Source organism: Patiria miniata, unplaced genomic scaffold (genome assembly GCF_015706575.1).
Source record: "Patiria miniata isolate m_02_andy unplaced genomic scaffold, ASM1570657v1 HiC_scaffold_1, whole genome shotgun sequence".
In the NCBI taxonomy this organism is placed as follows: domain Eukaryota; kingdom Metazoa; phylum Echinodermata; class Asteroidea; order Valvatida; family Asterinidae; genus Patiria; species Patiria miniata.
This window is the reverse complement of record NW_024037047.1, coordinates 26444451-26514443: the sequence shown is the minus strand read 5'-3', so window position 1 is coordinate 26514443 and position 69993 is coordinate 26444451. Positions and strand designations below refer to the sequence as shown.

Below are 69993 nucleotides of genomic sequence, written 5' to 3'. Positions count from 1 at the left end.
AGGAAACCACTTCTTTTTAACAAGCTTGTGTCGGTATGCTTTGCCGCCCATCCATCTACCATATACCAGCTGAAAGAACATTTCCAGATCGTTCTAATGATGGTGCAGATAGTGTCACAATTAATTACAGAAATTTGAAAAAAAAACACTGCTTCAGAAGTATCCGTGCACAACTTGTATTTGGCATATTATTTGGTTCTGTGGTATAACGGCTTGCAGTTTGAAAAATAGGACCTGATAAACAAAACCCATGATTTCTTCATTTTTTCACATTTGGCCTTCTTTTTGACGCCACATAAAAAAGTGCAGTTTAAGGAACAACCCGCACAACAGTTTTGATTGTCATTACTCACAGACAGTGAAAATCATGGTTGACTGATTAAAGTTTGGTACTTGGGAGAGCAAAGTCATTAAACAATGAAATAATGAAAAGGTTTCGGTTGCCCAAATCACTCTCAGGATTGCAGTACAGTGTCTGGCAGTGGCGTATCTAGCGGGAAGGGGTGAGGCGAAAGCACAAGCACATCACAGCCGCTACTATAGTAGTAATACTGTCTCCCACGGGCATCGCTCGAATAGCGTCACTTATTGTGCTTTCGTGTCCAAACCATCCGCTTCGAACAGTGCCCTCAGGGTAACGTTCTCTCTCCCATAATGCATTACCATGCTAACTCACACAAAAGAACATGGCAAAACTATAATCGGGATAAAACATTTCTGCAAGTGAAAACTTCACATGGACGTGCCAATGTATGTAGATGTTTACTAGAATATTAAAATAAATTTAAAAAAAAGGAATGAAAAAATTTAAAAAGGAAAAAACTAAATACAAAATGACTGTTTTACCCGAAGATATATTTATTATACATCCTTTGCACCAATAAAAATGACTGACAAATAAGAAATCCATCCAAAACACAGAACGTATCCTTTGCAATTTGAACCAAGACATATAATATACTCTAAAAATCACCATACTACCGTCTAATATTGGTTTTCCCGACTTTTTTAAAACGTTTATCATTCAAATTCACCGTTTGTAATATTCAAATTCGTCCATTACATCGATCAAATGCTCTTCCAATGTTTAATTTCGTCTTTTGTGAGACAATTTAAAATTCAGTTCAAACAAATTCAAACAATGAGCAAACGTTTTCGTCCCTGAGTATTCGATTTCGTCTTGTCTAGCTAGACCTTGTTATTCAGAAATCAAATTCGTCTTATTGATTTAAATAAGACGAATTTGATCTTTATATGCTGCCATTTGGCAAAAGCTTAGACGAATTTGATCTGTACAGACGAATATTCTCGACCCGGTGACTGAAGAGGGTGACCAAACTTTAAAATTGGATGGTAAATGATGAATTGGTTTTGGCAAAAGCGCGTGATTTTTTTTGAGGACGAAATGAAGTGTTAGAGTTGGTGCATTTGAATGAAACATCTTTTAAAATAGTCGGGAAAACCTATACAATTTTTAACACGTAGATACCACATACCAAACTTCAATGGAAAACATAAATGCTCTTCTAGGCTACATGAAAATTTTCTTTACTACGAAAAACGTATAATTTGCAAAATTACAAAGACATGAAATTTAAAGCCAGCCACGTAGGATTGTTTACAATCCCTCCCCCCAAAAAATACCTACCGATTTAATGAAAGAAACCATGCTCAAAGTGAAGATAGGAATTTTATAAAATACCTTGGGAAATTATTGAGCTTGAAATGGTATCGTTTGGAATAACGTAAAAGGTGGTTTCAAAATAGGGTGCCCTATGGGCACACATTGTTACGTGCATTACAATATGTCCCCTAAAAACTGTCCGTCTAACTGTTTTTTTGTGTTAGTTAACTACAAAACCTTGAAGTCCATTTTGAAATTTCTTAATTTTGCAGATACTCCTTATGCTTGGCCTTAACCCTTATGAGTTTCACTGAATTTCCCTCACGTCTCACTGCACAATGGTCAATTGATCACAACAACATTTTTGGACACTGAGACCAAGTTCATACCTTGATCAATTTCAGTGCAGTGTTATGTAAGATGTGTAAAATTCTGCATGAAAAAAAGGGCTGATGTGGTTTGGGATTGGACTCATTTACCCTTGAGCATTAAACTGAGGCTTTGCCATGATGACTGATAGCCAGACAAATGACTCCAATTCCAAACGCAACCCTTTTCACAACTAGAAGGATTTCACACAGCTTATTACACAGCACTGATATTGATTAACGCAAGAAACTTGGTAGTGTCCAATAATAGGTGGTAAGATAATAATAAAAGCAAAACAATGGTAAGCTCTGAGAATGTATTGGCGCCAGTATTGTTCCCGCGCACATTGACCGTAAGCTTGACTAACGATACAGCTACAGGCGACGCCCTACAAAGTTGTAAATTTAAGGGCTTCGCAGGAAAACTCAGTCCACGAAGCTTACTGCACATCACCTACAGAGTGTCACTCAAAGTCCGGATCATTTATGAGTGTCTCAACGATTCGAATGAAAATGAAATTAGAGCTATGAAATGTCCTTCTTGAACTCGGAATCCAGTTAACATCTCGCCAGTGTGGGTAAGTCATCGTTCACTCGTTCACTCATTACAAAGCGATTTTAAAAGCATTAGGGAACGGTGTATATATTACACAATTTGACAAACTGCTATTGCAGTGAAAAGCACCTGATGCCTGTTGTTTTCTTGATGTTAATGCATTGCTGGACGTTCCATTCTGTGTCCCATCGCAAACGTTATTATGTTTTTAAGAGTTTAATTAGCCATATCTAATGATGTTTCAAGGTTTTGGGCGTTGTTTAAACGCTTGTTTCCATAATCCTTAGCGGAAAAAAAATGTAAAGTGTACATTCAGCAGTTTCATGAATTTAGCAAATGATTCAAATTCAAAACGTCCTTTCCACAACATGAAGGATTTCACACAGCTAATATTACACAGCACTGATATTGATTACGGCAAGGAACATGTCCAATAATAGATGGTAAGATAATAATAAAGGCAAGACAATGGTAAACTGTGAGAGTGTATCGGCGCCATTTTTGTTCCCGCGCACAATGACCTTAAACTTGACCAACGATACAGCTACTACAGGCGATGCCTTACAAAATGTGTCGATTGACATTTATGAGTGTCTCAACGATTCGAATGAAAATGAAATTAAAGCTTTGAAATTGCCCCCTTGAACTCGGAATGTTCACATCTCGCTAGTATGGGCAAGTCATCGTTTACTCGATACTGTCACAACATTTGCAATGCTTAACATCATTTGCTTTTAGAGACAAGCAAGTTTCCCTTTAACTACTCCATCGAAGTAATGTAAACAATGTGTTATTGTGTGTGGTCACTTTGTGGTGAATCTGTACGGCATCTCACAGACGAACGAGAATGGTGTGTCGCATTCCTCATCCTTCCACGTATTACTAACTCCCATGAAGACGCAAGGAGTTGGTGGCCCACTGTCACTCGTAGCCCAGTTGACGTAGCTGTCCTGGCTACCATCCAACCATTTTGGAGTGGCGCTTTTGTAGTAGCCGATCCACAGCCTTTTCCGATCAGTAGCCTTGGCGTACGCCTTGAGGAAGGCGTTCTCCTTCTTGCTGTTGATCGACATGAGATGAGCCGGCCTCCCAGGGCGGGACAGGCCCTGGCAGTGCGCCTCAGCATCCTGGAAAGATTTCTCCTCTTTGACGATGAGATGGCAGCGGTTCCCAAACTCTATCCAGCCTGTATTGCATGGAGCGCAGCCCAAGACCATGGGCCCGTGATCCATGGTTCCACTTATTACAAAACAGATAGTGAATAGAACAGAGAATGTTTGAAATGTTGCCATCTGTAATAGCCCGTTGCTAGTTTAGGGGTAAATTCGGATGTTTGAAAAGTTTTGTCAACCATACACAATGTCAGGCAAATACCTGCCACAGATGCTTCCCCAGTCTCTGGTGAGCCAGAACCTTCCCTCGTAGGTTCACACACAATTTTTCGCAGCCAGTTTTGCGAATCCAGACTTGTCGGGCTCTCGCTTTGAAGTCACAACACGCGGGTACATCGCTCTTCTTTTAAATGGTCTCGCTTTCAAGCCAAATGACTTCAAGTAATCAAGTACACATTTGCGATGCCAACCGTCATTACAGGGCGATTTTAAAATGCATTAGGGGACGGTGTATATATTACACAATTTGACAAACTGCTATTTTCTAGATGTTAATGCATTGGACGTTCCATTCTGTGTCCCATCGCAAACGTTATTATGTTTTAAGAGTTTAATTAGCCATATGTAATGATTGGTGCGTTGTTTGAATGCTTATTCTATAACCATTAGCGGAAAAAAAACCGATGTCCTTTATGGCAGAATATTCACTGGTACAACTGCTGAAGAAAACCAAACCCCTTTTGAATTTCATTTATTTTTGGTTGACTTAAGCATTCCAATGTAATAGGTATAGTGTGCAGTCAGCACTTCCACGAATTTAGCCGCTGTGACTCGGCACATCGCAAGAGCGTTTCGAAAGGGCGGCCATTGCAGATACGGAAAAGGCATGGCATTTGTGTTCACACATTGCCTCATGCATTATGTGGGCTTCGTGTAGAAAAACAAATCACAAAGATAACGAAGATTGTCAGTGTCACTTGTTCTTTCTATCCAAAGTTAATCTGTGGTAAATCTGTACAGCATCTCACGGAAGAAAGATGCTTCGTTGTGGCAATAACGATCCGCCCAAATACCCTGTGCATCCGTGGAGTCTATCCTACTGTACGGCTCTGAGGCATGGACCCTAACAACAAGGCAAGAGACTGGACTCGATGGCTCCTATACTCACATGCTGAGGATGGCTCTAGACGTGAGTTGGAGAAACAAAGTCAGGAATGAGGTGCTCTCTGGCAACCTGCCAAGGATCTCAACCACTATCAGAACTAGGCGACTGCGATTGGCTGGTCACTGCGTTCGGCATCCAAGCCAGATAGGTAGATATGGGAGCATTAGAAAGTGAAATCTATCGCTAATCGTGATATTACCTCGTCTCGTGAAACAATCAACGTCCTGTGGCGTTGATGACATGACAGAAGCATCCCTTTCACACTCCCTGGAGCTAACGCCGTAGCTGAAGAATCGACAACGCCTCTCCTTGAGGCATGCAGTCGGCGGCGCACGCACAGCTCGTGCGCAAAGCGGAGGAGATCGGACGGTGCTCAACGTCGCGTCCAGAGCAGATTTCAAAGAGCGCAGCTTGGCGCTCTGTGCTGTTAGACGAGCAAGACCCATCGATATAGAATAAAAAGACTAGATCGGCAGCGCGTCCACACGCGCCCATCCACTGTGCGATGAATCTCCGCCATTTTTGTTGTCTCTCCAGCACCCGATTTCATCAAACTCTTCGTAACTTACGATGCATCGCAGCGATGCGACGCGTCGTATCTCTACGATGCGTCGCAGCTGCGACGCGTCCTGCGATCCATTTCACAAAACACGTCGTAAGTGCAACGCGTCGTAGGTGTATTTATAGCACAACTCGGTGACTGTTTTATGTATTTAGTCAGCGTACAGTAAATAGTCGTCTGATATTCAACAAAGAGTCGTCGGATCTCAGCTCGAAATTTGTTAAAACGTAAAACAAAATGGCGGCCGTGCGATGCAATTTTGAAGGAAAACAAACTCTCATTGGACTGTATAGCTACTTTGAAATTTCAATTCTAATATTCCGGTCTAATTCATAATTATTCAATGAATTTTCTATTTACAACTTTACACACATTGCCTCGGTATTATAATCTCGTTAATGTAATGTTTATGGCATAAAACTGGCTTAGAAATGACTCTTCTTATTTTGCGACGACCACTAGACACGTCTTAACTTGCGACGTGTTTTAAGCCGTTGTCAAGGAACTTACGACGCGTTCAACACATCGCAACTTTCCTGAAATGGAAGATACGACGCGCAATGGAAGATATTTCCTCCAGCACGTGACCTAGCGCAACATGAATTTACGCAATGCGCACACGCGTTAGAAACGCATGGTGCACGTGCGCGTAAACGGCATTGCGTTCGTCACGTTTTCGGGCATTTTTCTTATCTTTCCTTCAGCACGTGAGCCTCCATGCAAGTCCGCGCGTGTGGACGCGCTGCCGATCTAGTCTTTTTATTCTATATCTATCCGCTCCGTTCACAAGTACCCCCTCACCGGGAAAGGAAGTACAGTTGGGGGTGACCGAGCGACGCCATCTTACCTGACTGCAATTCATTTGCTGCAAAGCGCGGCCACTGCGTGTACATAGAACAAATCCCCTGGTGTACGCGCGTCACACACAAGGAACGTTGCGCGTCAACCAGCGAAATGTCCCGCCCATGAGACGTCGTTGCTAGGTAAAAGGGCGCCATCTTGTTAGCGCACGGAGCTCATGGCAAGACCCCAGGGTGACCACGAGAGCCAGGTTGACAACAATCCTGGGTACAAAGTGATACACGTCGAAATTCATGGTGAGACACGCTTTCAACGAATGGTTTGAAAATGGGGAATACAAATCCGGCCACAACGGCAGAAACACATAGGTATGCATTACTTGCTATCTGTAGGCAGGTAATTCGGACGTCCGGTCGATGTTTGTCAGTATATTGTAAGCATAGAGCTATAATAAATTACTAAAGCGCTAACTCGCCATTCTGCGCGCGGAGACACTTTGAAGCCGTCCTGGGCGCAGACATTTTGAATTCATGTGCGTGTGTGTAGAACATAATGAAATTAAATGGATTGAATTTTGAAAGTGTACTCTACACGCGCAAGTAGAACACACGCAAACAACTTCATTGACGCGTCATTGACGAATCAAAAATACGCACACACGTTGCGCTGTTTGCGTAGAGCAAAATGACACACTCATTTGCTGATCGTGCGTTTTGGTTTTGGGCGTATTGGCTTCGATAACGCACCGGTATGGAATACAAAAGCAGGTTTGCAAATAGCCGTACAAAAGCCGTACAAAATTTCTAGGTCTCCATAGGTTTGTGCACAAACATGGATGCGCCCAGCAAGGCCCTATCATTAAGTCCGACGCCTCATAGGTCCGACGCCTCATAAGTCCGAAATTTCGGACTTATGAGGCGTCGGACTTATGAGGCATAACATTTATTTATTCCGCCTCATAGGTCCGACGCCTCATAAGTCCGACGCCTCATAAATCCGACAACAGAAAAATGAGGCGTTTAATTTGTCGGACTTACGAGGCGTCGGAGCTATGAGGCGTCGGAGCTATGAGGCGTCGGACTTATGAGGCGTCGGACCTATGAGGCGTCGGACTTATGGGCCTTTATTTGGTTAGGGGATGCGATTTTGTCGGACTCATGAGGCGTCGGACCTATGAGGCGTCGGACTTATGAGCGGACCCCCGCCCAGCAGGCATTACTTTGTACACGAAGTTAGCGCTCTAGTAATTTAATATAGCTCTATGATTGTAAGTCACTAATTATTCTTTAATATCAAAAGGATCAATAACTTCACATAGCAATACATTTCTGAATGCCGTGGTCCAGTGGTTACGGTTTTTGACTCATGACATGGTGTCTGCGCCCTTCTGCAAGACACTTAACTACAATTGATTCTCCCCACCCAGGAGTATGAATTGAACTTGTGAGGATATAGCACCGAATTTCCGCTGATATCGACTGCCGCGTGGTCTCGTAGCCCGATAAACGGGGGAATAATTCGTCACCGTTTTCACGAAGAGCCACATATGTCAAAAATTATCATTTTTTTCGATTTTGATTTTTTTCAATATTTTGCTTTAAAACAATGTACTTAACCATTTTGACAAGTTTCTGTAAGCAAAACATCATTAATTTCCAAGTTACATTAATGTTGCAAGGGGCCAAAATCTCGATAAATGAATTTTGCGTTTTCAGGAAGAGCCACATACATTTTGGCCCTTTGAACGCGTACAAAACCCATTGCACGGAAATTCGTAAAAGGAGGTCAAGTGAGATTTGCGTTTTCACGAAGAGCCACATATCTTTGTTACATTTTCAGCTGCGCGCGCGTACTAACGCGCGCCTATGGAAATACACATTGAACAGAAAGGGCCAATATGTCGGAAACCTGAATTTGCGTTTTCACGAAGAGCCACATATCTTTACTAATTAATTTTCACTAATTAAGTGCTGAATTAAGTCTTATTACTGGGTTCATGTAAAAATTCAGCTCACACAGAATAGTGTGATGGTTTCCTTGCTTCACAAAGTTGTTGCAAAGTGGTATTTTTTGCAGTTTTAAAATATGAGAAACTTCTTTTGCGATTATCTCGAAAACACTTTTTCTTCAAAATCGACATATGTGGCTCTTTGTGAAAACGGTGACGAATTATTGTCAAGCGCTTTGAAATTGTTGATTCAATGGAAAGCGCTTTTTAAGCATCACAATATTTGTTTTTTACTTCCAGTAGTAATTTGCATGCGCTCAATTATATCAAGCTGCAGTATGAACAATCGCGCCTTGAAAAATCGATGCTGTTTACCCAATATTTTTTTACATAAACCATTCTCAATGGCAAATGACCAGAACAACCTTGTTTATGATTTTCGGCTGACTATGACAGATTTTGTTGTTGTTAAAAACCGAGTTTGACAGAAAATTTGACAAAATGAATTTTTTGGCAGATTTCTGGCGAATTCTGCAAACATGAATATTTGACAGAAAAAAATAGCAAATTTGAAGAAAAATGGTACATTTGTTTATAAAAGCTTTCATCTTTTCAAACAAACCCTTGCATAATGGGACAGGTTGGCTGGTCTGGGTGCTGAGGTTCACTTGGAACCGGACTTTGCCATGACGCAACCGCGTTTTGCCTGAAATTTACGCAATTTCATAACATCTTTATGTTACTACAGATTGTTTATAAAGTAAATTGAACATTAATTAAGGCAATACTACAACATCTACACGTGACTTTAAGTGTTTATAGTGTATTTCGAGTAATTCTGGGGTTTCGGGCAGATTTTAGATGAATCTGACAGATTTCTGAATTACATTTAGCAGAATTTGTCTATAACCTTACGGTCACCCTGGCTGGGGTGCACACGTGTAAGACGCGAGTTGCGGCTGGAACATGCATGCAGTGTGCCATTTGGAAGGTTGACGTGTTTGCTGGGCTGGCCCAATTTACACAGCAACGCTGCCCCACAATAGCCGTTAATAATGAGCTGCAAGCCAGGGCTTTAGTAAGTAATGCCCAGAATGAAGTGAGAAAATCAAAAATCCGGGCGACGCCCATGACTTTGGTGTTAACCCTGGGAGCAGCTTATCAAAAAAATCACACCGTGGAACAACGTGGAGAATTTTATCACCACATGTGTTTATAGGTCAATAACCCTGGCATACCTGTACATGAACAAGATATAGGTCATTCACATGGCCAGGGATTGTTTACAACCTGTCTGGGCTCCTGGCAGCACGAGGGGTTGACACCAAGGGATCGGCGGCACTTATAGGGGTTGGCCACTAAGATCTGCCATTACTGCACAAAAGCATTGGGCGCCATCTTGGCTTCTGTCTTTCAACACTCCTTACTCAGGAGTGGGTAGGGTCCGGCCAATGGGAGTCTACAGGCTTGTGGTGTAAAGTAAGGGGTGAGGATTACATAGAAGCTTGGCCTAATTGGCGCATTGAAAAAAATATGCCCATATTTGGAAAATGTGGAGAATTTTATCAACACTTCGCTGCTCGGCGGGTTAATAAGTATGCACACAAACGTTTCAGGTTTTGTTTCATGACGCCATTGAAACGTTCGACTGGCCCGTTGCAAGACGGTTAATAAGATGTTGTGATAAGTTGGCAAACTAAGAGCAATCGACTTATCTCGCGCATTAAAACTGAAGTGAACTGACAACTGAAGTGAACTGAGAGACCTTGGTCTGTCGAAATCTCACTCGGGATACCTACACGTGTGCACACATTGACCATAGCTTCCGTAACTGTAACTGTTAGTTTGTTACGTAAAGGAATGACCTCAGGGAAAGCGATTTGCGTAATCGACTATCGTTAGTACATATTGATTCCCCCAGTTTCCTGAAATAACGCCATGAAGTATATTTAATCTCGGTATTATTGTTGAGGCCTTCGGTTTTTCTATAGGTGTTGAATTGAACACCCAGGCACCCCTCCCCCTCTTCCATCGAAAAATCGTAGATCTTTTGGGGGAGGGTAGTTATGCCAATTTTCCGACCGAGCAAAACATCAATTCAATTTTTTTTTTTGGACTAGCCTCGCAGTCCGAAGGCTGAAGTATGAGTTGGTAAAAAAAAAACTTTTTCATCTAAATGTATTTTAACGAAACATTTCTTGGATATAATGGATATAACTAAAGAGGCCGACATTCATTGAAATAGAAATAATTGCAGACAAGTTAAATCACATGAAGATAATAATTATCAGGGCTAGCAGACCCATGACACCCTCCTTTCGCCACGCCCCTGACTGAGTGGTGAACGTTTGTAGCGATTAACATTGATAGTGCTGGTAGTGGATTTTAAAAAAAACACCTACATAACTGACACAGGAGAAATACATATGTATAGAAGCTACTTTTAAAGTGATTTGTTTCTTTCAGATTTGTGTATGTGTTTTATTTTGTGTTTGGAGTTTTGTTTCTCAAAAAGGTAGCTATTGACAGTCCCTGGGTCACGTTCGACACTAGTTTGCCAATTTACGTGCACAAGGCATGCCGCTGCGCTGCTATGATTATTACGCAGTTTTGCATATTTCAAGGCAAGAACAATCTAGATTCAGTCACCTCCTTGTAATACCAACATTTCATATCGAGTTTTGTGCTCGGTCCAATAAAATGTATATCGAAAAAAAAAAAAAAAAAAAATAACGCAATGAAGGTATATTTAGTGGCACAGAACTTATTACCAGAAAGTAAAGTGCTTCAAAAGTGACTACGTTTATGTATATTTACATACGAGAAAACACGCGTAGTTTTTAACAACGACCTCAAGGGTCGAGTATTATCCTGGCAACCCTTATAAAAAAAGAGTGCACACGCCCATCTACCTGACGAATTATAAAAGCTTTCATCTTTTCAAACAAACAATAAGGGACTCTCTCATGTGCATGGTATCCAACAAACGAGGGCGCCCTAACTGCCTTTTATTTCATTTTTTATGCAGGGCAGTTGCCATATACCACCCAGTCCGCATGCTTATCCCAGCTTCCAAATCCGATGAATCTCGGGGGATCAGCCTGGGGGCTTGGCTCTGTCCACTCCAAGTAAGCCGCCTGCCGGTGCTTGCCTATGGCGAAGGTGCCGTGGTCGTACCGCAGCCAGAAGCGTCGCATCTCGTGTTCGTTGACCACGCCCACCGTTCTCAAATATTTGAGGATTCCGCATCGCGAGCATCGGCGCAGTACTGTGAGTTTGTTTGAAGATCCACCAATCACTGTCAGAATATAAGAAAAAGGGAAATTTACAACGACGACGACGACAACAACGATGGAAACGACCACTGCAATAACCGCAACACCAACTAGATCTATGATTGGTCGAGGAACAGAACATATGGCTTGTTCACATTTTTTTTTTTATTTGTTGATGGTTTTTATGTTTTGAACATGGTTCCAATACTTACTGGCTGTTTTGGTAGTTCTCCACGAATAGGACTTTAAATATTCACATTTAAGATGACGTATAAGGACTCGTGATGCAGACTTGTATTCGAGTCACCAAACTTCGAGTCCCGAGTCTAGCAGGTCATGTCCGAGTCCGAGCCAAGAGTTACAAAGGTCGAGTCCGAGTCACAAGTCACATTTACTATATATTGAATATAAAACTTTCCATTGTTCTCATCTTTTCTCTAATTTAATGAACTGTAAAGACATGTATTGTTCCTTGTGTCCCTTACCGTGGCGTGGCTCCTAACGTTGTGCACTTAGTTTTTTCGCCTCTTTAGTGCCTTGCTAGAGCACAGACTGTATCGCTTGCTCAGGAGAGGATCGCTTCCAAATAATTTGTAATTAGATTGTTGAAAAACATAGTGATTTGTGGTAATTTTGGTTGAGTTCCGAGTCACGTAGGTTGAGTCCAAAGGACAACAATAGTACCCACCAACGGGTAGCAGCGACAACAGCAACAGTAGCAACAGCAACAACAGCATTAACAGCAGCAGCAGCAACAGCAACAACAGCAGAAGCGGCAGCAGTAATAACAACAACAACAACAACAACTTCAGCAACAAAAGCAACAAAACAGCATCAGCAGCAACAGCAGCAACAAGAACTTCAGCAACAACATCAACAACAACAACAACAGCAAGAGCAGCAACAACAACAGCAACCAAAGCAGCAACGTCAACAGCAGCAACAACTACAACAATACCAGCAACCATAGCACCAGCTACATAACTTCATGAAGTCAACATGCACACTCAAATGTTACATTCTCAATTCAAACTTACCCAATTCATACCTCACGCCGCTGTAAACCCCGTTTGCAGACATACTGATTATAGCATCCGCAAAAGTCTGCACGGAAAAATCCAACACCGTCTCGCCATTGAAGGGGGGCAGCGGGTAAATGTACTGGTAACGGCCCTGGGTTTTGAAGGTACTGAGGCACACTATGTGTAATAAAAATCCACAATCATTTCATTGTCAATAGTTTTCAAGTACCATCTTTAACAGTGCTGTAGTCGAGTCCACCCCATCCGAGTCCGAGTCTGAGTCCGATTCTTTGGTATCCCATTCCGAGTCCGAGTCCGAGTCCGAGTCCTTGGTATCCGAGTCCGAGTCCTTTTGTGAATCTCAAATACACATCATCGTGGTTCAGAACTAGGACAAAGTTTATAGCTTGACCCCTTTTAATACAAAGCAAGGGTCAAAGGTAATGTGTATAGTCTACACTTTTACCAAATTCATAAAAGGTTTCGCCCTCAATAAGTTTTTTAAAGTGAACTTCAGGATTTAAAGGGCTTTTCAAGTGTTAAAAACTTAAAATATTAAAATCCCAAATTCCGATCCTCTTTAAAAAAAAACATGTTGCTGGAAATGTGTCGCTGCTTGTACTCAGAATGCCGTGCCAGGTCACAAGTATAAAAATTATGTTCTGGCGATGGTAAGTCAGCTTCCTCGGCAGTTGACAAGAAGTTGAACACGTGTTGCAAACGATCTGCGGGATGATCGGATAGACTGCTCAGTATGTGTGCGTGCGTGCTGCGTACTTGCTGCGCGTGCCCACACCTCGAACTGTAGCTTATTCACACATCGTTTTGCAAAAGATTTTCATTTAAATTCTAGCGCTCGCAATATTGTAGCAGATAAATGCATGAGAATGTTCGCAGGGTGTACAAATTAAAAAAAAAAAAAGTGCTGTACAATATAGAAATTTAACATTGATCATATCATGCAAGCCACCAGGCCAGTGAACGTGTCAGTAAGGCACAGGCTCATTAGTCTGGTTCCATGGCGTCGTTAGGGAGTCTTTCGTCAGGAAACCGAACGGGCACTCGCTGACGCCCGTGCCTACACCAAGCACAGTATCCGTATCACACAATATGGACCGTACGAGTTCACGTCACGTAGGGCTAGCTACGTACGTATGCGTGGCTGCGCGTTCAAGTTGGAGTGACTCTCGACACGTTATCTTGAAAAACTAACAACTACGTCTTCTTAAAATGAAATTGCGGTAAAGTTATAGGTAAAATATGTGTTTTTTGTCTGGACTCAGGCCGAGTCCTCAGGATTGTCGAGTCCTCGTTGTTGGCGTCCCCACTATCTGAGTCCGAGTCCGAGTCCTTGAAAATCGGGACTCGAGTCCGGACTCGAGTCCCAGTCCGGACTCGAGTCCTTCAGCACTGACCTTTAATAAGAAAACAATCTTTAGTTCAATACAAGAAGAAATAGGGTGAGTCAAATTAAGGGAGCTCAAACGTTGCCCCCTATCTTCAGTAGGTTCTTCATATAGCGATTTCCAGATATAGGACATGAACGCCCACTTGATAAGCTTTCTTTTAGTAAACGAATCTGTGAAGTCACTCATGTACTTTTCCAGATTTAGAATTTTGAACGCCCACATAAGTTGTCCACGGATCACATTTAACTTACGTGATATTCAAAAGTGAAGCCATGTCGTTTCATGAAAACGATTTCAGAATTACCCTTTAAGCCAGGGCAAACCTATAAACTCTTCACATTATAAATCATGTTGTTTTAACATTGGAAGCAGAAGGAATTTAAATAAAGGTTACAACAAAAGCCAGTTGTCATGGTAATGAGAGTGGTCTGATGTGGTTTTTATACTTGAATTGTCTTCGTTTTGCTGAAATACTACTAACAGTTATTGTGTTCCATTGACAAAAACTATAATATTTTCTGTTTGTGTTTAAAAGTCAATAACTCGAAAAGTAAATCAGCGATTTCAATGATTCTTTTACTCAAAGAAAGCTTATTACTTGGATATGGACATACAATGCCGGCTGGGCAGCGTTTTTTCCCCCAAACAGCATCCGTTTCCCAATCTTCTGATTGGTCAGTCACATGCATATCTAGTGCCTTGTTCTCCACAACACAAACCCAAGATAGGCTTTACGTCTTGCGCGAAATGTTCCTTCCTCACTTTAGTTATGTAAAAGGTAAAATAAGAAGAAGTGAAAAACGCTCAACTAGGACTACCTCCAACCAGTCCACGAATCAGCTGCCAATCGTCGGTGATTTAAACACCATCATTCATTGTTATATAACAAATTCCCCTAAAGCCCTGGACATCATGAATATGCATATTGCAAAGAGAGAGAGAGACTTTTCTTTTGATATTGTTCGATCTCGTTTGGGGAAAAAATTGGACCCAAAAATCAACATTATTTGAAGTCAAACTATCATTATTTTTTTTATTTCATTGTGACTTAGTGGCTCTAAAGAGAATATACAACATTTGCAAACATCGAAAAACAAAACTACCAAATTTTTACACAATACCTTACTAGGATGTTGGTAAATGACAGTCTAAAAATCCTGTAAAATTATGGCACCTGGTATGAAGTCATTTTCAAGAAAAGTGGTATTTTTGTATAAATTTCCAACGGTGGTCGGCCGACCACCGTTGGAAAAACCTAACTATTTTTCAACTACTGCTCCAAATTTACCATTGTTTTTCAGTCCAAATGTTGTTTGCTATTGGTTACATGTTTATGAACGGGTGCAGGCCAGCTAAACTGGTTCCCTTACCTTACAATTTTCTGGCATCTATAAATTGATCCATTTCATCTTTAGTGGAGTCAGGGAACCAGACTACTTGAACATTTTTGGTTTTTCTTGGTTTTTCCAGCATTTTCGAACCTAAAACTTCAAACATGTCAGTGTAACAATATTTGATATATTATTCTGACCCCTCAACTATTTCATTTCTGAAAATTACAGCAAAAGCCAATGATGTATATTCCCTTTAATTCCCGACCCACATTTTTGCGATTGACGGAAAAGCAGTGGATCTCAAAACAAGACTCAGTCTGAAAAGAGCGGTTTGTTTCACTAGCCATACGGCCACGGCAACGGGCGTCACGTGAGTATCATGATGACCCCAATTTGAGAGTTTGATTAGCACGGCTGACGTTGCTTAACCGTCTACCCGAGTTAGCTTATCGAGTAAGTCCAAGATTTGCATCGAGTCAGGTCGTGTCTGAATGATTTGGCTACGGCCGGCGATACTACACGTGTGCGGAACTGGCTGCAGCCGCCATCATAAGCTTTTATGTAATTGAAAGCCGTGCCGTGTCCAAATTAGAAACCATTTTTGAATTCGAACCAGCTCCTGTTGAGGTAATAGACCTGTTTACTAATAAATTCAAATTTATTCACGCACGCGCAATTAAGGGTCCGAAGGCAAAACGCGAAAGCGGCCCATTAAAAATGTACAGGGGTCCAAACAGTGTTGTCATTTTCTCTCAACTTCTCCTGGATTTGAATTATCGCTAAATAACACGCGATATATTGGGGCAAAATAACGCAATTGCAAATTACGGTAGTATTGATAAAGACGCTTTTTGAGGATTAATACTAAAATTATTGCATTTTTTTCGCAAAACTTACTGCATTATTTTGCCAATCTATTTCACAAAAAAAGTGCGTTAGTTTTTGTTTGCTATTAAAACCTGGCACGAACCGGCTTCCGTATTTATTAGAAATATACGAACATATTGGTATTGTTGAAGAACTAAAAGTGTTTGACGGGAATGTTGCACTTTTTGCCGCTGGACGATTTTGCGCTGCGTGATTTCCATGCATTGCAAGGCTATGTCATGTTGCTGTCTGAACGTACATGTATACGTTAGTCGAATTTAATGAAAGTAATCAATTATAGAGACGTTATTATACGTGGTGAAACTATTGATAATATTAAAGAGGTCTATTGATAATATTAAAGAGGTACTGGCCCATTTGTCGAATACGGATAGTTTGCATTGTCAATTAATCAATACAACTGAACATACGTACTGTAGCGTCACTGTCCAATCAGAGTAATGAGTTTCCATCCGAGGGCCTACTATTGGACACGAGGTTAGGACTAAAGTAAGTCTTCGGGAAAGAAGTTGGTAAAATGAGGACTATAGGCTGGCCCCGAATCGGGTTCTCACCACGTCTGGTGAAATAACCCACATTAATCAATACAACTGAACATACGTTCTGTAGCGTCACTGTCCAATCAGAGCACGAGTAATGAGTTCCAATCCGAGGGCCTACTATTGGACACAAAGTTGGGACTAAAGTAGGTCGCGGGGAAGAAGTTGGTAAAATGAGGACTATAGGCTGGCCCCAAATTGGGTTCTTACCACGTCTGGTGAAATATCCAACGCTCGGCAGAGTTGGTAACACGACAGAGGCATCCCTCAACACACACTTCCTGGTACTCTTGGCGTAACTGTAGAATCGACAATGCTTCTCCTTAAGGCAGTGGGCGGCACATCGCGTGCGCGAAGCGAGACGAGTTGACGAGATCGCAAGGTGCTCAACGTCGAGTCCAGAGCCGGTTTCGAAAAGTGCAGATTGGTACACTGTGCTGTTGAACGAGCAAGACACCAGGGTGATCACGAGAGCGAGGTTGAAAATAAACCTCACTACGAAGTGATACACGTCGAAATTCATGGCGAGATGCTTTTAAGAATATGGTTTCCGAGAGGTTTTTCTTTTAAGAAAACTTCTGCGACGTGGAGTCAATAATGAAACTCGTCAGCTTGCTGTGTCTAAATCATCGCTATCCTTTCTAACCAGACTTAAGTGCTTGCTTGCAAGACGACCTTTCCCAATCGTCACGCCCAGCTAACGAACGCACTTTGTTGTTGGAACTGCGTGTTGCTAGAAGAGTGTGCAGTACTGCACCAGAACCATAAAAGCAAAGCGGTTGCGTCGAAGTGTCTGTGCCTGTGACCACTTTCAGGCGATCACTTTCATATTTGAAAGTCATTAACAAATTGAACCGAGTGAGAAAAACCGCAATTGTCCATTTTATCGTAGAAAAACAAGTCAAAGTTAAAAGTACACCGAGTAAATTCGTACACAATTTGCAAATGCCGTACCAAACAAACATTAAGAGATTGGTTTTACTTGTGCAATTACTCTGCAACCTCAGTGGCCAGACCATTGATCTCCATTGTATAATGGAGGACAGTGAACCACATAAATGCGTGCTTGCTCCAGCCGCCTGCGATATTTTTTTCAATACCACACGTTCGCTATAGGCGTATATCGAAGCACGTTGAGTTGCAAGTCAGGCTCTTATCTCAGACACTGTTTTCCATTGAAAAAAAATCCTCTACACAAACAATTAGCAGAAGTAAAATGTTCTAAATGAATACAAATCCTTAGAAAAAAATGAATGAACAAATTGAAACAAGGCCTGTGTGATTCAAACTGACGGATAATAGTCCAATTTAGTTGCCACTACAGTACAACATAGACTAGCCAAACTATACTTCTGTTGTTGTTGTTGGTGGTGGTGTTGGTGGTGTTGGTGTTGGCGTTGTTGGCGTTGTTGGCGTTGTTGGCGTTGTTGGCGTTGTTGGCGTTGTTGGCGTTGTTGGCGTTGTTGGCGTTGTTGGCGTTGTTGGCGTTGTTGGCGTTGTTGGCGTTGTTGGCGTTGTTGGCGTTGTTGGCGTTGTTGGCGTTGTTGGCGTTGTTGGCGTTGTTGGCGTTGTTGGCGTTGTTGGCGTTGTTGGCGTTGTTGGCGTTGTTGGCGTTGTTGGCGTTGTTGGCGTTGTTGGCGTTGTTGGCGTTGTTGGCGTTGTTGGCGTTGTTGGCGTTGTTGGCGTTGTTGTGGTGGTGGTGGTGGTGGTGGTGGTGGTGGTGGTGGTGGTGGTGGTGGTGGTGGTGGTGGTGGTGGTGGTGGTGGTGGTGGTGGTGTGGTGGTGGTGGTGGTGGTGGTGGTGGTGGTGGTGGTGGTGGTGGTGGTGGTGGTGGTGGTGGTGGTGGTGGTGGTGGTGGTGGTGGTGGTGGTGGTGGTGGTGGTGGTGGTGGTGGTGGTGGTGGTGGTGGTGGTGGTGTCGTTGTTGTCGTTGTTGGCGGAGTTGGCGGAGTTGTTGTTGTTGGCGCTGTTGTTGTTGTTGTTGTTGTTGTTGTTGTTGTTGTTGTTGTTGTTGTTGTTGTTGTTGTTGTTGTTGTTGTTGGCGCAGTTGGCGCTGTTGTTGTTGATATATATAGGATTATATTACATTTGCTTGCCATTTTGTTCTGATGAAATGTTTTGTTTTTGTTCATTATTTTTTTTATTTTGACATTTTATTTTCATTAATTTATACATTTTGTTAAAAAGCATATTTTGTTTGGTATTTATTGTGATGACATTTCGAGCAAGGGTCCCGGTAGGCAGGCTTTAGGGCTAGAGTGTTTAAGTACACTTTTACTCACCTTGGCTGGCTTGGAATGTTTTATTGTCCTAGTATTTTGTCCCTCTATCTCCTCTCCTTTGTCAACTGTCCACCTATACTCTTCTTTCCTCAGCCCTCCCGGCCTCCCCCTCTCTCCACTTCTTTCTATGTGTTTTTCCTTTTTTATCTCTCTTGAGTTTTTGGTTGACATGTTGAACATTTTTTCTTTTGCTAATGTGTGGTTTAAAGGAAAATAAAGTACGAGAACCTGCCAACTCAACTGCCTCTTCTCAAAATGCGTGTTGGACTCGACGGGGCAAGAGTTCGGGGTGATGTAAATCAATTTACTCAGTGTGTTACCTCCCGAAAGTTGCTCGTCCAACATCACATTGCACTAATCTGCACTGTTCGAATAAGGCTCTTGACACGACGACATGAAAGTTCACTCGGGTGGGACTTCAACCCACGACCTCCTGCTTTCAAGTGCATACGTCTAACCACTCGATCACCAAGCTTACGGGACCGGTTGGCTGGTTTGAACCTAAAATTGATTTACATCACCCCGACGCAATTAAAATTCCATCTTATGAATAGTAAAATGCAGTACTGCTACTATGAACATCAGATTTGAACCAGCCAACCGATCCCGTAAGCTCGGTAGTCGAGCGGTAAGACGTCTGCACTAGGAAGTAGGAGGTCGTGGGTTCGAGTCCTACCCGAGTGATTTTTTTTTCGAATTTTCACTCGGGAGGTAACACACTGAGTAGACAGTGTTTATACGTCGGTGAAGGGCAAAACCTAACAAAGATTAGCTTTGATAAACCATGCATAGATGATATATCAGGAAACTACTGTGCACGCTGGCGGCAATCGAAATCTTCGATGATTATAAATATAATAATCATTTGTCATGGTTTGGTTTTTTTTTCATTTCAAATGACACATGGCAGCTACCAAATGCTGAATCACGGCCATCTTACAAAACGTGATTACTAAGGTCTGCTTACAAAATAAAATGTCATGGCTACCTTAGCAGAAAAGTGTGTGCATATTTTTAATTAATTTTTTTACAAGAGGGTCCTCATTGAGTATTCGAACAAAGTGAACAATGGTATTATTATTACAAGACTTATTTCGTTATGTAATTTAAAATGACAATGGCAAGGGCTAAATCAGGGCCATCTTATAAACTGGTGATTACTAAGATTTGATTATAACAAATCCCCACTATAATAGCGAGGAAAGGTGGGTTTGTTGACGGTGTAAATCGAGGACACACATTCTTATTCCGTAGTTGTGGGGACATACACTTGTCTGTACGAGGTATTTGTGGGGACCGAAGACGCTGTATGGACAGCAGATCAGAAAGTCCCCAGAACTCGGTCCTAATTTGCCTAACATTAAAAAAAACTGCTCCATAACTCGGTGTACGCCTTCCCACCAGTGCAACACCACCGTGTAATTGAGGAAAGGAGTCATATCGAGGATATCCTTGATTATATGAAAAAAACGTGTACAAAACCAATGAGAGCTGTTACAAAAAAATGTTGGCATTAGCAAAAGATCCATGATGAGGAACAATATAAAATCCTCGATTTTCACCATAGACAAACGTACATGTATGTATTTTTGTTTGCCAGAGGGTCATTACGGGGTATGCGCACACAGGGAACAATGGTACCTCATAAGTCGTGTTTGTCTGACGGTGCCCCACAAGGGACATCCTAAAATGAGGAATTAAGAATACACCCCTCCTTTCGGTTGATATGCTACAATTCACCGGCATAAAAAGGCGGCTGTTCCGCGGAGCGGTCGAGGTGAAGCCTCGTAGATATCCAAAAAGGCAATTACACAATCTTAAATTACACAATAAGATTTCTTGAAAGCAGTTTTGAAGGTTTTTTTCAACCTCGCTCTCGTGGCCACCCTGGTGTGTTGTTCGCCCAAAAGCACAAGGACAATCCCACGCTCCGTTCTTAGAATTGGGCCCAGAACGTTCGGATAGTAATTTAACGTAAAAGTCTGAAACAACATTCCGTCGGAATTTTGCCTTTTTTGTGTGCATCTTTTGTGGGTATGTGTGTTTTTATTTAAACACAAAGGTAAATGAATGGTTGTTATTGTGTGGTTTAGCAGTATGCAGTGGCCATTATCGGCGACCAGGCCCCTGCCCGGTTTGAAACCAGACAAAAGCAAAGGAGAAGGCCGAGCAGACCATCACTCGATTTGGGGGCCCACTTGAGATCCACATACACCAGGGGCTGGAGTTCGGGGCAGGGCTGTTTCAGGTTGTCTCTGAACTGTTGGGTGTGCACAAGACACGTACTACATGTACTCCGTTCCACCCACAGTCTGGTGGTATATGGTGGAACGGTTCAATCGCACACTGAAGACCGATTTTTAGCGTCTTTGTAAGAGAGAAACAAGACGACCAGGCTAAACACCTGTTACACCTGATGATGGCTTACCGTTTTTGTTCTGCTCAACAAGAGAACACTAAGATGACACAGAATATGCTCATGTTCGGCAGGAAAGTTAGCCTACCCTTGGAAACGAACAAAATTCACAAAAGCAAAATGATGCTTTATGCCATCAGGGTAGGCCTCTTCCTCAATTTGACTGCTTAGTGATTTGTATTTTTACTCTAGTGATTTTGTAAGAATGTTTTCAGTGCAGCTCCTTCCCTATCCTCTTCCTTTTCCTTGATTTAAGATTATTCCCCAACTTCTCCCCTCTTGATTTGAATAAAGGAACCGACGTAGGCCCTATACGTGTAGATGCAATGATGACTTCATGATTGTATTTGATTCCATCTGTCACCCAATGAAATTATTCTGACCATTTGTACCCATAAACATTCATTATTTGTGTAATATCTAATAAGAACATAAACAGCCAGAGACTAATGGGCCTGCAAGGCGACTTACGTACACAGTTTTCTAAAAAGAGCACAAATAGTCAAATAATGTACAGCACCCCATTAACTTAGCTAAAATTAGTTGACTGTGATACCCTAAAAATATGTACACCCTAAAAACATAGTGTAAATTTTTGTTTGTTGAGTAAGGTTGTTGGGTAAAATAATTGAGTAAATGTTTAACCCTCCGCAGAGTGACCTGGTTCCATTTTGCGATCAGGTGTCCAAATTTTTTGAGTAAAAAAAAAATGAGGGCCAATGACGGTCACCTTCCATCTAATCCTCATTCAACCCTTGCCAAATAAGCTGGTTTAATGAACTTTGAAGCAAGGGCTTCACCCAGGCCGTGTCAACAAACTTTCGACCAGGCCTCCTGCCAAGTCTCATTGAAACATATGCAAACACCTGTAACTTGACACAGCCATCTCCCTTCATAGCCGCAAACCACAGCCGCCAGTCAATTATCTTTTTAAGTGCACTGTCTGGCAACTGCCTGGACACTGTCTGGCACGTGGCTTTTTGTTGTTTTGACATGAATAGGGTCTTGCATAGTGCGGGGAAGTACCTGTGGCCCAAAGGGCCCCAGTTGGCGAGTTCGTGTAAACATTTTTTTGTAAACGCTGCGCAGGGTTAAACAATTACTGATTTAAACCCCAAAACATTATTACTCATCACTTATGTAATAAAAAATACGAGTTTTACCCTTACACAGTACATTTTGCTCAATAATGCGTAGCCTGTGAATCGTACTCCAAAAAGTTGATAAACGCGTTGGTGTTTACTCCGAGTTGGGCAGAAGTTACGCTGTGTGAGGTAAACCATGTAAACATGGCATTTTAGGCGCGCGCGGATTGTTCAAGATGGAGGACGTACGCCGGGGCAAGACTTTGACGTCGTGGGGACTAGCAGAACTCGTCCCAATTTTTGAAGGAAAGAGAACTACAAGAATTTTAGCTTACGAAATGCAGCCTTACACATCGTGGACTATTTTGGTGTGGTTAACTTGCGATTTCATTTTCTCTTAAGTCCATGCTCTCATCACAGAGTATATGAGTATTAGTGTGTGTGTGTGGGTGTCTGGGTGCGTGTGTGGGTATGATCATTAATTTAATCAATCAAATTTTGTGTGCAAAAAAATTTGTACGGCAATAAACTGGCTATAGTCTTTGCAAACGGAAGGACCCCTTCCAGATAACGGTTTCGCTGTACGTGTTGGATGCCTTCGGTACCTGTGTTGCACGTGCACAGTACCGACAGACTGACTCTGTGAGAGCATGTACAACAGCATGGACTTATGGCACCTGGTGTGAAGTCATTTTCAACAAATTGTGTTTTTGTATACATTTCCGACAGTGGTCGGCCGACCACTGTTGGAAAAACCTAACTATGTTTCAACTACCACTTTATCGGATCCAAATTTAGTTTATAATGGTTACATGTTCATGAACTGGTGCAGGCCGGCTAGACTGGTTTCCTTACCTTACAATTTTCAGGCAACTATAAATCGATGCATTTTATCTTTAGCGGAGTCAGGGAGCCAGACTACTCTAACATTTTCGGGTTTTTTTTGGTTTTCCAGCGTTTTCCAACCCAAAAAATCAAACATGTCAGTGTAACAATATTTGACATATTATATCAACCCCTCAAATAGTACATTTCTGAAAATTACAGCAAAAGCCAATGATGTACATTCTCTTTAAGAGCAATGGAAATGAAAACATGGGTAATTAGCATGAACAATGCATGATGGTCACACGTTTACCACACCAGATTAGTCTACGATATGTAAAAGGCTGCATGTCGTGAGCTAAAACTCTCGAAGTTCAAACTTTCCTTCAAAAATGGGCACGAGTTCTGCCAATCCCCACGACGTCAAAGTCATTTGACGTCCCTGAACAAATTTAGAAATAACAGCGAAAAAAACATAGACAATAATGGGTAGAAACATTTTTTGCATATTTTGGAGAAACATTTGAGTACAATGTAACACAACATATGTTTAAATGTTTACACCATATGGAGTAGGCAAGACTTAATCAACATGATGGGTGAACGAAAATATTACTCCTTTTGGGGGTACTTTTTTAAACATGTTTTTTTTATTAAAACTTAACGTCTTTTTTACATAAAATGGTTACACAGTGCAGGATTAAAACTTGACACAACAGAAGCTGTGTCAAGTTTACCCCCATAACGACCATTTTTCCTTCTTACTGCCATAAAAAGTACCGTATTACCCAATATTGCCTGGGTTCTTTCTTAGAGTGTATAACATGCAAGTGAAGAGTTTAAACCAATAATGGTAGACTTTTAAGACAACTGGTGGCATCAAACACACCGGTCCTTTTCAATTGTTTGCATCATGTTTAAGCTAATGTGCGCATGTTCAATATGACGCAAACGATTGACAGGGACCGGTGTGTTTGCTACCATCATGCGTCTCAAAAGTCTTCCATTGCCCCTTATGTGCCAGCGTTTAACACATGAGGGCGCCCTGTCAACGTTTGAGATGTTTCTTATGCAGGACAGTTGCCATGGACCACCCAGTCCGCATGCCTAACCCAGCTTCCGAAGCCGATGAATCTGGGGGGATTCGCCGGGGGCGTTGGGTCGGTCCACTCCAGGTAGGCCGCCCTCTCGTGTTTGCCTAGGGCGAAGGTGCCGTGATCGTACCGCAGCCAGAAGCGTCGCATCTCGTGCTCGCTGACCACGCCCACCGTTCTCCTATTTACGAAGGGGGTGTATTTCCAGCCAAGGCGCAGATATGTGTTTGTGTTTCCATTTGCACCAATTACTATAAGAAAAAAAACATTTAAAAAATTACATGGAGACGACAACATGGGCCGATCCACAAAACATTTTTTGTTTGTCCCCCAAAAACTGGGTCCCAAAAATTACGGCGTGGGGTTTGAGGCCCACTTAAGTGCGGCGAAAAAAAATGGATTCTACATGCTCGGTGGTGCGACCTGAGGCTGTTTCTGCCCCCTTTAACATAGCCTGAGTCAGACTGAAATAAAGTCTACTCACATTTCTATGTTTTATATTGTCCTAGTCACGTGGTAACCATGCCGAAGGTCATCTATCACTAGATCCTAGTATGGACCATGGTACATCCACCAGAGGTGGTGTCGTTTGGGTGACTGTACTGGATTGGTTGAAATTGGCGGGAAAACCTAGTGTGCTTATGCACATTTACATTGGCTTGTGTATAAATGCACCGTTCACATAGGGATTGCCAGGATCACCCCTGTGACCAAAATGAAACAGTCAAATGGCATTCACAGGGCAAGTCTGTGGTTTTAATGGCGGTTGCAATGCCAGCATCGGCGCAGTAATGTGTAGGTGCTTGCACCTGAACCAACAACTGTAAGAATCAACAGGGGAAAAATACGAAGCGACAACAACACCACAACCACCACCAACAACAACAACAACAACAGCAAAACACCAACATAAACCACAGCACCAGAAACATGACGTCATAAAATCAACATGCACTCAAAATTTGCTTTCCAAATTCTCACCTACCCAGTTCATATTTCACGCCTTTGAAGGTCCCGTTTGTAGACAGGCTGACTATAGCATCCGCAATAGTCTGCACGGAAAAATCCAACACCGCCTGGCCACTGAAGGGGGGTAGCGGGTAAAGGTACTTGAATTGACCCTGGGTTTTGTAGGTACTGGTGCACACTAGGTGTGAAAGAGAAATTGTACAGTAAGTCCTTTGTCAATAGTTCCTCAGTACCGGCTTAATTGTGTGTAAAGGCAGAGGGATTAAAAACGAGTCCGCGTGTTTCTTTGTTTTGATACTCTCCTAAACCACATATGGCCCTAGGTTGATACTGTAAGCTATTGTAAGCTATTGTAAGCTATTTGCAACTGTTTTATGGGTGCCATTTTCCAGAGTGCTTTTTTTTTAAGGCACTGAAGGCCCATGCTAAATAATGGCATAGATAAGGGTTGAATACCTCTCTAGGGGCAATTGATCTTATCATTTGGGGAGTTCTGGGCTCTGAAATATTAAAAGAGGAACACTTTTGGAATAAAAAATAGTATAGGGTACTCCATGTTCTATACAATATGCATACATGTATAATTAATATACAACATGCATCATTAATTACATTAGTCATTAATTTATATTGTAAATATTTTTAAGGCCAGCGGGATGCCGCGCCTCGCGCGACACCCGCTAGCTGGATTGAGTCGTAAAACTGATTTATCAACGAACGTTATGGATTGATGTTGAGGATAATACGAGGAGCGCGCTGTTCGTGGATGAGAATGGCCCGAAAGCGTAGCCCGAGAGCTAGGGTCATTAATCACCCACGAACGGCGCGCTACCGAGTCTATTAACATACGTAACACCCTCCAAAAATGTCTCATTATTGCTTGAACGAAGGGCTTTGTACATCTTCACTTTTGTATTTGTTAAAATGGTACAATTATTTTTGTTTGTTTATGAGAAAAGAACAATGACGTCACATCGTTGTTATTATTTTAGTGAATTCGTTACATATAAAGCATTTAAAAGAACGGCAGTTGTCAAGCTGCCACAGAAGCCTAGTGGCTAGAGAGATAAGCTATCGATTGAAAGGCCCCCGGTTCGAATCCTGCTATGTCCATTTTTCCAAAGACCATCTTGTTTAATAGAAGGGGGAAAAAGGAGAACGAACATGCTGTCATTCTGTGAAATTACTGAATGTACATAAGTGGCTTCACCCACCTAAGGGAAAAATATGTGCGCAGTACCCCATTCGTCATAAGCTGAATGGCGCCCTGTGTTCCATTTGTGCAAAATGATGGCGAGAAGAAACAATAGTGTGACGTCACAGGAGGGTGTTCAATAGAGATCAGTGACAAAAAAAACACCTGAGAGTTATAATTAGATCACGGCACGATTGTGAAATATCAGGATGTACCCTCTTTCAGCGCGTACGTAAATGGAGCTATATTTAGAAATAATTCAAAAGTTGCCAACCTAAGCAAATTGGTCATCGAGTCAGTCAGATACAAGGCGGACTATGGACTAAATCGGTGGCCAAAAAAATATAAGCCGTTTCCGAGGTGACACACCATGTTCGCGCTCTTGCCGCAGCGTTCCTAAAGACAAGGTATTTTGGTAAACCATTTGGTCGAGGGAGTCAGGAGTACGTGCGTGCTACCTGAACGCGACATGCAAGCCTGGTTCCGCAAGTTCCAAAAATGAAGATTTTACCTGGCTTCCAATTTAATATGGCCGATTCGTGAATAAATGATATAATGGGTTCTTACCACGTCTGGTGAGATAACCCACGCTCGGCTGCGTTGGTGACACGACAGAAGCATCCCTCAATACGCACTCCAAGGTACCTTTGTCGTAACTGTAGAATCGACAATGCTTCTCCGTAAGGCAGTGGGCGGCACATCGTGTACGCGAAGCGAAACGAGCAGACGAGATTGGACGGTGCTCAACGTCGTGTCCAGAGCCGGTTTCGAAAAGTGCAGATTGGTACGATGTGCTGTTGGACGAGCAAGACACCAGGGTGACCACGAGAGCGAGGTTGAAAATAAAAAACCTCAGTTCCAAGCGAAACACGTCGAAATTCATGACGAGAAACGCTTTAAAAAAATTCCTTTAAGAAAAGCTGTGCAACATAGAGTCAATACTGAAACTCGACAGTTTGCTATACCTAAACCATCACTGTCCTTTCCATCCACACTTCGGTGAGAAACCACACTTCAGTGAGAAAAAAATGCAATATTGTCCAATTTGTCGTAGAATGGAACGTCGAAGATAAAAGTACATCAAGTAAATTGGTATACGAATTGGACATTCTGTTCCAAACCTACAGTACAAGATTGGTTTTATTTGTGCAACTACTAATTGCCGCTTGACTTCAAAGACCACCAATTAAGTCCCGCCCACTACGCACGTGATCAACAACAAGCGCGCCGCTCAAATGCCACACCATTGATCTCCATCATACAATGCAGGTCAATGCATCACATCACTGCGTGCTCCAGCCGCGCGCGTCATACCTGCTTGCACGTGTGTCGGACAATAAACCCCGGCTGTGATTGGTCGAAACACCACTGGGCGCGCGGGGCTTGTTTTGTTTGAGGCAGCGGGTTAATTTCGAAGAACTCATGCATTGATTGTTGATTTCGGAAATCACAATAGGCGCCTGATTACACTTGTTGCATATGCCAGTGCATGTTTACGCTGTGATGGTGGCGGCAGCACTGATCGATTTTTTTCGAGAAACAATCATTGTTTTTTTTTCCAAGGTTTTTTGTTTGTATTTTTTTCATTTCCATATAACAAATGGCAGCAAGCACGTATTATAAAATATCACCGCTTTGTAGCGGGAAAAGGTGTACATGCATGTGTGTGTTTTTACCAGAGGGTACTTAATATGGTGTACGTGTACGTATTCGCAAAAAGGGAACAGTATATTACCCGTACCCCGGAAGTGGTACATACCTATGTTCCCAATACCGATGTTCCCTAATACTGATGTTCCCTACCCCTAACCTTAATCCTAACCCTAATCCTAAGGATTTGGGGGAACGTCGGTAGTGGGGAACCATCGGTATTGGGGAACATCGGGTAGGTCCCCCCCCCCCCCGTAAGTCGGTCATTGTCTGACGGTGCCTCACAATGGACATTCTAAAGTAGAGGAATACAGAAGACGGGCAGCCAAGCCGCCTATAGAATATATAAACTATACTTTGGAATTAATCTGTCGATTGTTCGTCCTTTCACTGCATTCCCTGTTATCTTCACCCACACTGGCGCGCCCCTCTCAACAAATTCGTTCGTTCTTTTACTCCTTTCCCTTTTATCCACATCAACATTGGTAAGTTCCCATATTTAACCGTAAAAGGGACGGGGTGGAATCCGCCCCCCCCCCCTCAACTTTTTCCGCGATAGACTTGATTTTTTTTTTCGCGACCCGACCCGCATCTTTTGATACTAAAAACATAAAAATCCGAACACGGGTTGCCGCACAGCGAAATTTTTTTCGACGCTACGCGCCGTAAAAACTTAAGCTTCCCATATACGTCGTGTACACAGGGCACAATTACCATTCGTACATATGATTAATTAATTAGCCATAATTCCAAAATCCTTTGACCTATAGTCATCAAATTTCTTGGTTATGTTTATGATGAGTTGCTCTATGCATGTACCGAATTGCAAATTGTTTTGTCACTCGATGGCCGAAATACTTTTACCTTACTCTCATTGTGTATATTAATTCATATTGACTCCCGAAAAGCACTATCAGTGCGACTGAGTCAGTCAAACTTTAATACTTTTTCAGTTTAAACTGACAAATTCTTGCAAATTGTTCACCTTGCCATTCGGTGCACTGTTATTCTATATTTGTCTCGTACCCCAGTCCTAGGTGTAGTCCTAAGTGTAGAGAGGTAAGTGGCTTACACATGACTCAATATATGGCCAGCATCTTGATTCTAGCCTTTGTCCCTATGATTATGAGCCACGAGCCCTCAGCACTTGACCACACTCGCGAAAAGTCCAGATGTCAACAGTCGATTGATATTTCGTTGTTGGTCGGCTCTGCAATGGTCAACACTTCTGACGTCATTTCCTTCCCCTCGGCCTCCTTCTCAGGGTTCTTCTTGCCTCGTGTCGGCTCTCGCTTCAATTGCAGCTCCAGTAAACAGTACATGCCCAGAGCGAACACGAGGATGCACATGACGATTGAGATCACGTGGTAGGCACATGTGGATTGTGGGATACCGAGGGCCAATATGGCGGCGGAGCCGAAGCACAGATTGCCAAACGTTGCCTCTTGTTGGCAAACAAACAGCATTCCCAACAGAGCTAATCGTGAACAAAACAAAACAAACTCAGACAGTCATTTTGGCTCAAAATGTGAACCTAAAATTGTAAGGTTACCGCTAAACGGTAAGTCACGTAAACTACACAAGTAATAACGATTCATCACCTGTGATGTGATTTGTGATGTTCTCGTGGTTAACTGTGATTGACCTTAGATGTGACGTGTGAATGTATTATCTTGTAATTGCCTTGTGATTGACTTATGGTGAACTGTGATTGACTTTTGATAGGACTTGTGATTTAAATAACTTGTTTGTGGCTTGTGCGCATGCGTGATATCAGCATGTCTGCTAGCCACCAAGAGTTCAAACCCGCCTTTGTAAAATGGCCGTCCATAAACAACAGATGCACTCCTAATACACCAGCGATGGTATGAGCATTGCCATTCCGGGGCTGGTCATCAGGCGGAAGGTGGCGGCAATTTTGGTCATCGAACCTCCCCGACCCCTCCGAAAAAAAAATCCCGTAAACATTGCTAATACAAACGTCCTTATGCTGGGCGAAAAAAATAATTTACAACTTCCTGTCGTCTTTTTGCATTCTGTTAATTACGTCAGAATGACGCGTAGCCCTTTGAGGCAAAATATATACCAAATGAAAAATATTTCAAAGCTCTATCTGGAAAATCGATTACACTAAACCTCTGAATTTGACCGTTTGACCCATTTTATCGCTCTTACGACCTTCTTCCTCACACCCGACGGAAAATTAAGCCAACATCTTTGGCAATGGTTATCCAGCAATACAATGATAAACCGAGTCACTGCACTTCCTGATCTGTACATCTGCCCTTTTTTTATCAAAAACAACTTTACTTTCAACTACACGCGCTGCTATATAAGGATACAGGTCAAAAATATTATCAATACCAGGCCGAGTACAAAGGCAAAGACTCGGCATTGATGTTTACTTTGACCCAGGGCAACCGTTTTTAAGCTGTGTCTAGCACGCAAGGTAGTCACACACATATACATATTCCGAACTTCGTACCAGGCTGGCTGTTCCAGTGTGGGCCCGACCAGGATAGAAATTGGCCTCTCGGCCGCGTGAAGCAAAATACGTAGCAGTAATTCACCGCACACGGTAAGCTACGTGCTGAGAAAATGGCCTTTTTTGCTCAGCACCTAGCTCTTGTGTGCGATGGGCTAAAGGCCTTCACTTTTTAAAACGCAAGTAGGCCCAAGGACGAAAAAGAATGGTTACCCTGCGTTATCCAGGCACCTGCACTTGTTTTTTTTTCTGTCAACATCACTGTATTTGCAACTACACGCGCTATTGTAATTCGGTGACAGGTCAATGGCAAAGACTCGGTATTGTTGCTTACTTATTGACCCAGGGCAATCGTTTTAAGCTGTGTCATGCATGCAAGGTACTTCACACAAATTTCGAACTTCGTGTAAGGCTAGCTGTTCCTCTACGGGCGCGACCAGTGTGAACACTGGCATTCGAATGAGCAGGTCGTTCACGCTCCATTCACGTACGGCAAAAAGCCTCCGGTCTGTTAGAATTCGCTCCACTTACAGGTGTATTGCATGAACTGATACAATTTGGAGTGCCACTCTTCCTCACGAAATGGATTTCCTGGACCTTCGCACCTTTCTGCTGGGCGTACTTTTGCTCCTGGTTCTCCGCTGGCTGCTCGGCCGGCCTAAGAATCTCCCTCCTGGGCCCTGGGGATTTCCACTTGTGGGCTCCATACCCGCCATCGTCTGGGGAATGTTTCGAGGCTTGGAGCCCCACCATCAGTTCCATAGGTACGCCGCCAAATACGGGCCCATATTTCGCTTCAAGATTCTCAACAAGACGGTTGTCGTCCTGAACGACTATGCGTTGGTGAAAGAAGCTTTCCAGCATCCGCAGCTCAGCGACAGACCCAAAAATATCGTAACTGATGTTTTAAAAGTGGATGGTAAGCCCGTAAGGCAGATTCATCTATATTGCAGATAATGGTAATGGCGAAAAAATTCTACTGAACATCATTAAGATAAACAAATGGGCACAAACAGGCCATCTTCAATTGCTTAACATGTCACTTTGCACCATCGTCAAGACAACAATTCACTGACTAGCTTAAACATGATTTGAAGTTTTGTATGGTGGAAAACGTTATAACATTAACAGACGAAATTATTGTATTCAACTTCAGGTATTTCTTTGTGTTTCATTACACTAAGTTGTTTAGTCTCAAAATAGCATTGTCATTCTTGGCTTTTTTGCCAGTTACTAACAAAGTTGAACTTTTTTCATCTCAAAATTGCACCTGCAGCAACGCTCAGATAAGCTCAAATGTTAGGATCATAATGACTGATACCCTTACTCTATTTTTATCCTTGAAGTATTTCCTTCAGCAAAGTTGAACTTCTTTCATCTCAAACTTGCACCTGCAGCAACGCTCAGATAAGCCCAAATGTTAGGATCATAATGACTGATACCCTTACTCTATTTTTATCCTTGAAGTATTTCCTTCATTCTTCCTATTTTCTAATATAGCTGTTGTTGTATCTAACGGCGAACCTTGGGTAGAAATGCGTCGGTTCTGCCTAACTGTTCTCCGGAGCTTCGGGGTCGGCAAGACTTCATTTGAAGAGAAGATAGGCACCGAGGCCGAGGAACTCATGAAAGAAATGGCCGCCTTCGGGGGCAAGCCCTTCAACCCCAAATCGTTCATTGGCAACGCTGTGGCTAACGTCATCTGCTGCGTCATCTTCGGCAAGCGCTACGAGTACACCGACGAGGAGTTTAAGTATCTTCTTGATTTACTCACTCAAAACGCCCAGCTCTCGGGCGGGGGAGGCTTAATTGCTTTCCTTCCTGGCTTACAGTTTCTACCTTTTAGCCCCTTTCCTGCCCTGTTGGCTAATTTTACCGAAATTTTTGGCTTCATCGGGAAATTCATCGACGCCCATCGCAAAACTTTCGACGCAGACGATTTGAAGGATCTCACCGACGTGTATCTGAAGGAAATTCAACAGAATCTAGCTAGAGATAAAGATGGAATGCTGCCGGATAGGAAACATGTCAAAAATTCGAAATACCGTCACCTGAGTGAGCGTAACATCGTCGGTACTATTGTGGGTCTCTTCGGTGCTGGTTCTGAGACTACCGCCACTACTCTCCGGTGGGCATTACTGTACATGTTGGTGTACCCTGACGTACAGAAGCGAGTCCAGGCCGAAATCGACGACGTTGTGGGTCGCAACCGCATGCCCAGAATGGCTGATATTCCGAAGCTACACTTCACTCGAGCGGTAACCTGGGAGGTCCAACGTCTGGCCAACATCGTTCCTTTGGGCATCCCACACTCCGCTGCTTCGGATATCTATCTCCAAGGCTACTTGATCCCCAAGGATACCTTTGTTTTGCCCAACATGTGGACCATCTTTCGAGATCCGAAGCATTGGCCCGAGCCGGAGCAGTTCAAACCAGAAAGGTTTTTGAACGAAGGCGGCGAGGCTGTGAAGGCAGACGAGTTGATACCGTTCAGCACTGGTAAGTCAGCCTTTATTCCATCTATTCTGCTATTTGACGAAAGAATATAGGATCCTTGAGCTTAAAGAGGCGCAAGCAGCATAACAACTAGGATGAGTGATGATCCGACAGGATTTGTCCAAGTGCACAGTTCATATGTTTACCCTGGCGGATCAGTGCGACTCGATTCTGCTTGACTTGAATTTAACAGGATGGTTATCGATTAAGAAGCAGCGTTAAGCAGTGAGCGTTTTTTAATCCTTCGCTACTGATTCACGTGCACTTGCAATATTCAAAAACATTTCACACAGCTAATTTGCTCGAAAGAAGTGATGAATGTGAACAAATCATCAACTTCTCCTCGGACATTCTCTGTTTCATTTCTGACCTGTAGGCAGGCGCAGCTGCATCGGTGAGCACCTGGCCAAGATGGAGATCTTCCTCTTCTTCGCTTTCTTCATGCACCAGTTCACCTTCAAGAAACCCGAAGATTCTCCACCGCTGACGTTGAAGGGCAGGGGCGGCCTCACGCACGCCCCGCTGCCCTATGAGTTGTGCGCAGTCCCGCGTGGCTAATAGCATTTTTGTTGATAAATGGATGTACTGATTCTGTTCCATTTGTGATGCAGGCCTCACTTGATAACATTTTAGCATGAGTAGGAATAAAATGAATAAAACAGCTAAAGAAAAATGGAACGGAACTGGTATACTTGCAGCCAGTAACAGTCTGAAATATTTATAGCCAAACATAAACAGGATGACCCAAACCAAATGCAACCCTAAAACAGTTGCCTTAAGAAAAAGGATCAGTGGATTTTTATGGTTTGGGTATCAGATTAAAGCTGAGAGCTTTTTCGTTCTAGTATTGAAAACAATCATTAGAATAGCACTTTGGGTTGCTGAGAAAATGCCAATTATGTAAAAGTAGTCCATTTTCATCATGTAGGCTACACAAAACATTACCACAGGAAGGGATTTTCACTGCACCTATTTGTGCAAAAAAACATGGCACATATCATGACAAGAGTACAAATGGATTTGATGGTAATACCGTTTATGTTCCACCTGAACAGGTATCTCATCCTTTTTAGTCTATATTTGAAACCCTTTCAGCATCATAAATAATTAAGTCAAAATACTAAATAAATTGCACAATTGAACAGTTGGCTTACAGTAAAATGTTCCACTGTTTTAAAGTACTTGTCTACAGTGGTGCACCCAGGAGTTTGCTGGGGGCAAACATTTTTTTTTTCAAATTTTGTAAAAGTTAAGTTTTTTTTCAAAACATCTTGCGCAAAATTGTTGGCCTCAGAAAAAGAAGGGTTTTTTTTGGGAGGAGGGCGGAATTACACCCCTATTTTACTACTCCAAAATAGGTCACACACATATCACCGTGGTCAAATTGCCTGATTAAAAAATAAAAATACCAAAACAAGAAATTGACAACCTCTTGGGGCCTCAAGCCCCCGAGGGCTCCCCCCTTGGGTGCGCAACTGCTTGTGTACAGGAAGAAAAATGACTACTTTTACATTTTTGGCCTTTTTTTTTTGCAAACCCAAAGTGCTATTTTCATGATCTTGTCTTTTTACGAAAGAAAAAAGCTCTCAGCTTTTTAATTTAATCTGATACCCATTTTGTTTGTTTTTTAAAGCAAAATGTTTTAGAGTTGCATGTTTGGGGGGTCACCGTGTAGAAGTAACATTCTTTGATTTCCTGTTTTATAGACTGTTAGGATGTTCATTTGGTCAGCTTTTCTTTAATTTCATCAACTGTGCTCAATTGTAAGTTGATGTAGGCATTATGTTTACAAGCACACTTTTACTTCCCGTGTTTATGTTGGCCAAGCAAGTTTCCTTATTGCACAAGCAAGTTCTCTTCATAGACTAGTTGATAAATGGCCGCTTTCATTAGTTCAACAGAATTGCACATTTTCAATTTAAAAAGATACACGAAATTATCCTTAGATTACGTAATGTTATTTCCCTTTTTTAATTATTGTGTAACTATAGTGCTATGGTTAAGATCTAGAATTGGAGGGGAAAAAACAGCCCATGTGAGGTTTATCTATATACAAATAAGACACTTTAAAAGGAAGGTATTGTATAATCCTATGTTGTAGATAATGCTTTCAAACCATTCAAATGACCTAAAATCTGTTACTTTAAATCACAAACAAGTTAATGAGACAACTTTTGTTTTTCATTGAGACTTGTACATAGCTTCAATCGTTAATTACTGTTTTATGCAAATAACATTTATTTCATTTCAATTAAGATCTGCTAATCCAGGTTTGTTTCTACATTAAAATGTTATAATCTAGTAGACATTTTCTAAACCTAGAAATGTTGTTTCCTAGAACTTTTTTTGTTGATTTATATTCCCATGGGGTCCTAGAACTAATTCAGTTCGGTTTCCTAAATTGCACAATTGGGCAACTCTGGGAATCTGCATAAATCCAAAATGGCCGCTTGACGCCATCTTGAAAATTGTATTCCTGAACCACTTGTCCCAAAATGATGTGGGAAATTTGTTATTTCGATGTACTTTTCTATAGGGGTGTAGAATTTAGCCATAGGTAATATTCCCACATTGCTCTACTACCGGACCCGGGCAAAGTAGGAATATTACTAATGGGCACTTTGAACAGCCCTTATCTGGTAATAGCAAATTAAATCAAAACAGACCTAAATTCCCACTTTGCTCAGGTTCTGTAGCAAGGCGATGTGGGAATATTACATAGGTTTCATTTACACACGTCTTACGTGTAGCAGATTGATCGAAATTCCCACTTTGCTCAAGTTAAGTAGTAGCGCAATGTTGGAATTAAAGACAACATTCCCACTTTGCCGCGCAGTGTTGGAATTCCCACTTTGCCCTGGGCAAATTCCGAATTTACCCAGATTCTCAAATTGCGCGTGACAACTGCATAATCTATTTCCGCCGCATTTGTCTGCGCTCTTTGCTGGCATATCATCATGTTGAGAAACTCGTTGACTTTTGAAATTGTAATTGGCATATCTCGTATTCTCCATGTTTTTTTAATAAAACTTTCACATGAAATAAAACTTCGCATTTTATTTCTGAAGAGTAAACGTTCATTCACCCGAATGATACTAGGAACAAGAAGTTGAAGTACAATTCATTCTGTCGAAGAAAACGAATTTTCACTCAAACTTCACAGAATTGTTCTCCTTCAAATTTATTAAATCTAAGAACGTGAATTTTTCTCTAAATCGTCCGATCTCTAGTTTTAGTGTTTGAAAAATAGAGATCACCACAATCTTTACTAGTAATCTCTACTTTTCCTAAATGTATGTATTTTTGTGACAATATTAATCAATTGAAAGCATGCTCCTTATGCTGGGCGAAAAATAATGAACAACTTTCTGCCGTCTTTGGCATTCTGTAAATGAAGCGAAGCCCTTTGAGGCAAAAAAAAATGCCAAATGGAAGATATTTCAATGCTCTATCGGGAAAATCGATTACACTAAAATCCTGAATTTGACCGTTTGACCCATTTTATCGGTCTTACGACCTTCTTCCTCACACCCGACGAAAAATTAAGCCAACATCTTTGGCAATGGTTATCCAGCAATACCATGTTAAACCGAGTCACTGCACTTTTTTTTATCAAAAACAACTTACAGGTCAAAATATTATCAAAACAAGGCCGAGTGCAAAGGCAAATAAGACTTGGCATTGATGTTTACTTTGACACAGGGCAACCCATTTTTTTGAAGCTGTGTCTAGCACGCAAGGTAGTTCAAACACATATTCCGAACTTCGAACCAGGTTGGCTGTTCCTCTGTGGGTGCCGCCAGGATAGTAATTGGCCTCACGGCCTCGTTAAGCAAAAAACGTAGCAGTAATTCACCGCACACGGTAAGCTACGTGCTGAGAAAACGGCTTTTTTTGCTCAGCACGTAGCTCTTGTGTGCGGCGGGCTTAAGGCCTACACTTTTCAAAACGCAAGTAGGCCCAAGGACGAAAAAGAATGGTTACCCTGCGTTATCCAGGCACCTGCACATGTTTTTTTTTGGTTTTTTTTCTGTCAACATAACTGTATTTGCAACTACGCGCGCTATTGTAATTAGGTGACAGGTCAAAGGCAAAGACTCGGTATTGTTGCTTACATTGACCCAGGGCAATCGTTTTAATCTGTGTCATGCATGCAACGTACTTCACACAAATTCCGAACTTCGTACAAGGCTGATTGTTCCTCTACGGGCGCGACCAGTGTGAACACTGGCATTCGATTCAGCAGGTCGTTTACGCTCCATTCACGTACGGCAAAAAGCCTCCGGTCTGTTAGAATTCGCTCCACTTACAGGTGTATTGCATGAACTGATACAATTTGGAGTGCCACTCTTTCTCACGAAATGGATTTGCTGGACCTTCGCACCTTTCTGCTGGGCGTACTTTTGCTCCTGGTTCTCCGCTGGCTGCTCGGCCGGCCTAAGAATCTCCCTCCTGGGCCCTGGGGATTCCCACTTCTCGGCTCCATACCTGCCATCGTCTGGGGAATGTTTCGAGGCTCGGAGCCCCACCATCAGTTCCATAGGTACGCCGCCAAATACGGGCCCATATTTTGCTTCAAGATTCTCAACAAGACGGTTGTCGTCCTGAACGACTACACGTTGGTGAAAGAAGCTTTCCAGCATCCGCAGCTCAGCGACAGACCCAAAAATATCCTAACTGATGTTTTGAAAGTGGATGGTAAGCCCGTAAGGCAGATTCATCTATATTGCAAATAATGGTAATGGCGAAAAAATTCTACTGAACATCATTAAGATAAAAAAAAATGGGCACAAACCAGGCCATCCTCAATTGCTTAACATGTCACTTTGCACCATCGTCAAGACAACAATTCACTGACTAGCTTTAACATGATTTGAAGTTTTGTATGGTGGAAAACGTTATAACATTAACAGACGAAATTATTGTATTCAACTTCAGGTATTTCTTTGTGTTTCATTGCACTAAGTTGTTTTAGTCTCAAAATTGCACCTGCAGCAACGCTCAGATAAGCTCAAATGTTAGGATCATAATGACTGATACCCTTACTCTATTTTTATCCTTGAAGTATTTTCTTCAACAAAGTTGAACTTCTTTCATCTCAAAATTGCACCTGCAGCAACGCTTTAATAAGCTCAAATGTTAGGATCATAATGACTGATACCCTTACTCTATTTTTATCCTTGAAGTATTTCCTTCATTCTTCCTATTTTCTAATATAGCTGTTGTTGTATCTAACGGCGAACCTTGGGTAGAAATGCGTCGGTTCTGCCTAACTGTTCTCCGGAGCTTCGGGGTCGGCAAGACTTCATTTGAGGAGAAGATAGGCACCGAGGCCGAGGAACTCATGAAAGAAATGGCCGCCTTCGGGGGCAAGCCCTTCAACCCCAAATCGTTCATTGGCAACGCTGTGGCTAACGTCATCTGCTGCGTCATCTTCGGCAAGCGCTACGAGTACAACGACGAGGAGTTTAAGTATCTCCTTGATTTACTCACTCAAAACGCCCAGCTCTCGGGCGGGGGAGGCTTAATTGGTTTCCTTCCTGGCTTACGGTTTCTACCTCTTAGCCCCTTTCCTGCCCTGTTGGCTAATTTTACAGAAATTTTTGGCTTCATCGGGAAATTCATCGACGCCCATCGCAAAAATTTCGACGCAGACGATTTGAAGGATCTCACGGACGTGTATCTGAAGGAAATTCAACAGAATCTAGCTAGAGATAAAGATGGAATGCTGCCGGATAGGAAACATGTCAAAAATTCGAAATACCGTCACCTGAGTGAGCGTAACATCGTCGGTACTATTGTGGGTCTCTTCGGGGCTGGTTCTGAGACTACCGCCACTACTCTCCAGTGGGCATTACTGTACATGATGGTGTACCCTGACATACAGAAGCGAGTCCAGGCCGAAATCGACGACGTTGTGGGTCGCAACCGCATGCCTAGAATGGCCGATATTCCGGAGCTACACTTCACTCGAGCGGTAACCTGGGAGGTCCAACGTCTGGCCAACATCGTTCCTTTGGGCGTCCCACACTCCGCTGCTTCGGATATCTATCTCCAAGGCTACTTGATCCCCAAGGATACCTTGGTTTTGCCCAACATGTGGACCATCTTTCAAGATCCCAAACATTGGCCCGAGCCGGAGCAGTTCAAACCAGAAAGGTTTCTGAACGGAGGCGGCGAGGCTGTGAAGGCAAACGAGTTGATACCGTTCAGCACTGGTAAGTCAGCCTATATTCCATCTATTCTGCTATTTGACGAAGGAATATAGGCTCCTTGAGCTTAAAGAGGCGCTAAGCAGCATGACTACTAGGATGAGTGATGATCCAACAGGATTTGTCCAAGTGCACAGTTCATATGTTTACCCTGGTGGATCAGTGCGACTCGATTCTGCTTGACTTGAATTTAACAGGATGGTTATCGATTAAGTAGCGGCGTGAAGCAGTGAGCGTTTTTTAATCCTTCGCTACTGATTCACATGCACTTGCAATATTCAAAAACATTTCACACAGCTAATTTGCTCGAAAGAAGTGATGAATGTGAACAAATCATCAACTTCTCCTCGGACATTCTCTGTTTCATTTCTGACCTGTAGGCAGGCGCAGCTGCATCGGGGAGCACCTGGCCAAGATGGAGATCTTCCTCTTCTTCGCTTTCTTCATGCACCAGTTCACCTTCAAGAAACCCGAAGATTCTCCACCGCTGACGTTGAAGGGCAGGGGCGGCCTCACGCACGCCCCGCTGCCCTATGAGTTGTGCGCAGTCCCGCGTGGCTAATAGCATTTTTGTTGATAAATGGATGTACCGGTTCTGTTCCATTGGTGATGCACGCCTCACTTGATAAAATGTAAGCATGAGTAGGAATAAAAGAAAGAAAAACAGCTAAAGAAAAATGGAACGGGACAGATATACTTGCAGCCAGTAACAGTCTGAAATGTTTATAGCCAAACATAAACAGGGTGACCCAAAACAAATGCAACCCTAAAACATTTGCCTTAAGAAAAAGGATCAGTGGATTTTTATGGTTTGGGTATCAGATTAAAGCTGAGAGCTTTTTCGTTCAAGTATTGAAAACAATCATTGAAATAGCACTTTGGGTTGCTGAGAAAATGCCAATTATGTAAAAGTAGTCCATTTTCATCATGTAGGCTACACAAAACATTACCACAGGAAAGGATTTTCACTGCACCTATTTGTGCAAAAAAACATGGCACATATCATGACAAGAGTACAAATGGATTTGATGGTAATACCGTTTATGATCCACCTGAACAGGTATCTCATCCTTTCTAGTCTATATTTGAAACCCTTTCAGCATCATAAATAATTATGTCAAAATACTAAATAAATTGCACAATTGAACAGTTGGCTTACAGTAAAATGTTCCACTGTTTTAAAGTACTTGTCTATAGTGGTGCACCCAGGAGTTTGCTGGGGTGGCAAACATTTTTTTCTTCAAATTTTGTAGAAGTTAATTTTTTTTTTTCAAAAAATCTTGCCCAAAATTGTTGGCCTCAGAAAAAAAATGGGTTTTTTTTGGGAGGAGGGCGGAATTACACCCCTATTTTACTACTCCAAAATAGGTCACACACATATCACCGTGGTCAAATTGCGTGATTAAAAAATAAAAATACCACAAAAAGAAATGTACAACCTCTTTGGGCCTCAAGCCCCCGAGGGCTCCCCCCCCCCCCCCTTGGGTGCGCAACTGCTTGTGTACAGGAAGAAAAATGACTTCTTTTACATTTTTGGCTTTTTTTTTTTGGCAAACCCAAAGTGCTATTTTCATGATCTTGTCTTTTTACGAAAGAGAAAAGTGCTCAGCTTTAATCTGATACCCATTTGTTTTTTTTAGAATGCAAAATGTTTTAGAGTTGCATGTTTGGGGGGTCACCGTGTAGAAGTAACATTCTTTGATTTCCTGTTTTATAGACTGTTAGGATGTTCGTTTGGTCAGCTTTTCTTTAATTTCATCAACTTTGCTCAATTGTAAGTAGATGTAGGCATTATGTTTTTTGGAGACAAAACAGCCCACGTTGAGGTTTATCTTCAGAGTAAGACACTTCTAAAAGGAACTTATTTTTTAATCCTATTTTGTAGATAATACTTTCAAACCATTCAAATGACCTAAAGTCTATTACTTTAAATTACAAAAAAGTTAATGGACAGCTTTGTTTTTCATTGAGACTTGTACATAGATTCAATGGTTAATTATCGCGTTATGCAAATAACATTTATTTCATTTTAATTAAGATCTGCTAAGCGAGGTTTGTTTCTTTCATTATAATGTTAAAGCTCGAGATGGATTTCTTACATTTAAAAAAAGCCGGTATAAATATGAAATCTTTCTTACGACCTTGACATTATGTACAAACGAGTCTTGATACTATTTTAATCAAATTGATTTTTTTTCAATCACTTAGATTCTTGTTTAATTTTTAATTCGAGGGGCAGATGTTATATTTAGTTCGGTTTTTTTTTTGCATTTAGAATGTACGAAAAAAAGTAGCAGTTAAAAAAAACGCTTCAAAAAGTTACAAAATGTAATTGTGGCTCATTGTACCTTTACAAACCGTTCAACAAAGCTACCAGTTGGACAAATAAATAGCTCGTAGAAATCCCTAATTGTGAATTACCTCCCAGGCTATGAAATGTTTATTTTTTTTCCTTCACTTTAACCTCCGCCCATTACCTTAAACGTGGGATCGTGCAAGAGTGAGTACGGTACCCAGCCCAACAAAATTTAGTAGCGTGTGCTCTGGGACAAGAATTTGCAAGAATTAAGAGTTAAAAATAACAAATATCGTCATTCAGAACTTGGACAGAGGTGAATCAGTTGTTGAATTTCTTAGATGGTGGATCTTGCTAGAAACGAGCGACAACTTTGCCCCAGTTTTTTTTTACAGAGCTAGTGCATTTGCTATTTAAGAAATTGTCTCTGGTGTAAATATTTGTATTCACTTTATCTATTATAAACTCTTATTGTGTACCACGGAAAATCAACATTGTTATCAATGAATTGAAGTCAGTGATTGACACAACTTGTTTAGGTAGGTGCAGGCACTGTAAATAACATATAGACATGATTCAAGTTTTAGTCTGTGTTTGTATGTGGAAGGTCAAGCTCAACGGTCCAACATACAGGCTTACTTACGGGTGAACATGTTGTCCAACTTTTCGACCATCGCTAAAAATATAGACAATTCTTTCCTTTTTCTTAATAACCTATGACAAAAAGGCATATACATATAACTTTTTAATTTATGACAGCGCAAAATGCATTCGATTTGCACTCGAGTTCCACTGAAGTGATTATTCCTCAAAGTTACTCAATCTAGCACTGCGATTTAAGTTCTAATCCAAATCGTCCGGTTTCTAGTTTAACTGTTTGGAAATTAGACATCAAACAATCTTAACTCTCTAAATTCCAAAGAGTAAAAATTAGGGACTAGACGTATTGGATTGAAAATTACTCTCATTTTAGATTGAAAAGGTGTAAAAAAAGAACCACTTTAGTCGAAGTCGAGTAAAAACTCGATAGTTTTGATTGAAGGAATTTTACTCTAAAACGTCTAGTCCCTAGTTTCCGACTGTGAGAGTGAATCTTCACTCGAATGGAGTGAATTTTCACTCTTAGGAATTAAGTGAGTACTAGTCTTCTTTTCCCTAACGAATGAGCTTTTTCCCTTTAGGCCCCCCAAAAAAAGTTTCCGGTTTCTGGTATGGAGCTTGCCCAAAAAGTGTTTTTTTTTACCTGTTTTTTTTTTGCTTCAAATGTCGACGGATGACTGCAAAATGGTGCCCGACTAAACTTAGTGCAAATATATGGGGGTCCAGAGAGGCCACATAAAGCTTATTCTCGATCATAACCCCATCTAAAAACACGTTAAAATTTTGCAGCAGCAGGATTCCAGTCAAACCAGTGAGTTTGATGGTTTTGAGACATCATCTTTCATTGAAAAAAAAACTTTTTCATTTTGCCGACGTGCATGGCTACGGCGACGCGCGCGCATACCAGAAACCGGAACCTTATTTTTGTTGCCCTTAATCCGCCACATTTCAGGTTTTAAAGCCCGCCGCACACGAGAGCTACGTGCTTAGCAAATAGTCTCTTGAGGCCTTCTGCTCAGCACGTATAGCTCACCATGTGCGGTCAATTTTTGCTGCATTTTCTGCCTCGCGAGACCGGGAGGCTAATGTCTCCCATGTTTGATTTCTTTCGCCTCGCGAAAATCTCCCCGTGTGTGCGGAAGGCAAGTTCCGTGCAGTCTATGTTATATACCCTGGCCCTGGCAAAGCCGATCGTGGTCTATATGTAAAGAGATTCGGCAATTAATTATGCAACTAGACTGCGTAGGACCTTGAGAAACTGACCAATCAGCAGGCGCTTTCTATACGCGAGTAATTCGAGCTCCCCGCGAGTGTAAACATAACGCCCACGATGAGTAGCATTTTTTTTTGTATAGGCTGTTGTATTACAAAACATGGCATCGAAATTGACCAATCCCAATCTTAGTCCTGATTTCGGAATGAAATGATGTCACGCATGCTTAGATATAATCAGACATTAGACAGGAGACTGGGCTCCGTGGATAACGGGTGGTAAATTCAGACTAAGTTCCTTGCTAAGTTAAACATTAGAAACACACTCTTGGAAAAAATGGTCCGGTTAACATATTCTTCATGATGGGACTTGCGGTTTTGCCGAAGTCAATGGAACGTAATCGGCTGACTGATAAGGTTTAAACACAAAACCACGAGCCAATGAGGTTTTGTATAGAAAGCTGGCCGAACCACTTTTTGTGAGAGTGTGCCGGTAATGAAAAGATTAACTAGCCAATGAAATCACGTAACATGTACACACAATTTTAAGATATTTTTTTTGCAAATAATTATAAAGCGTGCGGGCGTTGTCTTCATTTTGAGTGCATTCGATTACTTCCCCAGCTTACTCGCACCTGGCTCCTCGCGTGATGACCGACATGCGCTGTGGTGCTAACTAAGCGAACGGCTTCGGGTACGGTTTCGCGCAAGAAAAGTTGAACTTTGACATGACACGGACTGCATCCGAATCAACTGTCTAGAGCTATGTCCACGCCCATTGAAAGTACGCGGGGACGCGCTGACAATAGACGTAGCCGTAGCTGTAGAAGCCCGTTTCGGACACGGCCTGAGGCGCGCCCGCTGGACGTCACGTTGGCAGTCATGTTTATTGCATGGCCTTATGGGATACTTACCCAAGTAACCGGCTCGGCGAGTCGGTTACTTGGGCCAGGCTCGAGTAAGCGCGAGAAGTCACGTGAGAGGTAAATCGAACGCTGTTGCGCTTGCACGAGTAAACGCGGGGGAAGTAATCGAACGCACTCTTTTCGGGTTATAAATCAACGGACTAATAAACAAGAGCAATGCGCTTTCATTTGTTAGTTAATCATTTAAAACTCAGCACGTATGGCTCAAGCCCCCCGCTTACGGCAGCTACGTGCTGAGCAAAAAGGCATTCGAGGCCATTTGCTCAGCACGTAGCTCAGGTTCGCCGCACACGGTGATATTTTCGCCCCTCGAAGTGAAAGAATTCAAACAGGCAAGAACGGCCTCGCGAGGCAGAAAACTCAGCAATAATTCATCGCACACGGTGAGCAACGTGCTGAGTAAACGGCCTCGAGGGACTGTTTGCTCACCACGTAGCACCTGCATGCGTCGGGCTCCGGGCCTACACTGTTCAAAACGCAAGTAAGCCCAAGGACGCAAAAGAATGGTTACCCTGCATTACGACAGTGAGAAATCAGTCAATGGCACACTTGCTGTGATCCAGGTACCTGCACTGGTTTGTTTATCCATCCCCCTCAACACAACTGGGCCCAATTTCATAGCACTGCTTAACAGTAAGCAGAAAAGTTGTGCTTACTATAGCAGAAAATCATGCTGCTGCTTAAGCACTATTTCATGCCGTGAACGTGCTAACGGTTGCGCGCGCATGGAGATTCTATTGTTACGTCACTGATTTAAGCAAAGTTTTCTTCTGGGGTTAAGTGTGTTTTTGCTGTGCTTACTGCTTAACGGTCCCTATGAAATAGATGGAGGCTCGTTAAGCACAAAGTCCGCTGTTAAGCAGCGCTATGAAATTGGGCCCTGTACTTGCAAGTATACGCGCTATTACAATTAAGGTGAAAGGTCAAATATGTTATCAACACAAGGCAAAGGGCAATACAAAAGCAAAGACTCGGTATTGTTGGCTACAGTTTTTTTTAAGCTGCGTCATGCATGCACTGAAGTGTACCCACAAGGCCACGTCATTCCGAACTTCGTACAAGGCTGGTTGGTCGGTTGTTCATGTGACGCGACTAGCGTGAACACACTGACACTCGATCGAGCAGGACCTTCACGCTTTTTTCACGTTCGGGGAAAAAGCTCCAGTTGAAATTCTCTCCACGTACAGGTGTTTTACATTAACTGGTACTATTTGGAGGGCCACTCTTCCCCACGTAATGGATTTCCTGGATATTCGCACCTTTCTGCTGGGCGTTCTTTTGCTCCTGGTCTTCCGCTGGTTGCTTGGCCGGCCTAAGAATCTCCCTCCTGGGCCCTGGGGATTCCCACTTCTCGGCTCCATACCCGCCATCGTCTGGGGAATGTTTCGAGGCTCGGAGCCCCACCATCAGCTCCATAGGTACGCTGCCAAATACGGGCCCATATTTCGCTTCAAGTTTCTCAACAAGACGGTTGTCGTCCTGAACGACTACGCGTTGGTGAAAGAAGCGTTCCAGCATCCGCAGCTCAGTGACAGACCCAAAAATATTTTCACTGAATTTTTAGGATTGGAAGGTAAGCCATTACAATGCAGATTCATCTACTTTGCAGAAAATGGCAACATCCGTACAAATGTGCCACTATGCATTCAGGTCGAAAACGGCATACACTGACCGCTCTCCATGCATTTGCAAAATGTCCATTTACATCGATGTAAAGTAAACAATATTTTTTATTCATTGAGTTTGAACAAGAATGGGAGCTTTGTATGGTGAAAAGAAATTTGATTATAGGTTTTCCCAGTTATTTTACACTTCCATTACACAAATGAAATTCCATTGGCCGCTTTTGACATCGAAAATGGGAATTGAACTACAAAATTAAAACATTGTTCTAGGGAATTTGTGTGATGTAAACATTAAAATAACTGGAAAAACCTACACTCTAAAAGACGAGATTCATTCCGCAGAACAAAACGTAAACTCCTTTATTGATAATTGCACTAAATTTAATTGAAACGTCAACGCATCTTTGAACAGATGTCTCGTTTTGTGCTTGTTAGTAACAAAGTAGAACGTCTTTCATCTCAAGGCATTCACGCATCAAGTAACGCTCAGACAAGCCCAGATATTACGATTGATACCCTTACCCAATTTCATCATTAAGATATCATTTTGCACTATTTTCTAAAAGGGGTTGGTGCATCTAACGGTGAAGCTTGGGCGGAAATGCGTCGATTCTGCCTAACTGTGCTCCGGAGCTTTGGAGTCGGCAAGTCTTCATTCGAGGAGCAGATAGGCACCGAGGCCGAGGAACTAATCAAAGAAATGGCCGCCCTTGGGGGCAAGCCCTTCAACCCTAAGCCGTTCCTCGGCAACGCTGTGGCTAACGTCATCTGCTGCGTCATCTTCGGCAAGCGATACAAGTACACCGATGAGGAGTTTAAGTATCTCCTTGACTTGCTCAGCCGCAACGCCAAACTTGCAGGTGGGGGAGGCGCTGTCATGGTCAATCCTAGTTTAAGGCATCTGCCCTTTATCCCCTTTGCTGAGCTGTTGGCAAATTTCAACGAAATTACTTGCTTTATCGGGAATATCGTCGACGCCCATCGCAAAACTTTCAACGCTGACGATTTGAAGGATTTCACCGACGTGTATCTGATGGAAATTCAACAGAATCTAGCTAGAGATAAAGATAGAATGCTACCGGATGGGAAACATCCCAAAGCGTCAAAGTACGGTCACCTGAGTGAGCGTAACATCGTCGGTACTATTATGGGTCTCTTTGCAGCTGGTTCTGAGACTACTGCCACCACTATCCAGTGGGCATTACTGTACATGATGGTGTACCCTGACATACAGAAGCGAGTCCAGGCCGAAATCGACGACGTTGTGGGTCGCAACCGCATGCCCAGAATGGCTGATATTCCGGAGCTGAACTTCACTCGAGCGGTAATCTGGGAGGTCCAACGTCTGGCCAACATCGTTCCTTTGGGCGTCCCACACGCCGCTGCTTCAGATATCTATCTCCGAGGCTACTTGATCCTCAAGGATACCTTTGTTTTGCCCAACATGTGGACCATCTTTCAAGATCCCAAGCATTGGCCCGAGCCGGAGCTGTTCAAACCAGAAAGGTTTCTGAACGAAGGCGGCGAGGCTGTGAAGGCAGACGAGTTGATACCGTTCAGCACTGGTAAGTCAGCCTTTAGTCACTCTACTCAGCTATTTGACACAGAAATAAAGGCTCTTTGAGCGCAAACGGGCGCTAGGCAGCATAACAAGTAGGATGAGTGATATTCACTCAAACGGGATTCTGCTTGACGAGAACGCATCAGGATGGTTATCAATAAAGCAGTGTAGGGTGAAGCAGTGAGCGGTTTTTTAAAACTTCACTTCTGATTCGCGTGCACTTGCAATATTCGAAAACCTTTCATACAGCTGATTTGCTCGAAAAAAAAGTGATGAATGTGAACAAATCATCTATTTCTCTTCGGACATTCTCTGTTTCATTTCTGACCTGTAGGCAGGCGCAGCTGCATCGGGGAGCACCTGGCCAAGATGGAGATCTTCCTCTTCTTCGCTTTCTTCATGCACCAGTTCACCTTCAAGACACCCGAAGATTCTCCACCGCTGACGTTGAAGGGCAAGGGCGGCCTCACGCACTCCCCGCAGCCCTTTGAGTTGTGCGCAGTCCCGCGTGGCTAATAGGATTTGTGTTGATAAGTGGATGTACCGGGTCCGTTCCATTGGTGATGCACGCCTCACTTGAACAAAATTGAGCATAAGCAGGAATAAACGACAGAAAATCAGCTGGAAAATGGAACGGGACCGGTACGCTTGCACCCAGTAGGACTTAATAACCTTACGTATGCAAGTAAAATTCTTAGATTTCCGGTTTATAGACTGTTAAGATGTTCATTTGGTCAGCGTTTCTTTAATTTCTTTAACTGTACTAAATTGATACAATTAAAGCATTATGTTTACAAGCACACCCTTACTCCCCACGTAAATGTTGCCCCATCAAGTTTTGTATCTCGTTGAATCAATACAATGATTTTCAGATTTTCAAAGTAAAACTTTATGATCTGCTGTAGACGAAGCAAAATCGATGTCGTATATCAGTCATGATGTTGCTAAGGCAAAGTGTCTGGTGTTCTGGGCAAAGCTAACCTGATTACGTACGTAGACGCTATAATAAAGTAGTTAAATCCATGCACCCCAAAAAAAACATGGCCTTTTGAACGTTGTGTCTCTCAGAAAATATGCTCAGTACGATTGAAATGTTACATTTTAAGGGAAGACGACATTGTTATATTTAATGTCAATGAAAAAATTCTCGGTCATCGATCCCGAAACGTCAATTCTGGTTACTGGTAAAGCTGACCTTCAAGTCTGGAAGAAATCGTTTGAAAACTTCCCCCAAATACAATTTCTAGGAATCTCTTCAAGTTGTTAATTCACGAGAAGTTCAACACTTATATCATCTAAGAATATTCCGAATTTCAGCTTAATCTGTTGTTGCAAATGCTAGTTTTCCAACTAGAACTATATCCATGGAAAATTTCGACGAGGATTATATAATTTATATAATCCAATGCTGAAGATAATACTTTCAATTCATTCAAATGACTTAAAGTCTGCTACTGTAAATCTCAAACAAAATTTAATTGACAGCTGTTTTTCCATCGGGGCTGGTACATACATTCACTCGCTAATTATTGTTTTATGCAACTTACATTTATTACATGTCAATTAAGATCTGGTTTGTTCAGTTTGTTTCCTCATAATAATAAAAAAAAATCAGCTCAAAATGATTTCTTTCATTTGACAGAATGGCATAGCTTCAAAATTCTTTTTAAAGATTAAACCGGAAAAATCATGAAATCGACAGCTTAAAATTATCAGGAATCAGGCTGGAGTAGTGGTATTTTCCTCGCCTTCCACCGCTGTGATCCGAGTTCGAATCCCGCCTGGGCCAATATGTGGATTGGGTTTTCAGTCCCAACCTGATTCCGTGGTTTCCCCCAAAATATTTTTTGGGCTTTTCCTCCCACCTCTTAAACTGTAAATTCTTCTCATTGTCTACTCTCTACAGGTTCCTTTAGGCTTGTGAGCTACAGTGCCCTTGGTTTCGTAACAAGAAAAAGAAATGAATAAAAATTATACACAAATGAGTATTTGATAAAATTTTATTTGAATTGCTTTTCAATGGCCAGTTAATTGGGTTTTTGGGGTTTTTTCGGGGGGGGGCGGCGGGCTCGAGTGGTAGACTCCATCTTCTGTCTTGTTTCATGACCAATCATCTTGCCAGAATTAATTTCAATGCGTCTTTTAATTTTTGAGATAGCTTGTCCAGCTGGACTATGGTTTCTGTGCAAAAGTGAGGCAAATGTTCTGTTTTGTGGCGACTGCAGCCTGTCGCAAACGTTTTATCTGTGTTGACTCAAGACACTGTTGAGGGAGAGAAAAACAGTATTTTGTCTCTTCTGTCTTTTTGTCTATTTTTTTATAACCAAACATCTGGCCAAGATTTATTTCAGTACATCACCTAATTTATGAGATAGCTTGTCAAGCTAGACTTTGGTTTCTGTGTAAAAGTGAGGCAAATGTTCTGTTTGGCCTACGACTGCTTCCTATTGCACACTTAATATGTGTGGACACAAGACGCTGGTGAGGGAGAAAAAACAATATTTTGTCTTAATCTTTCGTCTTGTTTGTTTACATTTAATATCACATCATATGGCTAGAATTTTATTTCGATACGTCATTTAATTTTTGAGATATCTTGTCAAGCTAAACAAGATATTGTTTCTGTGCAAAAGTAAGGCAAATGTTCTGTTTTCTGCCGACTGAGGCCTATCGCCCGGTTTGTATCTGTGTTGACACAAGACACTGTTAAGGGAGAGAAAAACAATATTTTGTCTTAATCTTCTGTATTTTTTTTCTATTTTTAATAACCATTCAGCTGGCCAGAATTGAATTCAATATGTTACTTAATTTTTGAGATACTTTGTCTACCATCACAATGGTTTCTGTGCAAAAGTGAGCCGAATGTTCTGTTTTCTGCCGACTGCAGCCTATCGCCCGGTTTTTATCCGTGTTGACACAAGACACTGTTCAGGGAGAGAAAAAAAAGATTTTGTCTAAATCTTTTCTCCGCGTTGACACAAGACACTGTTGAGGGAGTGAAAAACAATATTTCGTCTAAATCTTCTGTCTAGTTTGTCTATTATTCATGATAAATCACCTGGCCACCGTTCGATTAGATGTATTGCTAAATTTTTGAGAAAGTTTGTCGACGTGACTATCGTTTCCGTGCAAAAAGTGAGGAAAATGGTCTGTTTGGACTGGGACTGCATTCTCTCGCCAACTTTTTCTCCGCTTTGAAACATGACACTGTTGAGGGAGAGAAAAACAATATTTTGTCTAAATCTTCTGTATAGTTTGTCCATTTTTATGATAAATCACCTGTCGACCGTTTGATTAAATGCAATGCTTACTTTTGAGATAGTTTGTCGACGTGACTATCGTCTCCGTGCAAAAAGTGTGGAAAAAGGTCTGTTTGAACTGGGACTGCATACTCTCGCCAAGTTTTTCTCCTCTTTGAAACATGACACTGTTGAGGAAGAGAAAAACAATATTTCGTCTAAATCTTCTGTCTAGGTCGTCTATTTTTCATGATAAATCACTTGGCCACCGTTCAATTTGATGCATTGCTTAATTTTTGAGATAGTTTGTCGACGTGACTATCGTCTCCGTGCAAAAAGTGTGAAAAATGGTCTGTTTGAACTGGGACTGCATACTCTCGCCAAGTTTTTCTCCGCTTTGAAACATGACACTGATGAGGGAGAGAAAAACAATATTTTGTCTAAATCTTCTGTCTAATTTGTATGTTTTTAATGATTAATCACCTGGCCACCGTTCAAATAAATTCATTGCTAAATTTTGAAATAGTTTGTCGACCTGACAATCGTTTCCGTGCAAAAAGTGTGGAAAATGGTGTGTTTTGACTGGGACTGCATACTCTCGCCAAGTTTTTCTCCAGTTGAGTGAGAGAAAAACAATATTTGGACTAAATCTTCTGTCTAGTTTGTCTATTTTTCATGATAATTCACCTGGCCACCGTTCGATTAAATGCATTGCTTAATTTTTAAAATAGTTTGTCGACGTGACTATCGTTTCTATGCAAAAAGTGTGGAAAATGGTCTGTTTGGACTGGGACTGCATACTCTCGCACAGTTTTTCTCCGCTTCGAAACATGACACTGTTGAGGGAGAGAAAAACAATATTTTGTCTAAATCTTCTGTCTACTTTGTTTTTTTTTTCATGCCCAACATGTGGACCATCTTTCGAGATCCCAAGCATTGGCCTGAGCCAAAGCTGTTTCTCTAATGTTATCAGCTGTATAAATTATAAGTATATAGCCTTTTTTTTCAATATACCTAGCTATTCGATAAGAAGGTCTGCATGCACGCACTAAAGGGGTTGCTATGCAGCATAACAACGAGGATGAGTGATTAGCACTCAAACGGGATTCAGTGCGACTCAATTCTGCTTTACGAAAACGCATTAGGATGGTTAATCAATAAAGCAGCGGCAAAAACCAGTGAACTTTTTTTTTTCTTTTTTAATAACTACGTGGGTTTGATTCGTGTGCACTCTCAAGTAATATTTGAAATCATTGCACACAACTGAATTGCGCTAAATAAGTGATGAAGGTGAACAAATCATCAATTTGGACATACTCTGTTTCATTTCTGACCAGGAAAGAAAAAAGGCACGAGACTGGTATTCTTGCAGCCACTAACGGTCTAAAATTTGTATAGCCGAACATAAATAAGTACAATTCTTAGATTTCTATTCAGTTGTTCTATGGTAAGCTTTTCTCTAATTTTATCAGCTGTACTAAATTATAAATATATAGCACAGCTACTTTGTCTGCAGATTGAAGAAGCTCCTGCTAGAATAAAAAAAATCAACAGCGATTAAATCTATACTTTTTACCACGAAAAGTTGTATTATTTATGAAACTTGATAAAGGAAAGGCAAAGACCGCGTGGCCTAATGGATAAGGCGTCCGACTTCGGATCGGAAGATTGAGGGTTCGAGTCCCTTCGCGGTCGTCCGTGGATTTTTTTTTTTGGTTCCGTTTCTGTAATATCGAAAAAAAAGAGCCGCGTCTTGTTGTTCATCATATCATTTTCGTCGTTCTCTCTTATTTGTCGCAGAACAACCATACCTACCGTCGCTACGCGACAGACGTGTATCTTTTTATACACGGTCCTGTGAAGGATTTCCACGAAATCACAAAAATGTTACCCAAGTTATGCCTACCCAAGTAATGCTTACCTACTTCTAATCTTATATCAAAAAAAGAGTACAGAACCTTTAAATCAGTCGTTACGTTTCGGTCCCATGGTGTAATGGTTAGCACTCGAGACTCTGAATCTCGGGATCCGAGTTCAAATATCGGTGGGACCTCGCCATTTTGTACCATTATGATTTATATTTTTTGAATTTCGGTTATGTGGTTAATACGAACGGACGATAACAGTCTTGAATGAACTTCGATAGTACCAACCTTGAATATCATGAAAACAATCTGAACTTTGAAGAATATACTGGCTGTCGCTCTGCCGTGGTCTGTTTCATGAGAAGCAAGCCGTTCATCGAGCCACATAAGGTTCATTATTTTATAAGATGTGAATTTAAACCATGGCTATTTCAGCACAGTGTTGTCTTCAGCACGGGAAAACTATCAGTACTTGCTTAATGAGGCTGCTTTTGTGTGACATCTCAAAAAAAATTCAAAGACAATCTAGGCCTGTAAAGAATAGGAGGGTCAAGGCAAGGTCAACAAAGAGTTGTTCATTTATGAAACTCAGCAAGTGAACGGAGGCCGCGTGGCCTAATGGATAAGGCGTCCGACTTCGGATCGGAAGATTGAGGGTTCGAGTCCCTTCGCGGTCGTCAGTGGAAACGAAAATTTTTTGTTCAGATTCTGCAATATCAAACAAGAATCCCATGTTGTTGGTAATTGTTTTATTTGTCGTTGAAAAATTTTGCCTACCTAGGCTGCATTGCTGATTTTACCATTTTAGTTTTACAGACCTGGAAAGTCTGTCCAGGAAATTACTAAAATTCAAATCTACACAGCAAGTAATGCTTACCTATTTGGCTGTTTCTAGTCTTGTCTAGTCTTTGGACAAAATCACAACAATGATAAGTTTGCCAACAAAAGTAGGTATATCGCCCTCTAGCCGTGAGTCTTGATGTCAACGGTTGATTCGTTCAATAAATATGGAACCCCCCCCCAAAAAAAAAAACCTTGTGAATAACCAAATATGTCAAAATATTTTTTTATAAACTGTGGAAATTAAACCATGGCTATTTCAGCGCAAAGCTGCCCTCAGCACCGGAAAACTATCGGCACGTGCTTAACACCAGCTGTTTACTGCACAGTTTAATATAGCACAGGGTGTTGAAAATTGAAAGGATAAAAACGGTTCCTAAATAATTTTTGTGTGGCCTCTCAGGTGGTACTAAAGACAGTCTAGACATGTATAGAATAGAAAGTTCTAACGGAGGCCGCGTGGCCTAATGGATAAGGCGTCCGACTTCGGATCGGAAGATTGGGGGTTCGAGTCCCTTCGCGGTCGTCAGTAGAAAGTTCTTTTTTTTTCCATATCTGCAATAACAAATAAGAGCCTACTTGTTGTCGTTCACTGTTTTATATTTAATCTACTCGACATTTAGTTGTAAGACAACCTGACCCACCTTACAAGAAATTAACAGTTACCTGTGTCACCAACAATTGCGCAGCAGCATGTTGTGAGTATACCGAGCAGAGAAGTTGATGTGTTTAATAGGAACGGACGGCAACAGTCTTGAATGAACGACAGTACCAACCCTCGATTACCATGAAAACAATCCGAACTTTGAAGAGCATCGGCCGTGGCTCTGCCTTTAGTCTGTTTTATTAGAAGTAAACCGTTAATCAGCCACATATCCGGATCATAATTTTATTAATGTGACTTTAAACCTTGGTTATTTCAGTATAGTTTATCTTCAGCACCGGAAAACTATCAGCTCAGAACCGACACTAAAATATAATCACGCGGTGGAACCACGTGGAGAATTTTATCACCACATGTGTTTCTAGGTCAATTACCCCCGCATGCCTGGACATGCACAAGATATAGGTCATTTACATGGTCCAGGATTGTTTACAACCTGTCTGAGCTCTGGTCGGCACGAGGAGTTGACATAAAGAGATCGGCGGCACAAAGGGTTGGCCACTAAGATCTCCCATTACTGCGCAAAGGCATTAGGCGCCATCTTGGCTGCTGTCTTTCAACATTCCCTACTCTCGAGTGGCTAGGATCTGGCCAAGGGGAGTCTACAGGCTTGTGGTGTATAGTAGGGGTGAGGATTACATAGAAGCTTGGCCTTATGGGCCCTTTGGAAAAAAATTATGACCATATTTGGAAAATGTGGAGAATTGTATCACCACGTGGCTTCTCCGACGGTTTTAAAAGACAGCCTAAAGGCCTGTATAAAAATGGATGGCTCAAAGCAAGGTCGACAAGATCGACTTCGGATCGGAAGATTGAGGCTCGACTCCTCTCGCGGTTGTCAGTAGATTTTTTTCCGTATTAGCAATATCAGACAAGAGCCCCTTGATGTCGCTTATTGGTTCTTATTTCTTTCGATCCAGATGTCTTCATTCGAACCACGTGTGTTCAAATTTAAAATACTAGTGAGGACACCTTTCCTATATAAAAACAACAGAAGTTATCCTTGAACAAAAACTTTAACAATAAGTCCTTGTTCGTGTACTTTTACAATCATTTGTCGGCATAATAACAGGCTTTTTTTTATAAATATCGACATGTCACAGCCATCCATACATTTAAGCATGAAAAGAAAGAAAAAACTTTAACAAAGACAAGCCATTTTGTCGGATAGTTTTCACGTCAAGGGAGATGATAAGCCCGGGTGACTCTTTTTTATCTTTTATTCTTTTCACGAAACAATTAATTGTTTCAGATGACCAAATAGGTAAAATCGAGTTATTCATTAGAACTTTATTTAAAGAAATCATTTCTTTTTAAACATTTGTTTATTGCTATCTACCTTTGCCATATGCCTAGCTATACAATGCACGTATTATTTAAAGTTACACGGTGAGACCTAATTTTTTTTTTTTTATATTTTTAACAAAAACAATTAGCGTTGTTGCATCTTAAAACTGTTACGTGTTGTCCTACGGGTGAAACAGCAATTAGTAATTATCACGTGCATTGCAAGTTTGCAGACTTGTTTTATGAGTGGGAAATCCTATATATTTTTTGTTTTAGTACGTTCGCTTATTAATTATTAACGAATCAGCAATAAACAGTTTCAGACAATAATTCTAAGTAAATACTCTTGAATTTGCGAAATCCTTCCTTTTTTAAAGAATATTTTAAGAAATATTTAAATCTTTGCAAATACTTACTAGCTTTGTTCTGGCATTCTAAAAAGTGCATCTGGACTGATACTAAAAAGCTGTGTCTGCCCCTGTACATTTAGTGCCTGGTGCGCCCTCTAGTTGGGAAGTGGTGCACAACGTGCCCCTTCCCTGTCCCGGAAATACAAGAAAAGCCCTGGTCTTGGTAGGGTTAACACAGTAATGCCTGCAATTGCCATTTTCTCAGCAAAAAGAAGTATTTGTTTCGTTCGAGACTTTTCTACTAATGGACAATATAGGCCTACTATTTGAAAACCAGCCCCTCTTTTGCAGAGCTACCACAAAGGGTGTTTTAGGTTCACGTTGTTAGGGGGGGGGGGGGCTAAGGGGATGCGCATTCATTGGCAAACTAAATTTGAGATAAAATCATGCCTCCCTAGACTGTATTTCTTATTTCTATGTTTTAGGTTTGTTGAATTGGCGGCAGAGAGTGCGAGTGATTTAAAATTACAACCTATGCAATTGTCTAAGCAGTCTGCTAGGTGTTGATCGAAACCAACGCAGGGCACATGGGAGTGTCATGATGTTTTTCTGGAGGGTGAGGGGAGCAAATCTCTGGTCGTGGAAAAATCGAAAGGGGAAGGGGTGCTAGACATCACTCGACGCTTTGTTCAAGACCACGATGCCTAGGCATTATTGACATATCGCCATTTGTGAGTTAGACAACCCCATGTAATGTCTGTACACTAAATTTTGTTTGTCTCAGATTTTTCGCGTTCCACGTCCATTTGTATGGAGTACCCATAGATATGGGAGTACCAAAGTGAAAACATCACGCGCACAAAATTTGTGTAAAAGACAACAGCGCGTGATTCAGCCCGAGAAGCAACACGCGCATGTACTCCATTCGTTTGCACTTATTTTTTGGTTCTAAAATGACGTCACACTCCCTATCATGTAATTGGACTGTAATTTCACAAACTGCGTTTGCGCGATTCTAACGCGATTCTACCGCGACAGGTCAATTGTATGGGCTCCGTGCGCCGACAAAGAGGGCGCCCTTTTACCTAGCAACGACGTCCCAAGGGCGGGACATTTCGCTGGTTGACGCGCACCGTTCCTTGTGTGTGACACACGTACACCAGGGGATTTGTACTATTTACACGCAGTGGCCGCACTTATCGCGGCAAATGAATTGCAGTCAGGCAAGATGGCGTCAGTCGGTCACCCCTAACTATACTCTCTTTGCCGGTGTGGGGGTACTTGTGAACAGAGCAGATACACCCATATTACAGGTTCCTTTCAGCCAGTATCGAGTATTAAATTAAATATACATTAATAAAACATTGACTTTGCACGTCGTCTTTTTTTGGGGGGGGGGCGTTTCCCCCCCCCCCTTGCCACCCCCATCTCGCGACGCCCATAGTAGGTCACCTTCTGTCATATTTTTACGGGCTTGGGTATTTGGTGCTGCATTTCAGGCCATCTAATTTGAACACAATCTGGCCGGACGGAGGCGTCACTTGCTCGAAGTGTAGCGCCGCCACCGGCAGCCGGCCCAAGTCGTTAAGCCGTCCTTCATCGGAATCCCAGGTGTCGGGCACGCCCCCACAGTTGCATCTTGATCCCAGATCGCTCCCAGCGCAATCTGTAAACAATACAATGAGATTGATCTAAGTAATGGGAGTGATAACTTATCGCTATCAACGCGAGTGGATCCGGGGGGAGGCAACGGGGGCCCCGTTGGCAGTCATTGCGTACGTACCACAAGACTCAACAAAATCAATTCATTTGTACCCTATCCCCTTATTTTTTTTTTTTTCATATTAAGTTTGGGGCTGAAAATGTTTGAATGTACTTTTCAGGGACAAAAAATACTGTTTCGCCCCTCCCCCCAAAAAGACCAGACGTATTAGAGTTAATTGTGAGTGAATTGGTCGATCTGTAAGATTAGACCTTTTGGTATAGTGGACAGATATAGGGCAAATATTTCGGGATTGTTTACCTGGATGATAAAAGCATGGCATTTGGCATGCAGTCAGAGCACCTCTAACGAAAGATATTTAGCTATAGAGCAATCGCAGATTTTGTCCTTTGAAATAATATAGGTAGAACAACAAGCAGTTTTCATTTTTCAAAATGGCTGCCCTTGCTTGTTATTCAAACAATACTTTTTCAAAGGACAACTATGCGTTGTCCCGATAGCTATATACATGTATCTTTCGTGAAACCGTGCATGCTATGAAAGTTCTTTTCCCTTCCAGACTTGAACATCAAAAGGGTAGGGAATATACATCATTTGCTTTTGCTGTAATTTTCAGAAATGGATGGAGTTGGGGGGTTGGAAATATATAGCAAATATAGTTACACTGACCTTTTTTAGGTTTTGAGTTCGAAAATGCTGTAAAAACCAAGAAAAACAATCAGTTTCCTGTAGTCTGGTTCTTTGATTCCATATAAGAAGAAACAAAGCAGTTTACATACATTGGGGAATTGTAAGGTCAGGGAACCAGTCTAGCTGGCTTGTACCCGTTCATAGATGTGTAATCGATTGCAAACAAGTGCGATGGTCAATTTGGGCCAGATTTTGAAGAAAAAAAAAACAGTTTTTTTCCAACGCTGGTCGGCCGACCAGCGTTGGAAATTGATACAAAAATGCCACTTTTCTTGAAAATGACAGTATACCAGGTGCCATGATTTTACAGGATGCTTTACACTGTCATTCACTAACAGTCCAGCAAGGTATTTCAAAATGATTTGGCAGTTTTATTTTGTGATATTTGCAAATGTTGTATTTTCCCTTTAAGCTGTGTAATCTGAACTTAGGCCAAGAGCAAGTCAATGAAAACAAGTGCTGGACAACAAATTCGCTCGTATCCCCCGCCCTACAAACAGGGCGCTGGTAAGGACCGATGAGCTTCACAGAATCTTGTGAAGGAAGTACATATTGACCTTCGCATCAGGCGCGGTTCTAGAACCAATATTTGGGGGGGGGGGGGGCTAGCAGGGTGGATCCAGAATTTGTTCAGGGAGGCGTGCTGAAATGTAGACGGGTAATTTTCTCCAGACACTTAGGCCTCCGAAAATCACTAGGTGGGGGGGGGGCACACTATATTAACTACAAATGCATTTTTTTCAATGGGGAGCGCCAATAAAATCCTTAAATCATTCACACTATATTAACTACAAATGCACCCTTGTCAGGACTATTTCTTTAGGGGGAGTCCTTTCGCATGTACATCACAATCCTTCTTTTTGCTAAAGCAAAATCTTTTTACGGAATTTATTTTTTTTGGGGGGGGGGGCTAGACAAAATTTGGGGGGATAAAGCCCCCCCCTAGCCCCCCCCCCCCCCCCCCCCCCCCCCCTAGAACCGCGCCTGCTTCGCATGCAGCTAGCACGCGCTACGCATGGTGGGCACGGGAAGCTAGTTTGTGTGACGCGTTCTACGTCACAGGTCACGCAAAATCTGTCCAATGAGAGCTCAAATGACGTCAGTCCTTACCAGCGTCCTGTTTGCAGGGTGGGGTACGAGCGAAGACAATAAAGTGGGGATGACGGCTGGACAGTGAAACTTACTTCCAGCTGGGGGGCATGGGCATCCACTGTTCCCCGTAGGGGCACCGCCCCAGTTGGTCATCTGTTCACCTTGGTTGGGCACCCACCACGCTAACTGGGTATCACCGTCCCACAACTTGGCGTTCTTACACTCGGCCGTCAAGTATTGCCAGCAAGCCAATGAATGTTCGATCAGAGCTTCGATCTAAAGGAAGATAACGTCAATCGCTATGAAAATCCAACAAAAGAAATACGGTGCAGTATCAATGTACTCCCGTTGTTAGTGCACTGCATTTCTTTTGTTAGATGTTCATAGTGAAAGTGATTGTTACAATAGTGCGGCAGATGGAGGAAATATTGCAAAAACTTCCAATAAGATCAAATAAAACTCTGGGGGGAAAAAATAATGAAAACATGTTTTGATGATCTACAATCTCTTCTAACTATTGTAATTCTCTGCTTTTTATGTACGGATCTGCGCGTTGTGGGGCCTTTTAGGGAGCTTCAAAATGGCAGCCGCGCTTGTGCGTGGTAGGTACAACAGATAGATTATTATAGCTGTAAACAAGACATTTTTGACGTCGTTTTTTACTATTGGACAGTATTACAAAATCATGCAGTTTGCTGCCACCAAGAGTACAAACTTGTACAGCTCACCTGTTTCTGATTGGCGAAGTAGCTTATAGTAACTTCGAAAGGATCTGACGTCACATTTAGTGACTGGCCTGATGTAGTGTGATCCACCGTTGTCCATCCATAGCCAATCCCTAAAAAGACAAGCACGAGCACAATATACCATTATCAAGTTGCAGCCATCTTGATTTTTCTCATTTAAATCAGGGCATCCAAAGCTAGGCTGACAGGGTAAATGGTCCGGTTTCTTTTTGGTTTCTTTTTGCACAAACAATATTATCATTCAATACTGTTATTGGACACAGGGAACTTGACTGAAATGGTGGCAGCCTGATAAATCGACCTTTAATAACAACGTCTGAAAAACAGCCAACCCTTTTTGTAGTTTTTTGGTGCAAGTCACTTGTTAGGCAATATCACAGACTGCAGCTAAAATGTGTGTGCATGGGACTATATCAATCTAACTCAAAGGCGAACGAATTTTATGATGCCAAAAAGTGGTAGTCGCAGTGATGAACTTGCTTCCCCCAATTTTTATAAAATATACCTAGGCATGATGGATTTTCTTCATAAGCTTGCTCAGTTCCCAGTGAATTTTGTGACCCATATACAACAGATAAGTTGAACTTTTCTGTTTAGAGGACATGGCATGAAGCCACCGAAATTCTGCCTTAAGATTACATTTTCATTGTAAAGGCCTAAATAAATCATACACTGACGACTGTTTCTTACCTGTCATGCTTGAGCACAATACACGGAACGGCTCTTCCCCGCTCAATGCCCCATCAGGATCAATCATGTAATAGCCGTCGATTGTGAAGCCAGCATGTTTGAGCGCAGAGCAACTTTCTCGTATAGGATCTAGGCACAAACAGATCAAATGCATCGAGCGGTAATGAATGTTGAAATACCAATGTCTTTATGATCCTTTAGGAAGATTGTAAACTATGTGTTTGTTTTACCTGTTGGGATTACTGTAGTAACTGTCTCTGTGGTCGGTTCCGTTGTAGTCGGTTCGGTTGTAGTCGGTTCCGTTGTAGTTGGTTCCGTTGTAGTTGGTTCCTTTGTGGTCGGTTCCGCTGTAGTCGGTTCCACTGTGGTTGGTTTCCTTGTGGTCGGTTCCGTTGTTGTCAATTTGGTTGTGGTTGTGGTCGGTTCAGTTGTGGTCGGTTCCCATGTAGTCGGTTCCGTTGTGGTTGGTTCCCTTGTGGTCGGTTCCGTTGTTGTCGATTCCATTGTGGTCGGTTCCGTTGTGGTCGGTTCCGTTGTGGTCGGTTCCGTTGAAGTCGGTTCCGTTGAAGTCGGTTCCGATGTAGTTGAGTCCATTGTAGTTGGTTCCGTTGCACTCAGTTGAGTTGTGGTCGCTTCCGTTGTACTCAACTCCGATGTAGTTGGTTCCGTTGTAATTGGTTCCGTTGTAGTCAGTTCGGTTGTGGTCGGATTCGTTGAAATCGGTTCTGTTGAAGTCGATCCCGTTGTTGTGGGTTCTGTTGTAGTTGGTTCCGTTGAAGCTGGTTCAGTTATAGTAGGTTTCGTGGAAGTCGGTGCCGCTGTAGTCGGTTCCGTTGTACTTGGTTCCATTGTAGTTGATTCGGTTTCAATTGTTGATATGTCCGCTGTCGGCAGCCCAATGGTGGTTATTTGATCTGTTGGATTCTCAATCTGTTGATTCTTCAACAAAGAGTAAGACGGGCAATCAGTTTTAGCGTTCACTTTCCTTGTTTAAATTTAGTACCTTTTTCTGTTCAGGAAATCAGGTTTGACGGGTTTGGGTTATATACTGGGAATCATGTTTCGTTCATATTCGTTTTAATTTTTGGTAGTAAACTATAAGGTTGAAATTACACATGTGTATTTAGATTAATTAATCAAGTTAGTGTATTATTTAATTAATCGAGCTTAAACAGTATCTCACCATAATTTCGTAGTACTTGAAGCGGGCATCTGCCTCCAACTTGTCCGGGTGGTTACGGCTCGTGTTCCGGTTCAGCTCGCAGAGGCGCAGGTCCTTCGCGTAGTTGAACGAAACGCAGCGGGAATGCTTGGCACAGAGAGTCGAGCATCGTACGGCCGAACTAACGGCCAATTTCTCGCTGAAAGCGCTCCCTGCCAGTCGGGTGTTCACCTGCATCGTAAAAAGGTGGTGTACACCTTTTACGTCGCACGAAATGTAGCGGATACTCGCGAAAAAGTACAAGAGTCCTGTTAATAATATTGGGATCCGAGCCATATTTGCATGCACAAGCGATAGCAGCGATAACTGTCACATTGTTTTTGAAATGTCTTAGATCATAAATCACAGCTTGTTTGCAATGGTACTAGGCCTATATAGCGCCTGTGTGAAATAAAATTATGTTAAGCATCACTGCGAACATTGTTTTTTCGCCCACCATGTTTTTCTTTCTGGGAAAACACCTCAACAAATTTGGTTGGTCTTAACAAATAACTGATAGAAATTTCGGAAAGTAAAGGAAATTATGATTTAAATTTTGCCCAGTAACAGTAATACACTTGCTTGCCAATTTTCTCTTTAATTAATGCAGTTCCAAATGTAGTCGTGCAGTGTACTTTTGTATGTTGGTCTCTTAATTTGTTTTTTTATTAGAACTATTGTAAACCCACATCGCATGGCAAATAATATTTGAGTTATGTTGCAGGTATTTGTCATTGAATATCGGCACAAGACAAATTAATAAACATCGTTTTAAACTGGAAGATGCAAGACAACATGTTTAATATTCTAAATGGCCAATTTACAAGTACCGAACCCTCTCCGTTAATCCAAGTCGCCTTCAGTGTCCCTGCGTTAAGGTTAAGGGATAATTACTTTGCCTTTGGTCCATTGATTTCCCCTTACACCACGGAGTTAAGTGTCCTCTTCTTCTTGTCCGTGCGTTTACTGCTGGAATATGCCATCCTCTCTATCCGGTTCCTTAGTGTGGCGTCATTTAAACTCAGCGATGCTACTTACATAGCACGAATGGAACCGGAAAATTACGCAACTTTCGTGTTTAGCCAATGGACGCTAGTAATCAGTGGTGCGCGCGCGTGCATGACGTTTTGATTAATGATTCGGATTAAACCGATCTATTAAGCCCCACCCAATGGGGCTTTGACAATCAAAGTCGTGACTGACATAAGATCTGGACTAAGACATTTAAACAATGCATTCTCCAAAACCAGCCACACATTTTTGCCATATTAAGTAGCCTAAATCCTGCAAAATACTCCATTCTGCAAAAAGCATTTTGGAGGATTTGGGAAGGTTAAGGTTAATAAATCGTGTGTGTTTTTTTTTACCGTTTTCTAATGTTTAAGGCCTATCTGAAAGCAAAACTGAAATCAGAAAAAACCGCCTTCAGATATTACTTCAATTTTGTTTTATTTTTCTGATTAATTACATTTCTGCCATGCAAGAGAACTCACTCGGCCCAATTACAAGATTCGGAACAATACTTACAACTCTCACTCCACAATTGATAACTTGAACTCACACAAAAATGACTTTTATTAGACCACCAATTCACTAAAACTACACATTCATATTACAATATAAACAAAATGCGCGATAACATCATATTTACTATAGACCTTATTCACGATGAGGCCAGTTTTGGTCGTGGTCTCTGCATTTTATTACGCGATTTTCTCGCGCGATAATGTCGAGCGTATTTATATACATTTATATTAATATTCATTTCCATTCGCAAGTTCCAAATGAATATTTTAACCTCACTTTAATTAATGTTCAACCGGTGAAAGGCCTATTAGGACTAGTAGTGTCAAAGCAGATACTTCTACATGTAAAAAGGCTCAGTCTAAAAGCAAACCTTGATTTAAAAACCAAGGGCCAACTCCCGGCCCACGCATCTGCTCGTTAATGTTGTTATGATTGGACAACTTTGTCCTTTGACTACAATCAATGATTGTATCCTTGTTTGAAAGTCAATATTAATCAGTTGCTCAATCGAAGGGAGGTCATTGCAATAACCAGGGCTACACGTGTTTCGATTAAACATCTCATGTAGGAAATACACAAATATAGCCTCTATCTCATTAATTGTTTTTTTTTCAGTGTCCAGGCCGTCGAGTGTTTTTGTCTATTGTTCTTCAAATAATCTTCAGGCCGGATGACGAAAACAAACGGGTGTTTTATTTTTTTAAGAATCTTGTCCTTACTCTCCCTGGAAAGCAGTACCTTTTGTTATTCCTTACGACTGTTTCAATTTCTAATATGATTTCAATACCATAGCTGCTAACAGCTCAAGCTTCTTTGCCTCTGCTACTTTAATTCAAATAAGTGTCAGTCTTAACGGCCAGAACAAAGCTGATTACGCACCTTGTCCTTACATTGTCAATGAAACATTATTTTGTAGCACGATATGGGACAGAGGGAAATCCCCCCTTTGTGTTGGTCGTTGTGTTACCAGAATCTCAGGAATTCTTTGAGATATCTAGGTGGATGTGTTAGGTAACAGTAGGGTGTGCATAGGGTATAGGGAGATTGGGGGTACCCCTCTGTGCCATATCGTGCTGGGTATACACCGGAAAGTGGCCTAATTTCTGTATATTCAGTAAATTCTTCCTTAACAGATTAAAACGTACCTTTTCAATTTCTTGGTATCTGTTACAATTTCAGTATAATACTACCGCGTTTTTGGTGAATGTTACATCACATTAATTGACACCGAATGCTCACCCACTCCGAAAAAAAAGTTTGTCACGGTTCGTTTTGTATATGGAACTAATTATTTCGAAGTGTGGAACTGATTATTTTGTAGTAGCATTGTGGACCTTTTAAGTCTCAGAAACACAGTTGACCTGGACAGATTTCAAAGTATGCCAACAATAAATAAGGGGGGGAACAAGAAAAAGACAGTGTAGTACACTGTAGAGCGAAATGTGTACTATCGCTATTTTGTTTTGTGTGCTTAAATCACTAATAGAGTTCGGAATGCAACACTGTCCGGATGCATTTCACTTTCACTCTCAATTCATATCAGACACAGTTGTAGCGCACTGCAACCCTCCCAACTTGTAGTACAGCTCCTTTGGGGGCGCTGCCTGGTCGAAGTGAAGCGCCCTCACCGGTAACCAAGCTTTAGTATTGAGGTTTCCCCCATCCGAATGCCAGTGATCGGCGGATGCACCGCAGTTGCATCTAGAGGTCGGGTCACTACCAGCGCAGGCTGGAAAAAAAACAGTCAATCGTATTTTATAATCACATTTGTTGGTCCACCCAAGATGTTATCCCAATACCTGTAATGTTTACCAAGTTCTTTGAAAGGAGTATCAATGTAATGAATATCAGTTCACCAGCCACATTGTCTGGTTCCAGAGCCGAAAGATTCTGACCATTCTGAAGAATCTCACGGTAGCAATTTCCCACAAGCGCTAGCCACTGCAAACCAAGACTCCACCATTTTCTCAATCCACAAATCCATTGATCCCTCAGTCCTCAAATTACAAATCACTGACAGTAAGGCTTAAGTCCCGTACATAAACTGAATGCACTTACCTCCGTCACGGTGGCACTTGCAGCCTCGCTGCCCCGCCCCAGTTAGGCATCCGGGTCCCGTCTCTAGCCACCCACCAAGCCAGCTGCGTCTCGCCCATCCACAGATGAGCGTTCCTACATTCAGCATTTAGGTGTTGACGGCAGCCGCTGGAGATATCGATGAGTGCCTTGGTCTGGCGGTAGATGGCAAACAACACAGTCAAGACATTACTTGGTACTTGGTACTAGGTGGTTTCCCTCTTCAAAACTCCGCAAAGAAGTCTAACTAAGAGGCTTGGAGAGTGGCAAATTTAACTACATGAGGGGTTCGAATTGATTGTGGTTTGGGGCATTGATGGCATCTTGGGGTACTTTGTTCCATTTTCTGACAGTTCTTGGTAGGAACGTTTGCATGTAGACATTTGTTCTTGCGTTGATTTCATTCACTTGGCAGTTGTTTCGCCTCCTTTGTCTGATACTCTCTGGTTGCAGTGCATCTGGTTGAATGTTTACTGTGTTATTGATGACCTTGCATAAAAGTACTAGTTGGTTTGATGTGCGTTACGCTGCTTCACAAAAAAAAAAGTGAGTAATTTGACTCAATATCGTAACAATTGAGTCATTTTGTCCGTATAGTGAGACACTTTGAGCTAAAGTGTGTCACTACACGGACAAAATGACTCATTTGTACGATAATGAGTCGAATTACTCACTTTGTGTTTTCTGTGTTCTTCTCGAAAAAATCCTTGCAGACGAAACGTGCAGCTCGCCTCTGAACTCTTTCAAGCAAAGAGATGTTTTTGACATAACTCACTCACTGAAATTCTAAGATTTCAGGAGCGACTCTGCAAACATATTAGTTTTGTGCTTGGAATGCTTTAAAAACCCACAAATTTGCTGCACTTACCTGATTGGCATTGGCGTAATACGCAATAGTAACATCGTAGGGGTCAGATGTCACCCTCTTTACCTCTTCGGAGTCAGGGTGCTCAACAGTAGTCAGTCCAATACCTGAAGATCAACACAAATCCTTTCAATTGCGAAGAGAAGTAAATGTCCCATCGGGTTCAAGGAATTTTCACTTTCTTTTTTTTTTATCTTTTTTATTGTTACTTTTTTTGCGGAACCGTCCTTTATAACAACGCTTGCTAGCTTAAGTTACTCTATGTGCAGTTCTTAATAGTTGCAATTTCATATCGAAGTAACTGTGAAATGGAAATATGTTGCGATTTAGATGTATTTCCTAAACACCCTGAATTTGGAGGTAATGACAAAACCTCATTTCTATGAACGCCGTCCTGTCACATGACAATTAAAAATCCGTGTTGATAACAACCAATGCCCAACCAACCAACCCAAGAAACAAAAAACTAAGTTACTGTTTATTCACTGAATAATCATATGATCATGTGAAAATAGCAAACTCGTTAGTTGTATCAAATTGACATTGCGTCCAGTGAACGGTCTTGATGTGCAACATTAGGACACTCATTTTCGTGAGAACCTGTCAAACCCTTAATTAAAACGACCGTAACAAATGTAGTGTTAATTTTATGTCAAGAATGATACTCTGATGCTATGTAGTTCACGAAATATACAACTGTTAAAAGGGTTAGGCATAAAACAAGTTTGAAACGTACTCGTCATTTCTGAGCAGTGCACCTGAAACGCTTCTTCACCGTTGTTTTCCCCGTCGGGATCAATCAGGTAAGAGCCGTCGGATGTGTGCCCATGCTCTTTGAGCGCCGAGCAGGATTGCAAGATAGGATCTAGGAACGGACAAACAATTATTTTATACATTTGAGGAATCGCTTACGTAGAAATCCAATGGCACCAGATTTTGAAAGACTGCATTTTTATTTTACGTCTTACTTAGTATTTATACTCATGGGTAATGTAAACGAACTTGATTTTATCCATTTTCATTTTTCTCGGTCATAAGTAAGTTAAATAGCCTCTTTATTTTTACCTGGAACGATTGTCGTGAAAGAAACCTGAGTAGTTGGTTCTCCAGTAGTTGCAGGTTCCGTGGTTTCTTCCTTCGAAGTAGGTGAGGCAGTGGTAAGTTCTTGTGTAGATACCACATGTTTCTGTGTAGTAGATTCCGTGGTTACTGGTTCCGTGGTAGGTTCCATGGTAGTTGGTTCCTCAGAAGTTGGTTCCTCAGTAGTTGGTTCCTCAGTAGTTGGTTTTTTCGAAGTAGGAACCATTGTAGTCGGTTCCTCAGTAGTTTGCGTTTGTGAAATCGGTTCATTCGTTTTAGGTTCAATTGAAGTCGCTGCCTTAGTTATTGGTTTTTGTGTGGTGAAAACCGCAGTAGTTTGCCCCTTAGCAGTTGGTACCTGTGTAGTGGACACCGTAGTAGTTGGTACCGTATATGTTGGTTCCGGTGTGCTTGACGGAACTTTGGTAGGAGTTGGTTCCTTTGTCTTCTTCTTTGGCTCTTTGGTTGACAGTGTCGATTCCTCGCTGTGAGAATTTGTTGCTTCAGTATGCTGGGTTTCACTTTCAACTCGATTCTGGGGTGGGTTTACAAGCAATCATTCCCATTTTTTACTATACAAGTGTGTTGTCACTTTTTTTTAATAATTGATATTTTTGCTCCTGCCCCAAATTATTCAGTTTCCCTTTTCGGACATTTCTTTTCCCTTTCTTTTTCTCTACGTTATGCGATATAAAACTCACCATGATTTCGTAGTACTTGAAGCGGGCATCCTGTTGCAACTTGTCCGGGTGGTTACGGCTCGAGTTCCGGTTCATCTCACATAGGCCCAGGCCCTTCGCGTAATTGAACGAGACGCAGCGGGATTGCTTGGCACAGAGAGCCGAGCATCGTACGGCCGAATTGACCACCGATTTCTCGCGAAAAGCGCTCCCCGCCAGCCTGGTGCTCGCCTGCATCATAAACTGGTGTTGCCGGAGTTTTCTGTCGCCGCTCGAAAAACTACACATAATGAGGACGCACAAGACTGGAGCGAAACACTTGCCTACTTGGCCAGTCATCTTGGAGCTAACAGTTCAATGAAAACCTTTAAACCGCAAGAGCCGTAATGAAAGATCGCTGTGCGGCATAACGATGATGTTATTTGTTCGTGTCGAATTTCAGATCCAAGAATGTCCTATACGCACAATGCTTTAATTACTTTTAAAGGTATCGCCAATTGCTATACGCTGCATAAATGTCATGGACGGTTTTATAAATGAAGTGAAAACTGCTCGTCGTCAGCAAGAGAAAATAATAACCCAAGGTAATGTCAATGTTGTAATTATCCATTCAGAGACCAAAAAGTGTACTGCTCTCTCAACATCCGATGACTATTTAGGCCTTCATGTATAGATTTTCTGATGAATGGTTCGTTAACTTGTATGGTCCTCTCAAAGTCACTCAATCTGGTGCTAATTGAATATGTTGGTCTTGTGATTGAAAAATCAATGCCAAGCCAGCCCTTGATGGCAAATTAGTAATTTTGATGTATAAAATAACGATTTGGGTATGAGCAATGAGAGTACACTTGAATATGAATTTGACCATGACTAACTCACGGTAATTGGGAAGGTGGTATTTGCCCATTAGAATATTTCATTACCATTTGAAAGCACCGTGGTTTTGTTTTGCAACCAAATATTTGACCTAAAATGCATGCATGAAACACGTCATGTGCTTAAAATCACATGATTTCCTTTCACTTCATGGCTCTGGGGGATTTCCAAGAACCTTTCCGTTAACAACTAACTCATGTGCATTAAAATCAGGGGGGAAAAGAACTTGTAACAACCATTTGGCATTGCATGATGTCATCTTCGCTCGTACCCCCCACCCTGCAAACAGGACGCTGGGATACTCTGATGAGCTTCACAGAATCTTGTGCAGGAAGTGGCCTATGACCTATGTATAAAGCATATGGCTGCAGCTGTTCAAGACCGCAGTTAGACAATGTGCGCAAATGGTATCCGAAAACATCCCATAGAATTGCGCACATTCCATACCGGATGTGATTTCTGTTTCATTGCGGACCATGTGGACAAAATTGTTAGCGTCGCACAATGCAATCCGACCGTTCGTTATTCGAAACGGAGCCTGAGCGAGTGACAGGAATTGTAAATGTACAACACAGATACATTTTACAGAATTTCCTACATTATTACGCTTTTCAACAAGGAAACACATCTCTAAACTGGAATAAAAGAGTAATTAATCAGCCTTAACGGCCGTTTTAAACCTTGCAGAGGTCATGACCTTGATGACGCGCAGGTCACTGGTCAGGCAAAATCCAACCAATCAGAGCGTGAATTCATCAGAGTATCCCAGCGTCCTGTTTGCAAGGCGGAGATGTCATCTAGAAACCATTATGATCACACGAGGGCGTCCTATCTATGAACCATCATTTCGCTACAAAACAGGAACCGTATTAAACATGCATAAAGTCACCCGTCTGTTAATGATATCGGCAGCGCCATCTCATAAGGCGATGGCGACGAGCAAATTATAGGACTGGATACCATCTGACACT

The 69993-nt window shown here is 41.9% G+C and overlaps 6 protein-coding genes and 4 non-coding genes across 10 annotated transcripts; 7 read left to right on the top strand and 3 right to left on the bottom strand.

Moving 5' to 3' along the window:
- Window positions 1-24016: 24016 nt before the first annotated feature.
- LOC119727009 lies at window positions 24017-27607 on the bottom strand. Its single transcript, XM_038198890.1, has 3 exons — window positions 27036-27607; window positions 25290-25451; window positions 24017-24555 (listed from the first exon to the last, which is right to left on the bottom strand). The coding sequence occupies exons 1-3, from the start codon at window positions 27349-27351 to the stop codon at window positions 24278-24280; spliced, it is 756 nt and encodes a 251-aa protein (XP_038054818.1). The 5' UTR covers window positions 27352-27607; the 3' UTR covers window positions 24017-24277.
- Window positions 27608-30590: 2983 nt separating this feature from the next.
- On the top strand, window positions 30591-36168 carry LOC119726997 (cytochrome P450 2J6-like). The gene is made up of 3 exons (XM_038198862.1): window positions 30591-31522; window positions 32104-33102; window positions 33476-36168. The coding sequence occupies exons 1-3, from the start codon at window positions 31186-31188 to the stop codon at window positions 33655-33657; spliced, it is 1518 nt and encodes a 505-aa protein (XP_038054790.1). The 5' UTR covers window positions 30591-31185; the 3' UTR covers window positions 33658-36168.
- Window positions 36169-37271: 1103 nt separating this feature from the next.
- LOC119727003 (cytochrome P450 2J6-like) lies at window positions 37272-40794 on the top strand. Its single transcript, XM_038198876.1, has 3 exons — window positions 37272-37797; window positions 38319-39317; window positions 39692-40794. Exons 1-3 carry the CDS (start codon window positions 37461-37463, stop codon window positions 39871-39873), a joined length of 1518 nt encoding a protein of 505 aa, XP_038054804.1. The 5' UTR covers window positions 37272-37460; the 3' UTR covers window positions 39874-40794.
- A 4646-nt stretch (window positions 40795-45440) lies between these two features.
- LOC119726988 (cytochrome P450 2J6-like) lies at window positions 45441-49241 on the top strand. The gene is made up of 3 exons (XM_038198852.1): window positions 45441-45918; window positions 46537-47535; window positions 47866-49241. The coding sequence occupies exons 1-3, from the start codon at window positions 45582-45584 to the stop codon at window positions 48045-48047; spliced, it is 1518 nt and encodes a 505-aa protein (XP_038054780.1). The 5' UTR covers window positions 45441-45581; the 3' UTR covers window positions 48048-49241.
- A 3151-nt stretch (window positions 49242-52392) lies between these two features.
- Trnar-ucg lies at window positions 52393-52465 on the top strand. Its single transcript has one exon. It is a non-coding gene; the product is annotated as a tRNA-Arg (tRNA).
- Window positions 52466-52751: 286 nt separating this feature from the next.
- Window positions 52752-52823, top strand: Trnaq-cug. The gene has a single exon. It is a non-coding gene; the product is annotated as a tRNA-Gln (tRNA).
- Window positions 52824-53239: 416 nt separating this feature from the next.
- Trnar-ucg lies at window positions 53240-53312 on the top strand. The gene has a single exon. It is a non-coding gene; the product is annotated as a tRNA-Arg (tRNA).
- Window positions 53313-53928: 616 nt separating this feature from the next.
- Window positions 53929-54001, top strand: Trnar-ucg. Its single transcript has one exon. It is a non-coding gene; the product is annotated as a tRNA-Arg (tRNA).
- A 3241-nt stretch (window positions 54002-57242) lies between these two features.
- On the bottom strand, window positions 57243-62215 carry LOC119732392 (cell wall protein DAN4-like). The gene is made up of 6 exons (XM_038205882.1): window positions 61896-62215; window positions 60948-61450; window positions 60718-60846; window positions 60010-60119; window positions 59374-59557; window positions 57243-57442 (listed from the first exon to the last, which is right to left on the bottom strand). Exons 1-6 carry the CDS (start codon window positions 62213-62215, stop codon window positions 57243-57245), a joined length of 1446 nt encoding a protein of 481 aa, XP_038061810.1.
- Window positions 62216-65508: 3293 nt separating this feature from the next.
- LOC119732388 (eukaryotic translation initiation factor 4 gamma-like) lies at window positions 65509-68485 on the bottom strand. Its single transcript, XM_038205867.1, has 5 exons — window positions 68168-68485; window positions 67452-68001; window positions 67123-67251; window positions 66390-66493; window positions 65509-65676 (listed from the first exon to the last, which is right to left on the bottom strand). The coding sequence occupies exons 1-5, from the start codon at window positions 68483-68485 to the stop codon at window positions 65509-65511; spliced, it is 1269 nt and encodes a 422-aa protein (XP_038061795.1).
- Between the last annotated feature and the right edge of the window lie 1508 nt (window positions 68486-69993).

What these genes read in the sequence shown, in the direction of transcription:
- LOC119727009 (XM_038198890.1), bottom strand. Translation starts at nt 27,351, where the DNA reads ATGAATTTCGACGTGTTTCGCTTGGAACTGAGGTTTTTTATTTTCAAC. An exon ending in GGGTTATCTCACCAGACGTG is followed by an intron (nt 25,452 to 27,035) that starts GTAAGAACCCAT and finishes TTTCACACCTAG; the next exon opens with TGTGCACCAGTACCTACAAA. An exon ending in AGGCGTGAAATATGAACTGG is followed by an intron (nt 24,556 to 25,289) that starts GTAGGTGAGAAT and finishes TTTTTCTTATAG; the next exon opens with TAATTGGTGCAAATGGAAAC.
- LOC119726997 (XM_038198862.1), top strand. Translation starts at nt 31,186, where the DNA reads ATGGATTTCCTGGACCTTCGCACCTTTCTGCTGGGCGTACTTTTGCTC. An exon ending in TGATGTTTTAAAAGTGGATG is followed by an intron (nt 31,523 to 32,103) that starts GTAAGCCCGTAA and finishes TTTCTAATATAG; the next exon opens with CTGTTGTTGTATCTAACGGC. An exon ending in GTTGATACCGTTCAGCACTG is followed by an intron (nt 33,103 to 33,475) that starts GTAAGTCAGCCT and finishes TCTGACCTGTAG; the next exon opens with GCAGGCGCAGCTGCATCGGT.
- LOC119727003 (XM_038198876.1), top strand. Translation starts at nt 37,461, where the DNA reads ATGGATTTGCTGGACCTTCGCACCTTTCTGCTGGGCGTACTTTTGCTC. An exon ending in TGATGTTTTGAAAGTGGATG is followed by an intron (nt 37,798 to 38,318) that starts GTAAGCCCGTAA and finishes TTTCTAATATAG; the next exon opens with CTGTTGTTGTATCTAACGGC. An exon ending in GTTGATACCGTTCAGCACTG is followed by an intron (nt 39,318 to 39,691) that starts GTAAGTCAGCCT and finishes TCTGACCTGTAG; the next exon opens with GCAGGCGCAGCTGCATCGGG.
- LOC119726988 (XM_038198852.1), top strand. Translation starts at nt 45,582, where the DNA reads ATGGATTTCCTGGATATTCGCACCTTTCTGCTGGGCGTTCTTTTGCTC. An exon ending in TGAATTTTTAGGATTGGAAG is followed by an intron (nt 45,919 to 46,536) that starts GTAAGCCATTAC and finishes ATTTTCTAAAAG; the next exon opens with GGGTTGGTGCATCTAACGGT. An exon ending in GTTGATACCGTTCAGCACTG is followed by an intron (nt 47,536 to 47,865) that starts GTAAGTCAGCCT and finishes TCTGACCTGTAG; the next exon opens with GCAGGCGCAGCTGCATCGGG.
- LOC119732392 (XM_038205882.1), bottom strand. Translation starts at nt 62,215, where the DNA reads ATGGCTCGGATCCCAATATTATTAACAGGACTCTTGTACTTTTTCGCG. An exon ending in TACTACAGTAATCCCAACAG is followed by an intron (nt 60,847 to 60,947) that starts GTAAAACAAACA and finishes GTTTGTGCCTAG; the next exon opens with ATCCTATACGAGAAAGTTGC. An exon ending in ATTGTGCTCAAGCATGACAG is followed by an intron (nt 60,120 to 60,717) that starts GTAAGAAACAGT and finishes TTGTCTTTTTAG; the next exon opens with GGATTGGCTATGGATGGACA.
- LOC119732388 (XM_038205867.1), bottom strand. Translation starts at nt 68,485, where the DNA reads ATGACTGGCCAAGTAGGCAAGTGTTTCGCTCCAGTCTTGTGCGTCCTC. An exon ending in TCAAGTACTACGAAATCATG is followed by an intron (nt 68,002 to 68,167) that starts GTGAGTTTTATA and finishes AACCCACCCCAG; the next exon opens with AATCGAGTTGAAAGTGAAAC. An exon ending in GCACTGCTCAGAAATGACGA is followed by an intron (nt 66,494 to 67,122) that starts GTACGTTTCAAA and finishes GTTGATCTTCAG; the next exon opens with GTATTGGACTGACTACTGTT.